Source organism: Gracilinanus agilis, chromosome 1, assembly GCF_016433145.1.
Source record: "Gracilinanus agilis isolate LMUSP501 chromosome 1, AgileGrace, whole genome shotgun sequence".
Lineage (NCBI taxonomy): Eukaryota > Metazoa > Chordata > Mammalia > Didelphimorphia > Didelphidae > Gracilinanus > Gracilinanus agilis.
In genome coordinates, this window is record NC_058130.1 from 749,060,082 (window position 1) to 749,132,170 (window position 72,089).

Below are 72,089 nucleotides of genomic sequence, written 5' to 3' on the forward strand. Positions count from 1 at the left end.
TGTAAGGACAGTGCACAGATATTCTAAGGTAATGCTGCTCAGCTCCTGATAGCTCTCACTTCTGAGAAAGAGGAGGGAAGAGAAAGGGAGAAGAGGGAGAGGAGAAGGGATAAAGGAGAGAGGAGGAGGGGAAGAGGAAAGAACAGAAGAGGAGAGGGAGGAAAGAAGGAGTTTAAGGAGAGAGAGGGAGCATCTCTATCTTTTTCTCTAACCCAGAATACACATTATTCCACATTAATACACACAGAATACAGAATCATTCTGACAGTTTTTCTTTTTTCTTTTTTTTCCATTTTTATTGTCATGCAAAACACACTTCCATCTTGGTCATCCTTGCAGGAGCACACATACATAACCAAAACCCCAAAATAAAACCAAAGAGACACTGGTGGGAAAGAACTCCAATAGTTCTTTCTCTGGAGGAGGATGGCATTCCTCATCAAAAGTCTTTCAGGGTTGTCCCAGATCATCACATTGCTGAGAGTAGCCAAGTTTTCAAGATAATCATCTGACATTTTTCCAAGGTGTTTAGCACTACACAACCAGCCTGTACCTCCAGGCGAGTATCTACCTCTGTCCAGATGCCCTTCCATGCTGTGGATCCCTGAATCTTTCCAAGATTGCTCTTAAGAGCCTGAGCTTCCACCTCATTCCTACTTTATGTACCTTCCTTTTGTAAGTACAAATACCATCCACTTTTCTGTACATGTACCATTCCAGAACACTATTAACCTACCAAAGGGGCTCTCCATTAAGTCAAATTCAGCTCCAGTGTTCCTGTATCAAACCTCAGTCATGGAGTTGTGAGACAGGCAGATAAAATGAGGAAAATCAGCTCCCTACAGCCAAAGCACTGGGGTGTGGAGTTGAACACTCCAGGTGAGTGACACCCCCTTGATTCTCTTCCATCTCCTGAGACAGATAGAATCATGAGCCAGCAACACACAATCTCTTGCTTCATCTCATGTGAAAGCTATGAAAGCAATACCTTTTTATCAGCATAGTAAATGGCCTTGTTAAAAAAATCAATCAGAACAACAACAAAGCAATCCGAGCCCCAAGGAGAGAATGCAAAATATGAGTCATTAGTTTTCAGTTCAGTCCTTTCTTGAAGTTGAAACAGGAGAGGAGACGCTCCCTCCATATTTACCCAAACGATAACCAGTGCCATTCCTCAGAGTTCTGTTCTTCTCCATCTTTAATAGCCTTGAGAAAGCCAACTAGAAGTCATCTGGCTTGGCTGTACAAGCCTTGTGAAAAAGGCCACTGTCACTAAATGATGGTTCTCCAATTGAAAAACAAAGTCTACACAAGAATGGGTCAAAGAGCTGATCAGAAATGCTAATTTTTTAATCCTTACCTTCTGATTTAAAGTTAATACTAAATATCAGTTGAAAGGTAGAAGAGTAACAAGGGATAGACAGTCGAAGTTAAGTGACTTGCCCAGGGTCACACAGCTAGGTAGTGTCTGAGACCTGGCTTGAACCCAAGTCTTCCTAACTCCAGGTCTGGTGCTTGATCCAAAGTATTACTTGACTGCCCAAATGCTAAGCATTTTTTAAGTAAAGATCACCTCCATGAATTTTTCTCTAATGTAAGCAATATATGTCTTGTTTCACAATATGATGAACATGGAAAGATGTATTGGATGATAATCATATAATCTGCCACCTTGGGGAGGGGAGAAGAGTGGGAAGGAGGGAGAGATCATTGATCAAAAAATGTAAGCAAAGATTACTAAAATAAAAATTGTATCTAAATATAATCAGGAAAGATTAAATTGAATTATTAAAATGGTTATTAAAAATAAAATGAATAATTAAGTAAAGTAAGGCCAACATTATAATAAGTAAGAGACAGTGAGCTGCCCTTGCCAGGCCACATCTGGAGTATTATGCTCAGTTCTCAGGCCCACATGTTAGCATAATAGACTTTCTTGAAAGGCTTGACTTGACTTACTTGATAGATGATTCATGCATTATAAGTTCTGGGAGTTGTATATCTTCTGGGTTCAAGAAAGTAGTGAGAGCAAAAATGGAAAGAGTCTTCTCCTATAGAGGACTTATCAAAAGGTCTCTCTTTCTCCAAAGATAGGGAAAGGAAGGAGGAGAGGTCAGTGTTTTCCCCAGATACACGGAGTAGCAATATGGCTATGATATAAGTGGTGGTGACCCAGTCAGGTGTCTCCTCAGACCTGGGCCTCTGGGGAAATGGGAGAGGTAAAAACTAGTGGGAAAGTATGGCACAAGGGCAACCTTTCGTGTGATTTGAGATAAAATAAAAACAACAGGTCTTATCTCCTCCTCCAATTTTATTTCAGCTAGGGACAAATGGAATCCTTCCTTTCTTCTTTCTTTCCTTCCTTCCTTTCTCTTTTTCTTCCTTCCTTCTTTCTCTCTTCCTTCCTTTGATCCTTCCTTCTTTCTTTCTCTCTTTCTTTCTTCCTTACTTCGTTCCTTCCTTCCTTTTTTTATTTTATGCATATAAAGACATGATTCTGAGACAAGATCTTTAAGCTTCTCCAGACCACCAGAGGGGTCCATGATGCACAATGGTTAAGAGTCCTTACCCTACACCATGCTGCCTTTAATTCAGATTAGCTAGACTAGCATGCCTCTGAGTTTCCTCCCTCAGCTCAGGAAGTCTGCAATTCTGTGATGCATCAGAGGCACTGTGTCATTGGCAAGGCAGATAAGCTTGACTCTTCCATATTGTGGATGTATACATTCCCTTTAATAATAGGTGACGAAAAGCAAAGCTTTTAATTTTTCATAGTTATGGCTGGTGATTGACAGACCCAATGATGCCAGGGCATTTTCTGCAGGAAGATGAAACTTGTTTGTTATTTTGGAGAGGTTCAGCAATAAAATAAATAAATGTGCTCACATTATTCAAATTCAATCTTAATTATTTCAGAACTTGTTCCAAACATTTCCAAGCCGACTCATGATAATGAACTCCCCCAGCTTGTTTTCCTACAGCTTGCAATGTCATGCTGAATGGGCTGAAGCAAGAAAATGTTCCTGGGCTGAGAATTTATTTGAGCCAAAGCTCATTTGCTAATGTGGCTTTCCTAGAGATGCTGAAACATCTCATTTTCTCCACCCCTCCTTGTTGATGGTAGAGAGGGTTGTTTCCAAAGACTGGAAATGGATATACATAAAAAGTTCTCATTTCAAGGGGAAAGTAACTTAGCTGAGAAGTCTAGAGGAGATATCAGAAACCTTGCAGTCCAACTTTCTTATTTCACAGATGGGGAAACTAAGACCCAGAAAGAGAAAGAGACTTTATTTTAGCATTCCTTTATGCTTAGCCTACTCTATCAATTTCATCTCATTCTATGCATGAGTATACACACACACATACATACATACATATGTGCATATATATGTGTATACATATATATTCAAAATTGTATTAGTTCAAGAGGTAATCACTTTCTTTTTTTTTTTAAACCCTTATACTTCAGTGTATTGTCTCATAGGTGGAAGATTGGTAAGGGTGGGTAATGGGGGTCAAGTGACTTGCCCAGGGTCACACAGCTGGGAAGTGGCTGAGGCCGGCTTTGAACCTAGGACCTCCTGTCTCTAGGCCTGGCTCTCACTCCACTGAGCTACCCAGCTGCCCCTAATCACTTTCTTTTTAAAACTCCCCTCTCCCACCGGGAAGGTTATAAATACCCCCTCATAGACATGGGACAGACTTGTCTGGTACTAACATTAATTTCTTCTAGGCTTAGTCCTGCAGGGGAATACAAATTTCTATTGTCTCTGGCCCTAACACTATTCATTTAACTAGCTTTTCACTCTGGAAGATGCTTTTGTCCTTGTAGTGTCTTCCCCTTGTTGGTCACTTCTGAGAAAAATCATTTGAATCCTATGTCATACATGTTCATTCTTAAAAAAAAAAAACTCACCTTCCATCTTGGAACTGATACTAAACATCAGGTCCAAGGCAGAAGAGAGGTAAGATCTAGGCAATTGAGATTAAGTGACATGCTTAGAGTAACACAGCTAGGAAGTATCTGAGACTAGATTTGAATCCAGGACCACCTGTCTTCAGGCCTGGCTTTCTATTCATTAAGCCATCTAACTGCATCCTAGTTTCATTTCCTCCTCTCCAAGCTCTGGATCTTTTCCCAACTCTCCAGACCTCATTCTGCTTCATCCCCTCTCTTCCCCTGTTTCCACTTTTTAGCTCCCCTTAAATAGTAAATGTTTGTTGATTTGAAAGGATTTCAGGACTGTTGTGATTTTTTTTGTGCATCCTCTTGTTCTTCTTCCTTCCATCTTTTATACATTTCTTTATTGTTCAGTAAACATTTATTAATTAATTAGATCTATATCCATGTTAAGTAATGAAATGCAAAGAAAAGGCAAAGACAAAAAGATTCCCTGTCCTCAGAAAACTTACATTGGTGAAAACAATATATATTTGTTAAATAGGTAACATTTTTTGGCCTTTTAAAAGAAAATTCATGATTGATTAAAATGATCACCTTAGACAATTGAGGTCACTAGTTTTCAACATCCAATAAACTTTCCTATGAGAATTCTAAGTATGACCTTTGGATAAATGTTTCCCACATATTACATATTTCAACAGTTTCCTCCAGTGTTGATTTCCTCCCCACAAATATCCAATTTCAAGGTTCAGATTGTCTTTGAAAGGAAGCAAACAATACAGACAATCAAGATGGGCTTCCCAGAGGAAGTGGTGATAAGCTATCTTAAATGTTGGCAAATATGATATTCCAGGTATGGGAAACAACCAGATCAATGGAATGGAAATGGGAACTGAAGTGTTGTGTGTGAGGAACAAGATGGGCAAGTTTTATTGGATTATAAAAGAAAGCTGAATAAGAGAAGACCAGAAAGGTAGGAAAGACCCAGGTTATGTAGACATTTAAATGCCAAAGGTCCTGAGTTTCTTGTTGGTCTTCTTTACATTCACTTTTGTTCTTTTAGACAGTTTCACCTTATTCCTATTTATAAAACTGTAAGCTCCTTGAGGGCAGGAACAGTTTCACTTTTATTTTGGAATCCACAGTGCCTGGCACATCTTAGCCTCTTAATAATGACTTATTGGGACAGAGATGGCTAAACCAAGTTGAGGATAGCCAATGGTCCACAGACCTGTTGGAGAGTTAAGGGAGTGTCTACCCTAAGCATTTGAAGACTACCCCAGGTGGAATGGGGGATGAAAACAAATTGTTCTAATGGTCATGAAATGGTTGAAACAGGCACTGTGGAATACTTAGAGCTGGGTCAGATACTGAAGATGCTAAAGAATTCCACTGTATCCTGGGCCATCACCAGTCATTTTAGCTTTTGTCTTACCACTGGACTTCTAATGCTCTGGGAAAAGAATTAGACTGATAGCTTTGGGCAACTCTGTCTTACTTAGATCCAATTCATAAACAAATCAAGACATCACCCCACAATGTCATTAGTCCTCTTTGAAAATAAGAGATAAGACACAATATACAGTGATTATATGCATTCTGGGGTCCCTTGTAGTTTTAAATCTATAAACCTATGAACTATTCCATGTAGTTTGAAAATTTTGATTGCTTAGTATATCATTATTGGTATCACTATTGTCATCACCGCCCAAAGGGAAATTTGTAATTAAAATTTGATCCTATGTATTTGAGCTCTGAGTAAGGATTCCAAGTTTCCCTCTTCCATTGTGCTCTCTGCCATTAAAGCTCAGGGGATGAGAGAAAAGGAGTGAGGAGGTGCCAATAGACATATTTCCTCTTTTTATGCTCAATAGATTCTGCCATCCATCAGTAGTTCCATCACCTAAAGCCTTATTCGTAATGAGAAAGGACAGCATATGTTCCCACAACCCTCTGTTTAGTATAATATAAAGAAGGCTGTATTTGGAACCAGAAAACCCAGGTTTAAAATCCAGCCCTGTCCCTTCCCACCTGTGTGACCTTGGACAAGTGACTTCTGTTCCTGGGACCTCAGTTTCATCATCTATAAAACTCTTGCTATCTAAGGTCCCTCAAAGTTTTAATCTTTGATCCAAAGATTGATCTTTACTTTCAACTCCTGTTCATCAAACATTTGTCATTGGTCTTAGATCTTTGCAGTTGTCAATGTTTCTATCCTTACTATCAGAGAATGGAAGGAGTATTGTATGAGAAGACAAGGGAGCTGGTTTCACATCCCAGTTCTGAGATTTTACTACCTTTGAGATCACGGACAAGTCCCGTCCTTTCTCTATGCCTCAGTTTCTTCATCTGTAAAATTACATTGCTCAACTAGATGCTTTATGTAAAAATCAGTTCAAGGAAATGGGGCTATTTGTCCTGAAGAGGAGAAGGCTTAAGAGAGACACAATAGCTATTTTCAAGTGCTGAAAAGCTCTGTCACCTAGGGGGAAAAAACAAAACAAAACTTTAGACTTTTTCTATTTGTTCCCTGGTAGTTCTTAATCTATCTGATCCTAAAACTCCTACTGTGCCCCAGAAAAGCAAAATAAACCAAGAAATCCAGAAAATGGGAGTACTTAGAAATAAGCCTTTTATTCTGGACAAACGTAAATGACATAGGAAGCCCCCGTTTGAGTAGGAAACTTGCAAGTTGTCTTCTACTGTCCTCCAGTCTTTAGCCTTGTGCAGGCTTAAACCAACCCTCCTCTAGCAATTCCTAATTCTAAAGGACTCCAGTAGACAGGATGTCACAATCACTCCTGATCATCTGTTCTACTTTAAAAAGAAAACCTTGATCATAAAACACCCCAATTGGAAGCGAAACCAGGATGTATTTCCTAAGGACTTTCGAAATGCAAAACAATGAGGTCCCACTCCCTGAGCCCACTGTTAAATCAACCCTCCATCATCATACTGTAGCATGAGTGATAGGCAAGGAACAAAAGGTGGTTCAACTCTGGTTTCCATGGTAACGGTACAGAGACCTAACATGAGCACTAGAAACCCAGAACCAGGACAATTGACTGAAACTGTCTTCACAAGGAGAGAATGTAGGCTTCTGTTCTTCATTGCCCCTAGTGTGCCACAGGCATCTATTAAATATGGTCTAATCTTGACGCCAAAGCCAGACAGGGCGATTAGGACTATGGCCCAGGCTGGGGAATTGAGGACACTCAGGATGACACTGTGCACTTCTATCCTCCTTCAACAAATTGGAAACCTCATGGTTTTCCAGGGTGCATTTCCTGCTCTCATTCCCAGCAGTCATAGCTCAAGAGAATCTGCCCCCTATCCTCATCTCCCCATATCTTCAGATCCACTCTACCTTTCCAGATACAGAAATTGCCAGTTGTGACTCCACCTAATCTACATTAAATTAAATCAATAAAACTCAATCCCTCATGATCAAAAGCATTCAAGCCACCCACTGAAGCAATGGGAAAAGGGACATGGAAGGCAGGAGTCCATTTGAAAAGAATTCACCAGTTGATGCAAAATAACTCTTCCTGTCACTGTGGAACCTGGGGCTTGCAGAAGTAAATTGGCCACTATTATCTGTCCAGTTATTCACTGGAAACCACCAACCTCATGGGGGAAAAAAATGCTGGGATTTTTTTTTCCATGGGCTATCAGTAAACGTCTCATTACTGCAAAATGTTCCAGAAATGTACACTCAGCGGCGGGAATGACAATGCACACGGCATTCCATCTTGCAAGCTAAAAACAGGGCTGAGAGAATGGAAATTAAATAATGAAAAGTATATTTTTATCATGGCAAGGCTGAATTTCTGAGTGCCGTTGGGGGGTGGGGGTGGCAAATAACTCCCAAATCCAAAGGTTCAATGTGAAATGTTTTCTCCCTGATAAATTCCAGTCACGTGTCAGCTGCTAGATGCAATTTAGATGCTGACATGTGCTAGGAAGATATTCATATTCATTAGCTGACTATATCATCATCATCATCATCATCATCTACAATTTTTTTCCACTATAATTCTTCATTAAAATCTCCCACAGGAACCCTGGGCTCAGAAAGGGAGTGGTCTTGTCGAAAAGGGCACTAGAATTGGAATGAACACAACGGAGATCAAATTCTATTTTGGACAAACTAGCAGTGTGATCTCAGGCAAGTTCCACCTGAGCCTCAGTTTCCTCACCTGTAAAATGGGGCTAATAATATCTTGAGCTAAATACCTCCCAGAGTGATTGTGAGGAATGCCCTTTGCAAACATAAATATGCTTTGAGAAGCAGCATGGTACAGTAAACACAATTTAATTTCCTGGTTGATTTAGGATTCCTTCTCTCTGTAATCTGATTTTGTAATTAACTTATTCTCCAGCTAATCTGTGTATAGCACTTTCAAGTTTCCAGGGTGCTTTGCATATATGATCTCAGTTGGTCCATACCAGAACCCTATGAGAAAGGTATTGTTGTAGTCAACTAAGATGCCACAATGGATAAAGCCTGAACAGGGAGCCTGAAAGACCTGAATTCAAGTCAATCCTTAGACACTAATTAGCCATGTGACCTGCCGCCTCAGTTTCCCCATAGGTAAAATAGGAATAATCAGAGCACATATGTCACAGGGTTCTGAAGATCAAATGAGATATAGATAAAACACTTCACAGACCTTAAAATAATTTATAAATTTATAAAAACATATAAAAATGTATACATTTATAAAAAAATAATATATAAATTTTGGCTTGTGGACAACTACAGTAAATAGAGCACTAGGCTTAGAAAAAGGAAAACTCCTCTTCCTGAGTTCCAGTCAAGCCTCATAAACTTTCTAAATTTAAGATTAAAATTAATATACAATAACTCCAAGTATTATATTTTATAAGATTTATTAATAATCACTTTGTATAGTAATTTTAATCTTAGATATGTGATCATGGGCAAATCACTTCAACTTGTTTCTCTCAGTATTTAATATGTAAAATGAGCTGGAGAAATTAATAAAAATCACTCAATATCATTACAAAGAAAACCCCAAAAGGGGTCACGGAGAAATGGACACAAATGAAAAGACTCAACAACAAAAATTTCTAGCTATTGTTATTATCATCCCCATTTTACAAGTGAGAAAAGTAGGATGAGAAAGGTTAAATGATTTGCCTAGTGTTACACAACTAGTACACTGCAGAATTTGAACTCAGGTTTTCTTGACTCCAAGTCTAGCATTCTACCCACCTAGTAGCCTCACTTGGAGTTAGAAAGTCCTAAATTCAAACCTTACCTCTCACACTAGCTAGCTATATGAGCCTTGATAAGTGGTTTAAATCTCTTTCAACTTTAGTTCCTTCATTTGTTTGTCGAGGAGGTGTATAATGAGGAAGGGTTAGGTTTCACTGTTTCTAGGGTCTCTTACAAGTCTATAATTATTATATGTGTATATATAAACTATCACATATATATATATATATATAAATTTTAAAAATTCTGCTTGGGCCTGGAGGGCAGAACCATTAACTATAGAAGTTGTAAGGAGATCAATTGATTCTTACTATCAGAAAAACCTTCCTAAGAGGCAGAGCTATCCAAAACTGCAGTGGACTGCTTTGCGAGGTCATCAGCTTCCCATTACTGAAGGTCTTCAAGCAGAAATCGGTTGCTACTTATGAGGTATGTTTAATAATAATAATAATAGCAATAATAACTAACAACTAAATAATGCCTACTAAGATCCAGAAACAGTGCTTTATACTAATTATCTTATTTGTTCTTTATAAGAAACCTGCAAGGTAGGTGCAATTATTATTCTCATTTGAGAGTTGAGGAAACTTAGGCAATCAAAATTAAGTGACTTGTGTGTAATTAGAATTCTTGAACCTTTGGACTCCATCTCCCAGAATTCTTTTTCTAGTCCCAAAATTCCTTTTCCCCTCTCCACCACATTGCATCCTCACGTATTGTATATATGTTGGCTGTAACCCCACCTTGGCACTCTCTTCTCTTGCGATGGCAGCTGGATGTGCTCCCACTTTACTCTAGCTTTTCATTTTCCTTTACTTCAGGTTAATATTAATAAATCTTATTAAATATATAATATTTGGAGTTATTATATATTAATTTTTAAGCTTACACTTGCATAGGGTTTGAGACTGGATATGAACTCAGGTCTTCCTATGTGTAGGCTACAAGCTTTATGCATTGCTCCATAAATATTCCTGTTCGGGTAGGATTTAGACAAAATGGTCTCTGAGATCACTTACAACTCTGAAATTGAGAATCTGATTTTCTGTTTCAGTGAAAATTTTAACTAATCCTCCTGGGCTAATAAGGAGGCTAAACTTGCCCATTTACTCATAGTATAGATCTCAAATTAGGAGGAAAAGCATATTATAATTTCTGAAAGATTTATTTCTCTGTACTTATCCATTTACTCACTGAGTGGATCTTGAATTAGGCTGAAAAGAATATTAACATTTTTTAAAGATCTTTTTCTCTGTATGGGGTCACCCTTTACAGAATCAGAGTTGGAAAGGAATTCAATTCAATTCACTAAATAATCATTGGGTGCCTAATTTGTGCCAAGCAGTCTCTTAGGTACTACAGACATAAAGATAAAAATTACACAGTCCTAGCCTTCAAGGAGAACATGATGATATGATGGTGATGATGATTACAGCTAATGAACATATAATTTCCTTTTGTTAGCATACCCCTAGTAAGCAAAAATGATAAAGGAGATGGTGATGGGTAAAGAATGAAAAAGAGGGTGCACTGCTAATCGTGCTAATGGCCCAAGGCAATCCATTCTAGTATGCAACAACTCTGATTATTAGGAAGTTTTCCTTTACTCAAATACTAATAAAGGGGAAATTGTGGAAATGATTAAAGGAAATCTGCAATTTCTTGAGTACCATCTACCCCACTGTCCTCTTCCTGCTACCCAATTCTTGGGCCAAATGATAAGCCATTGTAGTGTCTATCTAACACAGATAGAGATTTTGACTAGTTCTGTAAGTTGTCCATTCAACTGCACATGGACAATAGCCACTAATCATCCTTTTGGTTTTTCCTGAGTGGATATCAAGGCCTAATTCTCTAAAATGACTAGAGCTAATTTAAGAGACATCATTATGCTCCATGGTTTTTTGCAATCGGCACAATGTCAGCTCCAAATACAAATCTCTAAAGGACTTCCCTGTCCTTAGAGAATCCTTCCTCAACTTGGGCACTTAGTTGGACCTTCTCCATGAAACTTAAAAACTATTGGCAAGGATAATATTTCCTATTTACCCTTTGCTGGTAATTAATGATCAGTGGATCATCCAACAAGGTTCTCTCTGTTGTTAAATCTTTTTTTTTTCTTAATAGTCAATAATATGTGAGCAAAATGGGATCTTGTATTCTCTGCATTTTTCAGTAAATTATATGGTGGTAAATATATGATCTATAGTGAAATGTTACTTGTAAAAGCCTGAAACTTGTTTCCTAAAAATGCCCTCATCAAAAATGCCCTCTATGCTTATAGAGTATTGTCCTTAAAAATGTACATAGATTAAAAAGTAGGCATATTGATGGAGATTTATTGATGTTGTCTCAGTCACCTTTTTTAGTAATAAGGAAATCAAAGATTCTCTGGACACCTTTGGTAGCTTCCCCTTCTAATGATTTATTAACAATCAATGATTGAATGCCCTCAAAACATTGTCTCTCCAGCTCAGACTTCCTATCAATATACTTATCTATTCACTCAGTTAATAAACATTTATTAAACACTTACTCTGTGTCTGGCCCGATGCTAAGCACTGGGAATGCAAAGATAAGCAAAAATAATCCCTGTTCTCTGGGAGTTTGTATTCTTATGGGGAAGCCAAGATGTAAATACAGACATACAAGATATATACAGTGTAGATAAAAGGTAAATTTAGAAGGGAGGACTCTAGCAATAGTTGAAAGATGATCAGTCTCTTGCAGGAAGAGATTGTTTTTTAATTCTTACTCCCCTTCTTAGAATCATTGAAGGTTAAGTGACTCACCCAGGGTCAAAAAAGCTAAAAAATGTCTGAGGTCAGATTTGAACCCAGGAACTCCTCAATCCTGGCTCTCAATCCATTGAGCCACCTATCTGCCCCAGAAAGAGATATTTTATCAGGATATTGAAGGAAATCAGGGATTCAGATAGGTAGAGAGGAGGAGGCATAGTATTCTAGTTGCAGAGGATAATCAATGTCAAGATCAAGAGATGGAAGACAGAATCTCATGGGAGAAAAACAGAAAACAGACCAATATTGGTGAAGTGTATAAAGGGGTCTGAATTATAAGAAAGGAAAGCTAAGAAAGGACTAAGTTATGAAGAGTTTTTTTTTAATTTATATTTTATATTGGAGGGTGGGTAATGGGGAACAACTGGAGTTTGTTGATTAGGGGAATGATATGGTCAGAACTGAACATTGGGGAAACAGCCATCACCTATTTGGAGAATGCATTGGAATAGGGAGAAACATAAGGCAAGGATACCAGATAGAAGACTATAATTTAACTAATCCAAGCAAGAGGTGATAAGAGTCTCACCTAGGCTGGCAGTTATGTGAGTGAAGAGATGGAGATTTATATAATAGATATTCTGTGAGGGTGAAAACAACAAGATTTGACAATTATATGGATATATGCAGTAACATTTAGGAATCCAGATTGTGCCTGAGATTTTGAGTTTTGAAACTAGAAGGATGGGGTGGGGTGTGATATCCTCAATGATAATAGGGAAAAAGGATTTGAGAGAAAATAATTAGTTCCTTCTGGACATGGTGAGCTTGAGGTTGATTGCTATTCATTCATTTCAGTCATATTTAATTCTTTTTTTACTGCATTTGGGGTTTTCTTGGCAGATACTGTAGATGTTTGCCATTTCCCTCTCCAGTGCATTTTATAGATGACGAAACTGAAACAGAAAGGGTCAAGTGACTTGCCCAGGGTCACACAGCTAGCAAGTATCTGAGGCCAAATTTGAATGTAGAAAGATGAGTCTTCCTCACTACAGGGTCACCTAGATGCCCCATGACATACCTATGTCATGGCTAGATCAAAATGTCCAATGGGAAGTTGATGATATGGAAGCATACTTAGAAGAGAGGAACTAGGACTGATATATGGATCTGAAAATTATATCTATAGGGATCATAATTCATGGCAACTGATGTTATCATTAAATAAGATAGTATAGAGCCATGGTGGCAAACCTGTGACACATGTGCCAGAGGAGGCACTCAGAGCCCTCTCTGTGGACATGCCCACTGTCACCCCAGCACAGAGTTTGTTAGAGTTCATTACTAGAAAGTCAGAGGGATGAAGGGTTGAGCTGCTTTCTTCCCTCTCTCCACACAGGCCTGAGGACATCACCCACCCCTCTAAAAATTGCAATCACTGGCATAGAGCATTGTCAAGCTCAAATAGAAATTGGGACATCTAAAGCATGCATAAGTATCCCCGAAGATCATATATTGACTTAGAAAACCATTATATGTTGAGGCAGCTGGGTGACTCAGTGGATAGAGAGCCAGGTTTGGAGACAGGAGGTCCTGGTATAAAATCTGACCCCAGACACTTTCTAGTTGTGTGACCCTGGGCAAGTCACTTAATTCCCATTGCCTAGCCCTTATCACTTTTCTGCCTCGGTAAAATACACAGTATTCTAAGAGAGAAGGTAAGGGTTTAAAGAAGAGAAAAAAGGAAACAAGTTTATATATTTCATTTTTATTGATGCATCAACACATTAAAATCAGATAGGAACTACATTTTAATCTGGTTCAAACTGCCTTCAAGAGTGTTATGGGTCACATGAAGGCTGAGAGCCATATATCTGACATTTCTGGTGTAGAAGGAAAAAAGAAGAGAACCCATAGTGAGTGGGTCTTGCATGGATGAAGATCCCACAAAGGAATTTTTAAGGGAGCTGTCAGATAGGAAGAGAACCAATAAAGAGTTCTATAATGAAAATCCAGGGAACAAAGAGTATCCAGGAAGAGGTGATCAAAAGTTTTGAATGCTGAAGAGAAAGAAAGAACTGATTTGATTGATTGATTGATTGATTGATTGAGGATTGAGAAAAGATCATTAGGTTTGGCAATTAAGGGATTATTGATAACTTTGGGAAAAGCAGTTTCAGTTGAACTTAATAGTATAACTATTCTTCCCATCTTGGTTTCCCTCTAAAACTCCTTATAAAAATGATCTTTGCAGACTTTTCTCCTCTTTCTTCCATTGTCCTTTTCCCAAATCTTTCCTCAAATAACTCTGTACTTTTGCTTAGTTGGAGAACTAAGGTTCTTTAAACTGATTTCTCCCTCTACTACTAGAGATAGAACTGCTAAAGATCATTCAATATTCTTCCCTGAAAAATTTTACAAAAAAAGTTTATATTCTAAATCAGTTATGACTTTGCTGTCCCATGTGTTGGTACTATGAGTAAACCAAGAATTTGATGCACTTCTTACGTTACTTTAACATCTTTGAGGTAGCAGGTTGACATTGGTTAATTCTGCAGGAAATTGCTGTAATCCATGTCAATGGCCTTTCCTCCATCCATTTCCCATTTTTCACCATCAATAAAATGTTTAAATAAATCAGGATAGAGTTATTTCCATTCCGCACCATAACTTTTCTCTCAAGAGGCTTGATTACACACAGCTAACTGATAGAGGGATGACTCTCACATCAGTAATGAGTCATTTCCTGTCTACTTGCACATAATCAGTTTCATTTTTGCTTTTTTATTTGCTTCTAGACATTCCCAGAACTTTCATTTTGTTCCTCTAGAAAAATATTCATGATGTGTAAGTATAAGGTTTTTGTGTCATTGACAAATCTTTGCTTAATTCATTCCTTACTCCTGAGCTATATTTCCAACATGTTTTCCTTTTTATGCATTTATTTATTTATTCATTTATCTATGATCATTTTTAACACTCATTTTCAAACATTTTGAGGTCCAAATTCTCTCTTCTCTTTCACCCTTTTCCTAACCAATGAGAAGACAAGCCATATGATATCAATTATACATACAAAGTCTTGAAAAACATTTCCATGTTAGCCATCCAAAAAACATTTTTACCATTCCTATTCATGCTTACACCACAGATTGTCTAGATCTCCTTCATTTGGAGAATCTTAAGTTATTCATTGAATTTCTCAACCCTTTCATCCTCTGTAACAGTTGTGCTTAAGCTGCAATTATTGTCATACTGATCTTTTTGTAAATGCTTATCATGAGCACCATAAAACAAGATGACTAAATGTCCCATGAAATGATACTTTTTGTTGCCTTTAGATGCACAATAAAACACACTCCAACAACTCATCTCTTTCACCCTTCCAAGGAGAATCAGTGAGCTATCCTTCCATTTGGCTATAGCTCCCTTCTGTCTTCTGGCTTCAACTGAAGCAAGAAATATAACTGATGGAAATCAGTTCCTCCAGGATAAAACTTCTTAACCTAGGATAGAAGAACTCATTTCTTTGTTTGTTTTTTAATATGCTGAAAGCTATAGTTCAATGCAATTGGTTCCTCTTGTTGTCTTCTTGATTTTAGTTTATTGCTATTAAAATATTCTGAGAAGAGGTTCATAAGCTTCACCACAGGCTAAAGGAGTCCAAGTCCATGCCACAAGACTGGCTAAGAAGCCTTACTCTAAGATCACTCTATAATAAAAATGAATAATATGGAAATAGGTATCAAGTGATGACATTTGTACAACCCAGTAGAACTACTTTTTGGCTCTGGGAGGAGGGAGAGAAGATGGGAGGGAAAAAATAAATCATGTAAACTTGGAAAAATATTTAAAAGCTAATTTTTTTTAAATGAGCCTTACTTTAAGCCTTTTTGTCCAGAACAAATAACTGGAAATAAAATGGAAGCCCGTGAACTATTTTCTTTATTCAGTCATTTTCTGTCATGTCCAACTCCTCATGACTCCAGCCAGGGTTTTCTTGGTGAAGATAATAGTGTGGTTTGTCATTTTCTTCTCCATGCTCATCAATTATGATGATTATGTTATAGGGATGTAATGGACTATTATTGTGCTATGCGAAACAACAAATATTTAAAGACTCAATGAATATGATAAAGACACAGAAGGAGAAGAAAATGTACATGAGTTGCTGCAGACTGAAGGTAACTAGATTGCAGTGAGCTCAATGACTAAAACAATGGAAATTACCCATAAAGTAAACTTTCAAAGAATAAACATGACCCCAAAGAAGAGATGAGAAGATGCATTCCACCTCCACTCCTTTACAAAAGCAAAATGTCCACAGCTGTGTCCAGTGAATTTAATGCCACCCACATAGCCAACTTTTTGGTGGGAACCCTCTCCATGTGGCTAGCAGGCACAGTATGTTGTTGAGACCAGTATGTGGATTCAGATCTTCCAGTGGAAGCTTAACTTCTGCTAGACACAACTTTCAAGTAGGTGATCCAAAAGCCATCACCTCTAATTCATCCTGAGACCATATATGTAATTGGGTGTCAAAGTTAAATCTGCCTCTGTGTAATAATTACCCATTAATTCCTAATTCTAATCCTAATTCCTATTTCTGCCTTTTGGGGCCAAGCAGAATAAGGCTAATCCTACTTCTCCCACACTATAGCTTCTCAAATCCTTGAAGACATTTCTCGGGTCCCTTCTATAATCCTGAAAAAAAAATGAACTGTAGACTTTTCGCTGAGTCTTAAACTCCTTAAAAATCCTTTTCTTCTATTTTAGAATCAATATTGTATATTGGTTCCAAGGCAGAAATGTGGTAAGGGCTGGGCAATGGGGGTTAAATGACTTGCCCAGGCTCACCCAGGTGGGAAGTATCTGAGGCCAGATTTGAACCCAGGATGTTCCATCTCTAGGTCTGGCTCTCAATCCGCTGAACCACCCAGCTGCCTCCCTTAAACCTCTTTTCAGTGAGTGGAAGAAAATAAGTGGAGAATATTAACTCTGATCAAATTAAGAAACTTATAGGGAACTGCCAAGAAGTATCTAGGAAGGTTCTTCTCTATTAGAGGCATCTCTAGGAGACACACAATTAGTAATAATCAGGAAGTATCTTTGACTAAAGGCATACTGATGTTTAGGTGTAATAACTTACATCCAAGAGATAGCACATATCAAAATACTTATTAAACTCTTACTGTATGTGTATCCTAGCTATAGATAGAATACTGAGCCTAGAAGTCAGGGAAATCTGAGTTCAAATCCATCCTCAGACACTTCTTCCCAGCTGCATCATCTTGGGCAAGTCAATTAGCCTCAGGTTACCTCAGTATCCTCAAATGAAAAATGAGGATAATAACAGGATCTACTTTGCAAGGCTGTGAGGATCAAATGAGATAATATTTGTAATGCACAGCCCCTGCCACATAGTAGTTACTTAATAAATCTCATTCATTTCCTCATATTCTTTAATGTCAGAGGATCAGTGATGTAGAAAGAATTGAGACCTGTGATTTCTTAAATCTGGGAATCTCTTTGTGTCTGTAGTTCCCCAATCAATCCATATGAGTGACTTCCTAGAATTTCTAGTCATAGAGAGTTGTCTGGAACCTGGAGAGGTTAGGAAACTTGCTTTGAATCATGTAATTCATAAGTATTAAAAGCAGCATTTGAACCCAAGTCTTCTTGACTCTGAGACCAACTCTCTGCTCTATGTTGTGTTGTACCTTATAGAAGTATGCAATTAACTGATCAATCCAACAACATTTATTGAATATCTATTCCAGACACTAAAGTAAGCATAAGAATACAAAGAAAAATCAATGAGCATTTATTAAGTGCTCACAGTGTATACTGATCTAAACCCTAGATATACACAAAGGCAAACAGTAGTCTTTGCCCTCAAAGAGCATTTAAAACGTATAGAAAATATCTTCTCTGGGCAACAGGGTACGGTACCAGCAGCTGAGGGGCTAAGGAAGGCCTCATGCAGAAGTGGAATTTAAGTTCAATTAATCAGCATTTATTAAGCACCTACTATATACCAGAAACTGTGCTAAGCACAGGGAGTACAAAAAAATATATAGATGGTCTCTGCCCTCAAGGAATTAAAGGAACCAAGGGATTCCCAGAAGTGTAAATGTGGGAAGAACACATTCCAGGTGTCAGAGATGATGAGCACAAAACCAAAGAGATGGAAAAGTTGGTTGTTATGTGTGAGAAAATGACAAAACACATTCGATTATAGTTTATAGCTTAGTCCAACCCTACCTGCCTCCCCATTTAGAACAAACCCTAAATTGCAGTTTATTTATTTATTTTTTTTAAACTCTTAACTTCTTTGTATTGACTTATAGGTGGAAGAGTGGTAAGGGTAGGCCATGGGGGTCAAGTGACTTGCCCAGAGTCACACAGCTGGGAAGTGTCTGAGGCCGGGTTTGAACCTAGGACCTCCTGTCTCTAGGCCTGGCTCTCAATCCACTGAACTACCGAGCTGCCCCCCTAAATTGCAGTTTAAAATTGAATTAACTTGGGGGCTGCTGGGTTGCTCACTCGATTGAGAGCCAGACCTAGAGACAGGAGGTTCTGGGATCAAATCTGACCTTAGACCAGTGATGGGCAAACTTTATAAAGAGGGGCCAAAGGAAAGGAAATGCTCATCTGTCAGTCTGTTTCTAAGACAACTCTTTGGAAGCTTCATTGTATCATATCCTATTCATCGTATTTGGCAGATTAGGAATAACGTCTGTAGTGTGGGAACAAAGCTAGAAAAAACTATATCACTCCAATTCTGTATACTACACGTCTTGCGGCTGGACATTTAGCCCAGAAATAGAACATTTCAAGGGGCCGCATCTGACCTGCAGGCTGTAGTTTGCCCATCACTGCCTTAGATTATTCCTAACTGTGTGACTCTGAGTAAGTCACTTAACCCTCATTACCTAGCCCTTGCCACTCTTCTACCTTGGAACCAATATTTAGTATTGAATCAAAGATGGAAGGTAGGGTTTTTTGGTTGTTGTTGTTTTTTTTTTTTTTAATTGAATTGACTTACCCAAAGTCCGGGGGCAGTTAAGTGGCACCATGGTGAATAGAGTACTAGACCTAGAGTCAGGAGGACCTTGGAGCCGAGTTCAAATCAAGCCTCAGACATTTACAAGCTGTAGGACCCTGGGCAAGTCACTTCATTCTGTTTGCCTTAGTTTCCTCCTCTGTCAAGTGGGCTGGAGAAGGAAGTGGTAAACCACTCCAGTATCTTTTCCGAGAAAACTTGAAATGGGGTCATAAAAGAGTCAGACATGCCTGAAACAACTAAGCACCCCAGGTCCTATTAGTCATGGTAGAGCAGAGCCTAGGAGTCACACCAAAATCTTCTAATTGTATACTCAGGACACTTTCCATTCCCTCTTCCCAGGGATCTCCTTCAAGTCAAAGACACAAGTCATATGTAACTTGTGTTTCTCTGTCTTGTATGGTAATATTAATTGGCCATCTGGTCCTCTTGTCATAAAAAGGAACATACATCTAATGATAACTTCGGTGTCCCAGGAAATCTAAATCACTGGGTCCCTGAGAGTTTTAAATTGGATGAACAAGTTGGCTGGGGAGACATGAAAATAAATAACAAGTATAAAAAGGGTGGAGAGAACTGTATCTTATAAGCAGTAGCTAAGGAGGCATATTAGGATGGGCCACTAGCATCTCCCTATTCAATGCATATACTCCACAAGAAGAAAAGCAAACCAAGTGTTCTATTGTATCAAGAGAAGCTTCTTTCGAATGGTCCATGTTCTCATCACTGCCATTATCTCGAAGCAGGTGAGACAGCCTATTTCCTTGTCTAGCATGCTGGCTGAGCCCTCCACTGGCTCTGCTTGTAGAGATTCAATTAATGGCAAAGGACCTATTGTATAATGTGTCAGGAGGCATCTTGAAATAAAAATAAGATTAATGATTTTACATCAGTCTTGGCTTGATCACCCATGAGCTAAAATGAAGAGCTCGTGAGGTGAAATGAGATTCTAGTTGGCACTCTCTTAGTCTGACTCCTGAGAGCCGGGATCCCGAATTCCCAAGCATAGGGAGGGAGCTCTTAGGGCAAAATGACTTCCACAGTCCTGGAAGTGAAGTCAGAGGTCCTAGCTTCAAGTCCTGCCTTGGACGTTTGCTAACTTACAGGCTCTTGGAGTATAAATTAAAGCTTAAAGAGATGCTCAAAGTCACAATAACCAACCAATTCATTTTACAGGAGAAGAAAAAGAGATGCAGTTGGGGTGAATGGTTTGCCTAGAATCACACAAATAACACGTGGCAGTTAAGCCAAGTCAGAACCTTGGCTCTCTAATAACTAAATCCAGAGCTCATCTCACTGTATTGGCCAAATGACATCCTCTCCAGGCCTCTGTTTCTTTATCCATAAAGTGAGGAGATTGGACTAGATGGTCCTTCAAGCTCCAAATTCTGTAGAGCTCTACAGAAACAAGTTCAATAATTTTTCAAGTTTTTGTTTACCAACTATGAAGTTCAATGTCTCTGGCTACTACTGCCCCCTCTCAGGGAGAAAAAAAAAGAACCAAAAAGAAAAGAAGAAATTTCCTTCCAAGATCTCCAGGGGACTTCTCCTGCCCTGAACTCTTACTTGGCTTAAGTTTGGATGGTTTTCTCCTCTTCTTTGAATCTAAATCTGGGATTTCATTAGTATAGGAAACTCTTACCACCACAGGTCAACATCTGCTTTGAAAGAAAGTTTCCTGCAGCATTGAGAAATAAAAGTGACTGACTAGGGTCACACAACTAGGATAGGTCAAAGGGATCTTGAGCTCAGGTCCTCATGACTCCAACATGGGTTCTCTATATACAATCCCATGGGGCCTCTCTTTGTTAAGGGATAAATACATCAAGGACCTTTCATTTTTGCCTGAGTCTCAGAGAGGTATCTGGGATGGAGAAAAGTCATTTGGCTTGAGTAATGGTCATGTTAAGTGTTGTTCCTTCATTTCAGACTCTTCATGACTCTATTTGGGGCTTTCTTGGCAAAGATGCCAGACTGGGTTGACATTAATGAGGAAACTGGAGGAAACAGAAGTGACTTGCTTAGGGTCACACAATAAGTAAGTGTCTGAAGCTAAATTTGAACTCCGGGAAAATGAGTCTTCCTAATGCTCAGCCCTATTCTTTGTGCACTATGGTGCTACCTGGCAGCCCTAGTAAGTGGAAGAGGAAGCATTTCAACTCAGGGCCTCCTGACTCTAAATACCTATTATTCCTTTCTGATAGATACCATAGTGGTCACCACTAACAAAAATTCATACCGATAATATGTCGTTAGTCACTCCCATCATGAGCAATACTTAACCCACTGCAAACTATAAAAGGAATAATAACAACAATAATAACTCATTTATATAGTACTTTCAGATTTGCAGAGCACTCCCTTAAAACAATATTGTAAGAAGGTAGTGAAACTCTATCAACCCAATTTTACAGATAAAGAAAGAGAGACCCAGAAAGGTTAATAATTATAATAACTCAGATTGTTGTTTGAAGGATGACTTGTGTATGTCCACCTCCTGAGAAAGAACTGATAAATATAAATACAAATAAGCAAGATAGTTATATATATATATATATATATATATATATATATATATATATATATATATATATGCGTGTCAAATGGTGCTATCTCTAGTGTGGGAAGGGGAGACTCCTGGAAATTTTAATGTAATAAACAAGCAAATAAATAAAATAATAATAATAGTTAATGTTTATATAGTACTTATTATGTGCCAGATCCTGTGCTAAGTACTTTACCAATACTATCTCATTTGATCCTCACAATTTGAATTTGAAACCTCACCCTAGGAGATACATATTATTATCCCTGTCATCCTCACTTTACAGATGAAGAAACTGAGGTAAAAAGAATTCTAAGTGACTTGCCAAGACTCACACAGAGAGAAAATATCAGAGCTGGAAATCAAATCCAAGTCTCCTGACTCAGTCTAGGGCTTGCCACACTAATTACAAAAAAAAAAAAAAAAAGGATTAGGCAATTTTGTCTCAACTTCAAATTAACCTGAAAAAAAGAGAAAGAAATTAGACTTCCTTGAAAAGAGGAATGAGTTAGATTACTTTTAAGGAAAGGTACATCCACTCTCTTAGCTACAACCATCATCTCTTATACTGATGGTTCCCACTCTTTTTGTCTCTAGTCCTTTCTTCTCTCATGAATTCTAATTCTACTGCCATAGATGCCAACAGGGCATTTCCATTTGATTTTTTCACCATCATGTCATACTCAGTCTGCCTCAAATTAAATTTAGCATCACACCCCCCAAATAAAAAAAATAATCTGGTTCCCCTCTTGAATCCCTTATCTCTGTAAATAGCAATACTCCATTATTCCAGTCATCAAAGCTCAAAGCATCAGTCATTTTCAGTTAGTTACCAAGTCCTTTCAGATCATTCTTCATCTTGTCTTTCATGATCATTCTCTCCCTTCCATTCTCATGCCACAAAGCTAATCCTGGCCTTCATCACCTCATGTCTGGCTTATTGCAATCGCTTCCTAACTGATCTATCTCCAGCTTCAGCCCACTCTAATCTACCTTGTACATCCCCTGCTGCCCCAGACTGATGTTTCTAAAATCCTCATCACAGCTACAGGACGGGGAAGGACAGAGCTACGCAATTGTTCATGTGAACAGTAACTGGAGACTTCAATGGACCACAAGCTCAACATGAGTCAGAAGCATAAAGTGGCAACCAAGAAAAGATTAATAATTATAAAAATATAAGAACGTACATTTCTATGTTTCTATAGGGGATACAAAGCACTTTTCACATAGCAGTCCCATGAAATAGGTCAGTGTAATGTTGGGTTGCATTAATGGAAACAATTTGCTGGATGAAAAGGAGTGATACGCTTGTGTTCTTTCTTATGAAGATCACATCAGAGTTCTGAAATTCTGAGTGCCAAATTATAAGCAGGACAATGAGTTAAAGAACTTCTCTTACCACTTTCACTTCACTTACTACTACTTTGGGCAAGTCATCTTACCTTGTTGGGCTTCAGATTCCTTATCTATAAGGAAGGAAAGAAATTAAGCACTTATCGAGCACCTACTATGTGCTTGTAGAGGCAGCCACGTGAAACAATGGATAGAGCACAGGGTGTGGAGTCAGAAAGATATGAATTCAAATATGGCCTCAGATACTTACTAGGTATGTCATTTAACCCCATTTGCCCGTTTCCTCATCTAAAATGACCTAGAAAGAGAAATGGCAGCCCATTCCAGTATCTCTGCCAAGAAAACCCCAGATGGGGTCACAAAAAGTCTGAAATAACTGAACAACAGCAACACTATGTGCTTCATAAATATGATCTCACAGCAACCTTGAAAGTTAGGTGTTATTATGATCCCCATTTAGAGTTGAAAAAAATGAGGCAGACAAAAGTTAAATAATTTGACCTCAAAGTATCTGAAGTCATGTTTCAACTCAGGCTGCCCTGGCTGCAGGTGAGCCCTTATCCATGGCACCACCTAGCAAAATGGGGGAGCTGGGTTAGAGGATTTCTAAGTCTCAGCTGTGATCTTCTATTTTTAAACCTTTACCTTCTGTATTAGTATCAATTCTAAGACAGAAAAGCAAAAAAAAAAAAAAGTTCTAGGCAATTGGGGTTAAGTGACTTGCCCATGGTCACACAGCCAGTAAGTATCTGAGGTCAGATTTGAACCTTGGACCTCCCAACTCCATCCACTGTGTTACCTACCTGCCCTAAATCTGTGGTCTTATAAGAGCTTCCAAGATGCAGAGGGCTGGGAAATCGTGCCAAATTGGATTTAGATGGAGGAAAGTGAGACGTTTAGCCTGTAGCAAAGAAGATGAGGTGGGAAGGTGAAAGCTATCTTTAAGTATTTCAAAGGTGGCCACATGAAAGAGGGATGCAACTTGTTTCATTAAATATGTATTGAAAGTCTACTGCATTCACTTGTGCCTCAGTCTTGAACTAATTGAACAAGGTTATGTTTATCTCAAAATGGTGTCATGGTTACTTACAAGAAACAGCTGCAGGAGACACTGTTTCTCATTTTTCATCCAGTCCCAATTTTCTTCCCTCTCTCCCTATCTCGAGGTACTTCCCTATATCTCCCATTTTCTATACTCCAAGACTTTCTATATTCGTGAGATTTTGGAATTTTTTTTTCTTTTCTATTTTCTTCTGGCAATAGCTCAGCGTCATGACTAAGAATTTCAAGGAGTCATCCATCTCTATGAGACAGATGCAGCATAGGTGTAGACACTTGTGTCCATTCACCCAGGGATCCCAGCAAAGGTCTAGATTCCAGGTCGAGACCCTGATAATGGCCAAAGAGTGAGATCAGATCCTGTGGAAGACCAGCAAGAAAAAGCTTCTTTTCTTGAGGCTAACATTTTAATTAACAATTAGCAAACAAGTGAATAATTAGTGCATAGGTAATATAAATTAACCTGTGTGTTATAGATCAAATTTCCCTCTGAGGATGGGACTGTGGCTCATTATTAAAGTGTCAGAAAGGAAATCCCGTAGCTCATCATTTGTGCACTCCTGTCAGCTGGCTCTGCTCTTCAAGAAAAGAACATAGGTAGAGAGAAAATGTATTATGATAAGGAATGATGCTAATGTAGATATGTATATACCAAGGGCCAGTTAATCACTGTTTTAGAGTAATTACATTGTGAGTTTAATATTCTGCAGACTATTATCCTGTCACAGGCTAAGGAAGTCCTATACATAATTTTCAGTAATAAAGCATATATTTTCTGCTTTCATAAATTTGTTGTCTAATCTGACTGCCTACTTTGCTCTGAGTACTCTAGGCTCAGGGCTTAAGATGAGGTGCTGTCCAAGGTAAGGATGCGAAAAGCTTCTCCATATAAAACTGAGAAGGGATCATCCACAAGGTCTTAGGCTTTTGCTTGACCCCACAGGACCAGACTAGAGGGGAAGGGAAGAAGTTTCAGAAAGACAAAATTTGATTCAAAATAAGGGAGAAACTTCCTAATAATTAAAGCTGTAAGAGCAGAAGAGAATGCCTCAGGAAGTAGCAAGTTTCTCATCACTGGAAGTCTACAGGCAGAGGCTGAGACCAATTTTCAGAGATGCTATACAAATGGGATTCATGCTCCAGGCAGGTGTGGATTGAATCCTTCTGACATTTTAGAATGACATGACTAATAATAAGAGTTAATAGTAGCCAACATTTTTATAGCATTTTAAAGTTTATAAAACCCTTTATGTATTTTAGTTCATTCAGTCCTCACAAGAATCCAGGGAGATAAGTAATGTTGTTATAACTCCCCTTTTACAAATGAGGAAACTGAGGGAGAGGTAAAGTGACTTGACTAGGGTCATCCAGATAGTGTCTGAGGTAGGATTGGAACTTGGGTTTTCCTGGCTTTACTATCAGACTCTTAGTCCCCAGCTACTCCCAACCCACCAATGGGTTCCATCCTCACCTCCATGTTGTACATTTCCCAACTTCTTTCAAATAACACCTCAGCTACCATCCCCTGCATGAAGTCGTTCCTGTTCCCCTACAGGTGTTTGGTCTCACTTCCTCTTGAAATGGCTTTGTATTAATTTCAATATACATTGTATTATTTTGTGCATGTGGCGCAGCTTCCTGTAGAGTGTAAACTTTGATCTTACCTCTTTATCCTTAATCCTAATGGCATTTCATAGATTGCAGGTGTTTAATAAAGACTGTGAATTTGATTGAATTGCTTTCTCTGATGTTAGTGGTATTACTTATCACTTACATCCTTTAAATTAAAGACTGTTCATGGCTTATAAAATGTATGCATGGAAGAGAGGTTTGGGACCTTCTCTTGCCTCCATATCTCTTGCCATTTTACAAATGAAGAAATAGAACAATAGTGTTGTAGATAGAGCCTTGGTCCCAGAGTCAAGAAGACTTTGTTTAAATCCAAATTCAACCTCACACACTTACCAGTGATCTTGGGCAAGTAAGTTCACTTCTGCCTCAGTTTCCTCATCTATAAAATGTGGAAAATAACAGAGACAGCCTTCCAAGTTGTTGATGATCAAATGAGAGGATAATTGTAAAGTTCTTAGTATAGTGCCAGAGGCATGGTAGGTGCTTAACAAATATTTGTTCCCTTCCCTTTCTTCCCCTTCATCAATTCACTCTAAAAAAAACTCTTACCTTCTGACTCAGAATTGATACTAGGTATTGGTTCCAAGGCGAAAGAGTAGTAAGGGCGAGGTGGTTAAGTGACTTGCCCAGGGTCACACAGCTAGAAAGGGTATGATGCTAGATTTGAACCCAGGTCCTTCTGACTCCAGGTCTGGCTTGCTATCCACTGAGCTACTTAGCCACTCCATTTATTCATTCTGGTAACATGAGCTCTGTGAGAACAGAATATGCCTTATCTAAACCTGATATGTTTCCCTCCAGATGCTTCCCTCCAGCACAGTGTTTTGTAGATAGTAGATGCATAAAAGATGTTACACTCATTCATTCGTTTACTCATTCAACCTATAATCATTGAGCACTTACAATGTGCTCACGTGATCTTAGACTGCTCCAAAAGTAACATAGCTTCCAAGAAAAGGGTAGGGATTAACAGTCCCAATCCACTCGATAAGGATTCGTCTGAAGTGTTGTGTCTTCAGTTCTGGACGTCACAGTTTAAGAACTCTAAGAAGCAGAAGACTGTCCAGAAAGGGTCAAATAGAATGGTGAAAGATTTATGAGTTCTATGAGATACAAAATCAGTTGAAGGCACAGGCTAAGGGGAGAAAAACAGACTCAATGGGAGCCACAGTAAGTACCATCAAGTCTTGAGGAGCTGGCATGTAGAACCAGATCGATTCTATTTGCACCCACAGGTCAAATCCAAGAGCAGCAAGGGGAAAGCAATGTGGCTTATTACTAAAGTATCAGCAGACATTTTAATTTTGATGTCATAAAAAACATCCTGACAATTTGAGCTATCCCAAAGTGGTATAACCTGACTCAAAATAAGATGGGCTTCCCTTTCTTGGAGTTCTCCAAGTATTAGTGGGATGACCATTTGTTGGATATTATAGAGTGGGGATACGCTCTGTGGGCAGGCTAAACCAAATGGAGGCAGAGGTCTCTTCTACCTCTCAAATTCTGTGATTCTCTGGATTTATTCACTTGCTCAACATACATTTGTTGAGCACCTACCATGTGCCAGGCATTGCATTAATGCTGGGAAATAAAAACAAAAATGAAGGGAGGAAAAAATAATAATGAAGAAATAGAAATAAGGAGGTATTGCATTATAGATATCAGAGAAACACATGGATGATGGAATGCCTAGTGCACTAAGTGGGACACTGACTAAGTAAAGAAAAGGACAGATGAGAGAGCTATTTCAAAGGTAGTATCAACAAAACATGGTGAGGAATCTAAGATTATGAGCTTTGGAGAATGAAAGGAAGAGGATGCTCTTTAGAGGAAAAAAGTCGGGCAGAAGGAAGAGTGGGGAGTGGTTAAGAGTTCTCTTCTGCATATGTTGAATGTGAGTTGTTGATGACATATCTATCTGTAGAATTTCAATAGAAAATTGAATAGATAGATAGATAGATAGATAGATAGATAGATAGATAGATAGATAGACAGACGGATGGATGGACAGACAGATAGATGGATAGATGGATGGATGGATGGATGGATGGATGGATGGATGGATGGATGGATGGATGGACGGTCAGACAAACAGAAAGACAGACAGACAGACAGATAGATAGATAGATAGATAGATAGATAGATAGATAGATAGATAGAGCAAAAGAGATCAATGTCAGGAAAACCTAGAGGAAAGAATATTAATAAGCCAGTGGTAGAACATCAAAGAATGCATAGGTCAAGGTAAATAAGGATTGAGAAAACATACACACACATACACATCTAATCTGGCAATTTCATCAAGTCAAATTCTTTGACTGATTGAATTGCTGATTTAATGCATTCCAAATTTGCAAAAGAGAAAGTCCATAGTTCAACAATTTTCCTCTTAAGCATAATAGCAAGAAACTATTTCCAATATAATTCAACAAATATTAATTAAATGCTTATGGGCTAAATGCTGGATAGAATCCAGTACTCCAAGGGATCTGCCATTCTGACCAAATTGGATATTTCCTCCAATTTGTCAAATATAACCCATTCTAGCCTGCCTATACTGTGTGAATCTTTTCCGTGCTGTCCCATGAGATTGCCTTAGAGTTAATCCAATATATTAAAGGCCTCCTTCATGTAGACATTTCATGGCCATCTTGTAAATACTTACACTTGCTACATTTCCCTCCTATTTTTTCTGATCATACATTTCTCTAATTATATCTTTTTATGCTTCATTTGCAATGTCAATCAGCAAGCATTTACTAAGTCCATGCTATGTACTGGGCACTGTGTTAGGTGCTGAGAATACAAACACCAAAGTAAAAATAACCCTTTTCCTCATGGATGCAGTGATCAGAGTAATGGGCCTAGAGTTAGGAAGACTTGAATTCAAATCCATCTTCAGAAACTTGCTAGCTATATGACCCTGGAGAAGTCACTTCACCTGTGTCTTCCTTAATTTCATAAACTTTTCAATGAGGATAATAATACCACCTTCCAGCATTACTGTGAAAATCAAATGAGATAATATTGATAAAGTGCTTTACAAATAGTAAAGATTTTATAAGTAACTACTATGCACCAGACACTATGTCCAGTACTGGAGATACAAATACAAAAAAAAATACTGTCCTTGCCTTCCAGGTGTTTACATTCTCACAGAGGAAAACAAAAGGAATCTGAAAGAGATGTGAGCACTATATAAATGTTGGCCATATGCCCTCCATTTGGGGAATGGCTGAACAAATTGTGGTATATTCTGGTGATGGAATACTATTGTGCTCAAAGGAATAATAAACTGGAGGAATTCCATGTGAACTGGAACAACCTCCAGGAATTGATGCAGAGTGAAAGGAGCAGAGCCAGAAGAACATTGTACACAGAGACTGATACACTGTGGTAAAATCTAATGTAATGGACTTCTGTACTAGCAGCGATGCAATGACCCAGGACAATTCTGAGGGATTTACGGAAAAGAACGCTACCCACATTCAGAGGAAGAACTACAGGAGTGGAAACACAGAAGAAAAACAACTGCTTGAACACATGGATGGATGCGGACATGATTGGGGATGTAGGCTCGAAAGGACCACACCAATGCAACTATCAATAATATGTAAATAAGTCTTGATTGATGATACATTTTAAAACCAGTGGAAATTCGAGTTGGCTATAGGGGGGTCAAGAAGGGGTGAAGGGGAAAGTAAAAAGATGAATCATATAAAATAAATAAATAATATTTTTTAAGATGTTGGCCATAATAATCATGATGATAATGACAGTGAATAGTGATGATGATAGTGGTGATGGTGATGATGATGATGCAAATGAATGTAATCTAGCAGGGGAAACAACATGTATAGACATAGGCACCCACAAAACAAATACAAAATAGATATAAGGTGATGGGAAGGGAAGAAGAGGAGGCAGCAGCATCTGAGAAGATCAAGAAAAGCCTTGTGTAGAAAGGAGCACTTGAGTTGAACCTTTAAGGAAAACATGAATTCTGAGAGATGGAAGTAACAGAGTGCCTTCCATATAAGGGGTACAGTTGCTGCAAAGGTAGCCAAGTGGACAAAGGAGTATTGTATTTGAGCAAAAAGAACAATTTGTCTGTATTGTGTATATAGAGTGAATTGGTGTATAATGAGGCTAAAATGGTAATAATAATAATAATAATAATAATAATAGCTAGGATTTTGTAGCACTTTTAGGTTTGTAATTATTATTTCATTTGATCCTCACAATAACCTGGGAAGTAGGTGTTCTTAACACCTCTATAGATAAGGAAACTGAGACAGACAGAGGCTAAGTGACATGCCCAGGGTCTTATAGCTAGAAAGTGTCCAAGGTTAGATTTCAACTCAGCTCTTCCCAACTCCAAGGTAAGCACTCTTATCTGAAGCCAGGCTGGCCAGCGCTTTAAATAATAGCCTAAGGAATTTATATTCTAACCAATAGATAATAGGGAGTCCCTGAAAGTTTTGGAAGTAGGGGAGTGACTTTTATGTCTTTATATTCATAGTTCCTCTCCTTGTCCAGCACAGAATTGGTACTCAAACAATATTTATTGAGCAACTGATAAAAGTTGTATTCTTCAAAGTCTGATCATTGTTAAAAATCTGATCATTGTTAAGTCCAGCCCCACGGAAACATGTGGTACATATTATGATTATTGATACTAACAGGGAACCTAGTTATTACAAATGATAACAACCCTGCCTAAGCACTCACCTCCTTCCTTAGCTCACAAATTGGTAAGGAGTTCTTTCAACCAAAAAGGCATATGTAGTTGCCCAGAGTCACTCATGAAAACAAGGCTGTCACTCCTTAGAATGCTGACATTCCCCATCCATTGAAGCATAATTGTCTCCATCTCTTACTCTTCATTTGGAACTGTATGAGCCAACTCACAGGGGAGTGTTTTCCCTAAAGGAAACATACAGACACAGCAATATAAATCCGTGTACACACAAGCTGTGAATTCAAAGGAAGCAAAGGAAGTGAATTAAATCAGTGAATTCCAAGGCACCATTGTTCCCATCAAAGGCCCACATGAATCCTATGAAAATCTGATGCCAATCACAACATCCTCACCCGCCAGAGACATCAAATTAATTAAACTTTTTGGCAAGCCGTCCCAAGCCTTATAGTGTTTGCACTTGAGAAAAAATCCTCTTTCCAATGCATCCAAGTCCCTGAAGGTCTGGAGTAGGCGTGCTTAACAGAACAATATTTATATAACATTTTTTTAAATTACACAGCAGAAACCTGGAGTCTTTATATGCAATTAGCGCATTATTAATAAAGGTAGATATTAATAAAAAGAGCCAGAAAACAATTATATTCAAAGAATTATTTCTTTCCTAGATATCTCTATAGACAGGCTCATAAGCCCAGAGCTAGAAGGTCCTCAAGTCCAATGCTTTCATTTTACAAATGGGAAGACTGGGCCCAAGAAAAAAAGGTGAGTTCTGGAGAATAGAACTTCACTAGGTGTCAGACGATATGGATTCAAATCCTTTCTCCAACATTTTTTTGCTAGGTATGGCAAATAGAATATAGGTCTTACTGCCTACCCTTTGATCCAGCCATACCACTGCTGGATTTATAGCCCAAAGAGATCATAAGGGAAAAGACTTGTACAAAAATATTTACAGCCACTCTCTTTGTGGTGGTGAAAAATTTGTAAATGAGGGTATGTCCTTCAATTGGGGAATGTTATGGAATAAAAGGGAAATATTGATGTTATGGAATAAATAGGGGAATATATGAAGGGCTAATCAATCAGGCTAATCACAGAGGCTAGGTACTTGAGGGTACTGGGAGGAATAAGCTGGGTCCTTCAGGCAGGTAGACTATCTCTATGATATAAGAAGAATTGGGTCAGCCAGAGATGGTATGGGTCTGGCTGAAGGGTTTCTTCAGCCTCCTGATGTTATTTCTAAGCTCCCTTGAGGAAGGAATTAAAAGGCCCCTCCCTGTCGATGAAAACTGAAACCTTAGAGGAAGTGACAGCTGGCCACTTCCTGCCCAAGATGAATGCCTAGGTTTGCCCTCAAGAAATAAAGAAAGGTTATTCCTTTCCTACTTCAGCCTTTCCCTACTAATGCTCAGTACAATGATTCACCAGAAGCTCTTTGTATAAAGCCAATGGGGTTTATTATTGCCAAGGGTAAGCTGAGGGAAAAGGGGTTGAGTTCTGGTAACTGCTGCCAGGGGAGAAGCTAATCCTGGAGAGGGTAACAGAAGAGGGGGTCAGACTGAGGGAGGCCAGCTCCCTCAGTCAGAGGATGATTTCACTGCTCTGATGTAATAAGGTTTATCAGATTGTTAGTTGAAGTGATAGTTTGCTTTAGGTTATCCCTGCCTGCCTATAAAAGCTAATTCCCACAATTTCCTCCCACCAAATCACCCATCCTCCCACGGCCCAATGTGGAAATCCAGGGGATAGCAGGATATCAAAGGAGAGGTCAAGGGAGAGGTCCAGGGAAATCAGGCAAAGCCCAAAAGCCCCAAGAAGCAAAAAGCCCTTCAGTTGGTACTTCAGGGATATTTATAGACTCAGGCTCTAATGCTTTTCCTGTGAGCCCAGGTTTAACATTCTATCCCTTTCCAACTGTCAGGGCTGCTACAGTTGGTTTGCAAAAGCAAGAGCTTTTGCTGCAACCCTGCATTACAGGAATGACTGAACAAATTGTGGTATCTGTTGGTGATAGAATACTATTGTGCTCAAAGGAATAATGAACTGGAAGAATTCCATGTGAACTGGAAAGACCTCCAGGAAGTGATGCAGAGTGAAAGGAGCAGAACCAGGAGAACATTGAACACAGAGACTAATACATTGTGACACAATCAAATGTAATGGATTTCTCTACTAGCAGCAATGCAATGATCCAGGATAATTCTGAGGGACTTATGAGAAAGAGCACTATCCACATCCAGAGAAAGAACTGTGGGAGTAGAAACACAGAAGAAAAATAACTGCTTGATCACATGGGTCGATGGGGATAGGATTGGGGATGTAGACTCTATATGATCACCCTAGTGCAAATATTAATGATACAGAAATAGGTCTTGATCAATGACACATGTAAAACCCAGTGGAATTACACATTGGCTATGGGAGGGGGTGATAGGAGGGGAAGGAAAGAATCTAAATCATGTAACCATGGAAAAATTTTCTTAATCAATAAAAAATAAAATAAAAAATAAAAAAAGAATATGGGTCTTAATATCATGAAGAAGTGATTCTAATCCCAACTCTTGTATTTTCTAACTCTATGACCTTAGACAAAGCATTTAATCTTTCTGAATCTAGGTTCTTCATCTGTAAAATTATGAGCATGAACATGATGGTCCCTTCCAGCTCTAGGCTAATAACCTAAGATCTCATTAAAATCTCACTATTTACCAAGTGTTTAAAATTCTGCAAAGCAAACAAACTTCACAACAATATCCTGATTTGGGGAATGTCATTCTCATTTTAAAGATGAGGAAATTTAGAATCAAAAAGCTTAAGATCCAGGCACAAACAGGTCATCAGTGTTTGAAACAGGATTGGACTCCAGCCTTCCTGACTCCAAGTCAAGTAAACTATCCACTTCTCCATACTGCTTCCTGTTATTGCAGCCACTTGTATAAAAATATTTATAGTAGTTCTTTTTGTGATAGCAAAGAACAAAGAAGGGATGTCCATCAATTGGTAGATGGCCAAACGAGTTGTGAAATATGATTGTAATGGAATACTATTGCGCTATAAGAAAGGATGAACAAGATGATCCAAAAAAACCTAGAAAGACTTGTATGAAGTGATGCAAAGTGAAGTGAGCAGAACCAGGAGAACACTGTATACAGAAACAGCAATAAATTCCGATGATCAACTCTGAATGATTTAACAATTATCAGCAATGCAAGGATCCAGGACAACTCCATGGGACTCATAACAAAAAAGGTTATCCAGATGAAGTCTGAATGTAGATAGAAGCATGCCATTCTTTACTTTATTTACTACATGAATTTTTCTCTAGTGTAAGAGATATCATTTTCTTTCATAGCATGACAAATATGGAAATATTTATTTCATAATTATACACATACCACACATATCAGGTTACCTGCTGTCGGGGTGGGAGGAGTAATAGGAAGGAAGGAATGGACATAGTTTTTCTAAATGTCACAAAATGATTATTTAAAATTGTATCTACATGTAATCTGGGAAAAATAAAAATTTATTTTTTAAAAAGTCATTGCAGCACAGTTTACCACTAAATTTTTCTCTAATTGCTTCCAGAAGCAGCCTACAGCAGTGGGGAAAGCACAGAATTTGTATTCAGGAAGTGCTAGAGTTAAAGCTCACCTGTGACACCTACTAGCTATATAATCCTGATAAGTCATTTAACCTATCTGAGTTTGTCTCCTCATTTCTAAAATGGACATAATTGTACCAGATCACTGGGTTGTTGAAAGGAACAATTGAGATCATGTATGTAAAGTACTTTACAGATTTTAGAGAACTATAAAAATTCTAGCTGCTGGCTGCTGCTACCTCTACCACAGCTCATGTAACCTAGAACAAATCACTTCATGACTCAACTTGGTAACCTTCAAAATGAAGGATTTGGACTAAATAACCTCTGAGATCTCTTCCAACTCTACAGCTCTGACTTACCCACAGTCACAAACCTTATAAGTAGCAAAGCTGGGATTTCAGTGTAGGTCCTTAGCTCTAGCAAATTCTGACTGTGTGACCTGGGCAAGTCATTTAACATTTTAGTTCTCCTGGATCCTCTCAAAGACTAAATTGCAGAGAAGGTGCCAATCTGCATTAGCAGAGTCTCTTCCTTGGGAAGTATTTATCCAAGTGAAGTCAAAGATCCTCTCTCTGGGCCCACCCCATCACCAGAAGATGTATAAAACAGTTCAGATATGTTTAGGGATATCATGTAAAAGAGCTTTTATCTTCATTCTACTTGGCACCAGAGAATAGACCTAGAGCTAGTTCAAATCAGAGAGATGATTCTAAAAGAGGGATTCAACTTGAGCTTCTTGGCCCTCAAAAGACAAAACAAAGATAAAAGTAAAGGAGGGAAGAGGGAAACAGAGAAGAAAATAAAAGAATAAGACATAGATTTTTAAACATAGCCAATGCGAGAAAGTTCTCTTGGATACGCATATTGATTATAATTTACTACATATTTATAATAAATCATATCTTTGTATTGCTATGTTACATATTATGTTATATACTTAAAAAATAAAATAAATATCTATGCTTTTTTTTTTCAAAAAACAGCTAAATGTCATAAAGAAGCAGATTTCAACTTGCTATAAGGAAGAACTTCTTAATGATAAATGCTGCACAAAAATGGAATTGGTGACTTAGGAAGAAGTGAGCTCCCCTTAACTTGAAGTCTTTAAGCTAGACTTGGGTGAACATTAGTTCGGCATGCTTTAGAGGAGGTTCTTCATCTGTGGGTCTGATTTCCCTTCCATTTATACTGATTATCATCCCATCCATGCTATCGTTGAACGGCTTAAGTTGCCTATTAGAGAAATTCTCTGTCAAATCCGTCCCTTTATCTGCCTTTCAATGGATCATTAGTTTTCTTTGAATTTGCAAAACCAAGTATCTGAAAGGAAAATCCTTAGAAAAGGAGAAGGAACTGGAGGCGGCTGTATCAGTGACCCAAGCCTTGGAAGGGAGAAGGTTTTAGCACTCTGGGTAAGAAATAATAAATTCATTATTCAAGAACGCATGTTACATTCATCTCTGCTCTTTGTATCCATTGTGATACATAATTTATGAATGGAATTGACAGAAACCAATCATCACACTAGTATGTACACAAATGCTGCCTCTTTTTTAAAAACAGATGTTTCCAGCAGTAATTATGTTGGAATGCCATCAACAGAAAAACCACATGGGCATGGGTACGATATCACTGATCTGAGCTCAGGATTAACAAGAAGTCTGGGAGTCCCTCCAATTTCACAGCTATTAACAATGACAATGAGATTATAATGATTGACATTGATATCCCACTTAAAGTTTTGCAAAACATTTTTCATACACGACATGATCTCGTTTCATCCTCAAGAATGGATTGGACTATTTTCTCATGGCAATGAAGCTAGTTAGAGTCTGAGATGAGATTTGAACTCAGATCTTCTTGTCTCCAAATTCAGTGTTTGAGTTCCTCAGCAATAAGATCAGTGTCAACACTATCTCTGCCTTCCTGTGGGCCCTTAGAAAAGGCAAAACTAGGATGGAGAAGATGGACTTTGGGGGAACTGATAATACAGAAAGAGTGTTTCCTCCCCTCCTTTATTCTGCCTCCAATGCAGTTTCAGCAGGTACAAATAATCTCTTTCCAAAGTTGCTTCCTCCTCACTCAGTAACTTTGAAATCCCATAGAATTCCCAAGAACATCTACCTCCTACCTTGGCTTTACCCCAAGTGAACCCACAACTCCCATCCCAGGAGCCTTAGGCACATTAACTGGCTGATTTTCAGATACTCTGCTGCAAATCAATGTGCCAAATTCCTTAGGGTTAAAAGACTATGTCTTTTTAAGATATAGGTTGGTTGTGATTTTCATAATTACAGTTGACTGAAAAAAAAAGGGTCAATGAATAGAGGCTTACTAACCAAAATGGCAGCCTTGAGTTGTACATTCTTTATGTACCTCTAACCATTCCATATATCTGGACTATTAACAATACTATTTATGACAACACCCAGTTTGAGAGTGCTGATGGAGCTTAGGTTAGGACCTTAACAATACTGGTGAAAATTTTAAGCGTATCGAAGCTATTGAGTTTGTCCAGTAAGATATATATCTTGGACAGACATCACAAATGAATGATAAATTGGACAGGTGAAGGAAAGGGGCCTGGATTGTATTCAGGAAGTTGTCAAGTTCTTTTACTGCTCCCCCAAAAAAAACTTTTCTTTGAACTGCAGTCTTGTCTTTCGAATACCAACAGTAATGTCAACTGTATAGCCATATGGTTGCAAGTCACAGAATGCAACTGTCTTGGAAGAATTTAAATTGAGGATTACCCAAAGGGCAGACATGAGACACATGGCAGGTACAAACAGCCTGCAACCCAATGAAAAACAAGTAATTACTCAGAACAGGTGTAGAGAATGACATCAAAGAAATCTCTGAGTAAAAAAAGAAGTTGGGCTGGTCACAGTGATGGAAGACCCATGTTCTCCATTGGCACCATTGCTATATTAAGAAAAATATCTCCAACACACTATATGATCCTCCTTTGACAAGTGGCAAAAGGGCATAGGAAAAAGTCTCATAAGATGTTTATGCATGAATGATCCATTGATGAGATCAGAGGTCCATTGAGGTGCACTTACTTAGGGTGAGTAAGCAGACCTGTGATTTCATAGGTATAGGGAGTTCTACACAGGCAGAATTTGCCTTCTTCCAGAATCTGTCCCCTTCTTCTCTGCAATTTATAATCTTAGAGAATTAGTTGAAGACATTAAATCAGATAGGAGCATAGATGTAGAATTTCAAAGATCCTTAAAGGTCATCAAGTCCAAACCCTTCATTTTACAGTTGAGAAAACTGAGGCCAGAGAATTTAAAGTAACTTTCCCAGGGTCACACAGGCAATATGTGTCATAGATGTTTCCTAAGCCCAGATCTTGCAAAGTCAAAGGCTGCCATATTTCCTCTCACCTCTCTTCTATCTAAAATTCAATGTCTCTATGCCCTTGATATAAGATCCTCTTGTTTCCTCTCCCCTAGTGGTCAACCCATCTCTATCTTCTCATCCTGTGGGGGTTCAATCCAAATAAACAAATATAGATAAAGTACCAACTGTTTGCAAGGCTTTCTTTTAGATGCTAAGGACTCAAAGAGAAGAAGAGGATCATAGGATCACATATTTAAAGATGAAAGAGAAGATAGTTGTCCTCCTCATTTTGCAGAAAAAACAAATGAAGCTAAGAGAATTAAATAATTCTTGCTTTTAGGGAACTCACACTGCCTATGACAGGAATAAGTACTATGCAAGGAAAATTGAGGAGAGCCAACACTAACTGGGTTGGATCAGAAGAGGTGACAACTGATGTGAGACTGAAAACAGTCAGAAATTCTGAACCATAAGGGGAAGGGTTGAGTGCATCCCAAGTATAAAGGACAACTTGAATAAGTTGGTGGGAAATAGATCATCAGGATAAGAAAGCATCTAGGAGTCAAAGGTGGGAAGTAAGGTGGAGTTGGGATATAAGAGAGTTTGAAAGTGAAAATTATGTAAAACGAGCTAGAGGGTAAATTAATGGGAGAAGCTAAAATGGCCAACTTGGGGGTTTCTATTTTATCCTACAAGCAATGGGGAACTTTGAGGAGGGGACTGACAGTCAGAATTGTGCTTCAGGGGTGTTAATTAAGAGTAAATTGAAGAAGGGAAAGCTTAGAAGCAAGTTCATTTGGGTAGCTTTCCTTTCCTGATTCTCCATATTTCTACTGCCTACCCTTTGTTGATTATCTCCTATTTATCCTGTATAAGTCTCTGTTTCTACCTAGTTGCATGTTGTTTTCCCCATTAGATACTGAGTTCCTTGACAACAAGAATTATCTTTGACTTTGCTTTGAGTCCACAGTGCCTGGCATATTTTACGTGCTTAACAAATGCATATTGACTGACTAATTGACTGAAACTATTAAAATAATTATGGAGAAATCCAATAAAGGACTAAATGAAGGTGCCGGCAGTGCATTTGGAGAATAGAGTATGGCTTCAGGAAATGATTAATAAGTAAAATCAAAACACTTGGCAAAAGGGTAAATGTGAAGACTAGAAAAGAGATAAGAATGGCTCTAAAATGAATATGGGAATTAGATGACAGGGGTTTTTTTAGATATTTCATTTTTTCCAATTATATTTTAAATCATTTTTAACATTTTTTAAAATTTTTTGAGTTCCTATGCCAAAAGGACCTTAAAAGACTATCTGCCCTTTGATCCAGCCATACCACTGCTGGGTTTATACCCCAAAGAGATAATAAGAAAAAATACTTGTACAAAAATATGTTTATAGCCGTGCTCTTTGTGGTGGCAAGAAATTGGAAAATGAGGGGATACCCTTCGATTGGGGAATGACTGAACAAATTATGGTATCTGTTGGTGATGGGATGTGATATCTGCTGTGCTCAAAGAAATAAAGAACTAGAGGAATTGCATATGAACTGGAACAACTTCCAGGAAGTGATGCAGAGTGAAAGGAGTAGAATCAGGAGAACATTGTACACAGACTAATACATTGTGACACAATCAAATGTAATGGACCTCTCTAATAGCAGCAATGCAATGACCCAGGACAATTCTGAGGGACTTATGAAAAATAATGCTATCCACATTCAGAGAAAGAGCTGTGGGAGTAGAAACACAGAAGAAAAACAACTGCTGATCACATGGGACCATGGGGATATGATTGGGGATATTGACTTTAAATGATAACCCTAGTACAAATATCAATAATATGGAAATAGGTCTTAATCAATGACACATGTAAAACCCAGTGGAATTTCTCATTGGCTATGGGATGGGGGTGGGAGGAGAGGAGAGAAAGAACATGAATCATGGAACCATGGAAAAATATTCTAAATTAATTAAATAAATAAACTTAACAGATTTTTTTGAGTTCCAGTTTCTTTCTTTTCCTCTTTCCCCTCCCTTCTCAGAGATAGCAAGGAATTTTATATAGGTTATACATGTGCAGTCATGCAAAACACATTTTCATATGCCATGTTGTAAAAGAAAACACAAAAAAGAAGAAAAATAAAAAATAATGTCTTAAAGTATAATTCAACCTATATTCAGACTCCATCAGTTCTTTCTCTGAAGGTTGATAGCATGCTTCATCATAAGTCCTTCAAAATTCCCTTAGATCATTGTGTTATTGAGAATAGTAGTCATTCGCAGCTGATCATCATAAAATATTGCTGTTACTATGTACAACATTCTCCTGGTTCTGCTCAATTTGCCTTGCATCAATTCATATATCTTTCCAGATTTTTTCTTGAAAGCGTCCAGTTCTTCATTTCTTAGAACACAATAGTTTTTCCTCACACTCATATACCATACCTTATTCAGCCATTTCCCAGTTAATGGGCATCCCCTCAATTTTCACTTCTTTGCCACACAAAGAGAGTTGCTATATTTTTGTAAAAATAGATCATTTTCCTTTTCTTTTTCTTTTTAACTCCTAGGGACCCCAGTAATGATATTCCATATTTGATGGGATATCTTCAATAGAAACTGGAAAACACAGAGTAAGGTTATGGTCCTCTCACAAAATCTTGGCAAGGTGTCAATCTAATGTGGAAGAGAAGCCCTCCTTGAGCTCCACTAACATTATATGAGTTCTAATGCATCATGCTAGTCACTCATAATTTATTCCTCTATCTTTTTATAGTATTACTTTGGCCAATATCCTTTATAAAATGAGAGGGGTGAAATTAAAGAAGAATTTTTCCCTCACAAAGATCCCAAACCTGTAATTTTTCTACTAAAAAAAAACCGGAATATTGAATCTGGAAGGAATCTTAGAAAACATCTATTCCCATGTCTCCTTTTTATAATTAAAGAAACTGAGGCCAAGGGAAAGGATGTGATATGCCAGGGAACTGGATTCAAATACTGTCTCTGATGCTCATTGCTCGTGTCTCCCAAATAAAAAAAGGTTAAGTCAAAAATAGAAATCCTTTAAAAGTTCACCATGCATGCTCAAGATTGATTGGTATGGAATATTACCAAAGAAAAGTCACTTAACTTCCCACAAACTCAATTCCTCATATGTTAAAAGGGGATAATAATAACACCCATATCCCAGGGTGGTTTTGAGGATAAAATTTTATTATCTTCATCAAGCACCTTGCCAACCTTAAAACACTATATCAGTGATTCCCAAAGTGGGCACCAGCGCCCCTTGGTGGGTGCTGCATCGATCTAGGGAGGCGGTGATGGCCACAGTTTTTTCTATTACATTCTATTCTGAGTTCAATAAATAGTTTCATAATTTCCCGGGGGCACTAAGTAATATTTTTTCTGGAAAGGGGGCAGTAGGCCAAAAAAGTTTGGGAACCACTGCACTATAGCTAGCTATTTTTCTTGCTTTTATTTTTATATTACCTCTTATGATCCTTACAACAATCCTATCCATAGAAAGTACAACCATCCCCATTTTACAAATGAGGAAACTGAAGCTCAGTAAGTTTAAGTTTGCACAGGGTCCTACTTCTGATAATATGGGATGCTAAGATTAGAACCCAGGTCTTCCTGGGTTCTTAAGCCTAGTGATCTATTCACTATACTATACTACTTTTTTCCACTAAGGTTTCCAGACAAAATATGTATTCATTACTAGCCAGATGAGTCCAGTTGAACAGACAGTTATTAAAATCAGTGCTGAAAGAAAAGATGTGTATATTATGGTGGAGAAAGAGAAGAAGCAAAAGGAAGAGAAGGAATGATTTAGAACAGCCTGCTTTTTGCAGGTGTTTGCTCTGAAATGGGGGCACAGAATATACATTTCAATGAGTTTCTCTTTTTTTCCTCTCTTTCAAATAAATGCAGATGAATGGAGGGTAGGGCTGTGAGCTCTGAGACTTGGTGAATCACCAAATGGAAATCACAAGCAAGCAATTTTTCCAGTTTCACATAGGAACAAGTACCTAAAAATCGGGTTAAGAGTCTCAGCCAGTACTTCTGATCACTGAGTTAGGCAGCTGAGTCATCCCGAGTTTATCAGAACATAGGCAGCTTATGCATCTTCTCAAATGAAGAAACAGAGACCCACGATGAAACAACTTACTCACAAGAGTATGAGGGGCAAGATTTGAGTTCAGCTCTTTTGCCTGGAGGGTCTGTGTTCTTTCACTGCTCTACACTGTCTTCTCCCATCTCCAAATGTCTCAGTTATATTTCAATGGTCTAAGTTAAATATCCTGAAGTATGGGAGATGACATGGTGTAGTGGAAGAGGGGTTGGATTTAGAGTTAGAGGACTTGGGTTTGAATCCTGATTTTTTTCAAGGTACCTCAGTTTCCTCATTCGTAACATAAGAGGAATTATAAAAAGAAGGGGCACTTAGGTGGCATAGTAGATAGAGTGCCAGACCTGGAGTCAGAAGAAACTGGGTTCAAATCTGGCCCTAGACCCTTCCTAGTTATGTGACCCTGAGCAAGTCACTTAACCCCATTATCTGTGTTTTATAGCTCTTCTGTCTTGAATAATACTTAGTATTGATTCTAAAAATGGAAGATAAGAGTTCTTTTTAAAGAAATTTAAGGTATTTTAAAAAAGATTATAAAAAGAATAATAAACTTTCATTGTACTGACTTTACAGTATTACTGTAGGAACTCAGGAGATAATGCACATAAAGTATTTTGCAAGCTTTAAAGTCCTATATAAATATGTATTATAAAATAAATATGTTGTATTATTTATTTTATTATCCATCCTTTTTCTCAGTGATAGTGTTACATCGTGTATAGAGGTCTGGTTTTAGAGTCTGGAATACCCAAGTTCAATTTCTGCCTCTCACCCTCAATGCTTATATCGTCTTGAGCAAGCTCTTTCACCCCTCAAGGAGCCAAGCAATTCTGTCAAAGAAGATCAATTAGTAAACAGTGGCAGATTTGCTTTGGGAGAGAGTTTTCTCCCTGTTCCCTGCCAACTTTGATGAAATCCGTGATCTAGACAAAACCAAACTCACCAGCAAGACAACTTTCTTACTAGAGGAGTAAGTCAGTTAGGAATACAATGTAACCCATATCCTCTGGTTTTATTGTTTCTTGATGGTTGAAAGGGAAGTTTCTTGGGAATGAAAAGGTATAGATAGGGGTTTTATTCCCAATTCTGCCATTGTCTTAGCTGTAGTGATCTTGGGTCAAGTCAACAAGGATTTATTTATCACCTGCTATATGCCAGCCACTGTGCCAAGTGCTAGGGCTACAAAGAAAGATAAAAGATAGTCTCAGTTGTCAAAGAACTTGCAGTCTAATGTGGGAGACATCTTGCAACCAACCATAGATAAACAAGCTATGTATGAGGTAAATTGGAAATAATCAATATAAGAAAGGTACTAGAATTAAGGGGATGGAGAAAGGCTTCCTGTAGAAGGAGGAATATGATCTGGGACTCAAAGAAGGCAAGGAAAGAGGAGAAGAGAAGGAAGATACATAAATACAGGAATGAGGGGACAGCCAGTTATCATAGATGATTCATTATCCCCTTTTAAAGTTTAATTTCCCCAACTGACAGGTTTGAAATTATATGATCTCTCAGGCCCTCCTTAGGTCTAAAACTCTATGGTTCTCTAACTCCCACACACTCCAAGTCTGAGCAGGTTTTTCATGTAACAAGGTATCTGAAATATAGTGCCCCTGGCCTTCTAACCCTCTCTTTCTAAGATTCATATATGATAGAATTTAGAGCAAAAAGCACTCTTGAAGATCAGCAAAATAACTTCTCATTTTATAGATAAGAAAAACTGAGGGCCAATAGATCCAGCCCTTGAATGAAGATCCTCTGATCCCAAGTCTAGACAGCAATGCTACTCAGCTATGACTGAGAAGAAAAGTAAGAATAATGAAAATGAGAAATTTTAGAGAAACATGGGCAGTTATCTTTGAACCAATGCACAGTGAAGTTAGCAGAACCAGAAAATGAAACTGACATGCACAACAAATTCAATAATGTAAATAGAAACAATTAGAAATGACAACTGAACTGAGAATAAAGGAAGAATAAAAAACCACTATTGAATCCAGAAGTCATATGACTATAGACCCTGGTGGCAGTTTTGGAGCACATAATTACTGTTTTAGTCAAATTATTTTTCTTTGCTTAAAGAAACAAGTGTTGGGGAGTGATTCAAAAACTTGGCTTCTGTCTTAAAATCAATACAAGTATTGTTTCCAAGGCAGAAGAGTGGTTAGAATTGGGGGACTGGGGTTAAATGACTTGCCCAGGGTCCTACAGCTAAGAAGTGTCTCAGGGCAAAAGGGTAGTAATTTTCTAGGGATGGAGATATATGGAGAAAACAATCTGATGTAAAAGTCATAGTAACAACAACATAATGACATTTTTCAAATTTAAATTGAAAAACATTTGACTAGTTAAAAAAGGAAAAGAACTCACATTAATTTTTTGCAGATCCTTAAGATTCTGAACCCAATTCATTCACCCACCATTCTGTTCCTCATAAATCATCTTGGTGAGGGTAAGAAAAGACTGTAGAAGGAGAAGTGATGAGGAAGACATAGCATGATTGGTGTAAAATTATGGTAATTATGGAATAACAAGTCATGTCCAACTTTTCATGATTCTATTTGGGGTTTTCTGGCAAAGATATTGGAGTGGCTTGCTATTTTCTTTTCCAGCTCATTTTGCAAATGAGAAAACTGGGGAAAACAGGGTTAAGTGACTTCCTATACAACTAGTAAGTGTCTGAAGCCAGATTAGAACTCAGGAAGATGTTTCTTCCTGATTCCAGGAATCACTGTACCACCTAGCTGCCTACATTATGGCACATAGTAGATGCTTAATAATGCTTGTTGAATTATGGGATTTTTTGGTTCAGAAATGTGTTGGGGTGGGACTCGGGAGAGGAAGTGAGGTTAAATCATAGTTGGGATAACCCCAACTGGTCTTCCTCCAATTGGCTGTGTCTGCTTTAGAGATGATCATCACCCTGCCTCTTAGACCCTTCCTGCCCTTCCTCTGGAACTTACCATACCTAACTCCTATAATCATAGGGAATATATTATGAGGGGGATTCGATCTATGAATGGACTAGATGACTCCTGGGGTACCTTCCAAATTTCCTGGGATTCTGGGATTCTTTGACCATCCATTTCCATCTAGAAGAGACAACCTAATCCAAACCACACATTTTACAAATGAAAAAACTTACTGATAAGGTGCTGTGTCTAGGACACACAAGTAAGTGATAGAGGCAGAACTGAAACCCAGATTGAAAGGACACTGGACTTGGAGTCAAGTAGACCAGGATTCAAATCCCACAAAGTATCAAAATCAAAATGTAAATACTGCCCTTGACTCCAAAACCAAAAGACTCAGAATATTACCATGATATAATGAAAAAGGCACTGAAGTTGAAGTTGGGAAGACCTGGGTTCAAATTCCAGATTAAACACTTATTCACTGTACAACCCTGGATAAGGCCTCTCTGGGTCTCAACTTTCTCATCTGTATAATAAGAGGACTGGATTTGATAGATTCTAACATCCCATTCACTTCTATATATTTGATTTTATAACTTCAAGACCTCTGGAATATTCCCTTTGGGAAACTTCCATCTCCCTTGTAATTCTGTTCATTGGCAGAATCTATTTCTACCCTCTCTAAAGATCTGCTTTTATCTTTGATAGATAATGACCACCTTGATGTATCCTTGACCTCCTTCCCCTGTCCTCATTAGCTATCACCCCCTCACAGGTTCCTACTTTCCTGGGTACCTAAAATTAATGGCCTCCCCTTGAGCAAGAAAAAAATATAACTGTCATTTTATAAAAAGCTTACCGGGTTTAGTATCAGTGACTGGCATGCTTCTTCTGGGGAATCTTCTCAGTTCCCCCAAAAGCAGCAGCAATAGATTGGAGTAGTAGACATTAGTAGTTCAATACCAACTTAGAAAGAAGTCTCTAGAGGAGTGCTCCAGGGATCTAAATTTGGCTCTGTGGTTTTAAACATTGAATTCAGGACTTGGAAAAAGGCATTCGAATTTGTCAATGAACACAAAGCTAGAAGGGAGAGCTAATATGCAGGATGGCAGTCAGGATCCAAAAAGAACTTGACAGTCTAGAACGTGGGGTCAAATCTAATAAAATTAAATTAAATAGGGATGTATTTACACTCAGGTCCAAAAATCGACTCTCATCAAGGGAAGCCTAGCTAGACAGCACTTCACTAAGAAAAAAAAAATCTGATTTAATAGTGTGAGATTGCAGCCAAAAAAACCTAATGCAATTTTTAGTTGCATTAAGAGAAGCAGTGCAATGAGTTCCTCTGCACTCTGCCGTACTCAGGGTACATTTGGAGTTCTGGGTTCAGTTCTGAGCTCCATGGTTGAAGAAGGGCATGGATAAACTGGAATGGGTCTGGAGGAGGGCATCCAAGATGCTGAAGGGCTTCAAGAATATTTTTCATCTGAAGGAATTGGATGGGGATGTTTAACCTAAAGAAAAGAAGGCTTGAGGAAGTCATGTTAAGTGCCATCAGGTATTTGAAAGACTGTCATGCAAAGTAGGGTTTTGTCTTGTTCTGCTTGGCCCCTGAGGGCAGAACCAGAAATAATAGCTGGGAGTTCCACATTGATATCAGGAAAAAACTTCCTAATAATTATAATTGTCCAAAGGTGGAATGAGATGATTCAGGAGGCACTAAGTTAGTATCTACCTAAATTGTTATAATTATTTCAATGTAATGCATTAACATTAATATACTATGTCAACTTATTAAATATAGTAAAAGCAATAATAATAGATAATCTTTATCTGACACCTAAAGCTTTGCAAAATGCCTCATAAGTGTGATTTTCTTTCTTCACAACAATATTGGGAGGTAGGTGCAAGTATTAATCCCCATTTTATAACTGAAGAAACTAAAGCTTGAGAGTAGGACTAGACTGAAAAATATCTATGATATATTCATATCAATTAATAGTAGCATGTTGCATAATTATAATTAGCAATCATGTTTTATTAGCATATAATATTATTATATGCTAATTATATATTTTATATATAATTATGCATATAATTATATATTAACATATAAGATTTATATAGTGTGTTGTATTTGGGAAGCTGTAAGATGCCAGGGGTCTGTAGCAATCAAGTCTCACTAATCTTTTGGTCTATGAAGGGACACACACACACACTCAGGCTTGACTGAAGGGAGGGGCAGGATCTTGCTGAGTGCTCCCTCACTTCCCCCCTCCCACTAGGCAGTTGGAAAATCAGTTACTGTAAGATAATGGTGAACAGACTTGTTAACTACAGGGCCAGGACAGTAACTTAGGAAAGGCTGAACTCCTAAAGATGATAACTTTCTCTAAACTATTTCCTCACAAGATTGAATAGGAGAGAATAGGAGAAGCTTGATGTCTTTGAAGCTTGCTGGCATAGAACAAAGGTTTTACTTCTGGGCTAAAAGCAGGAGGAACTCAGCTTGAGGAAGTTGTGAGTATTTCCTTAAATATAACCAGGCACTGCTCCCAATTGATTAAAGGTTTAATGATAAGTGGAGATGGGAAGGAAGGAAAATCAAATAAGAATTGACAAGGTCTGGGAAGCCCTCAAACTGTTATGTCCAAGCAGCCCCTCCCCCCAAAGGGGAAAGGTAACTTGAATAGCTAGTCTGCTCTCTAAGCCTATAATTCTCCTATATCTAAATAACTAAACAGAGGTAACTGTGATGTAGTTGAATGTGAAATCAAGGTAAAGCAGGTTGGCAACTAGGAACTAAAATGGCTTTGCTCAGATTCAAGCCTCAAACCCCCAAGAGCCACCCAGGACCCAAGACACAGCAAGCAGAGTGACCTGCCTACTCTAAACCCAGGATCCAACTGCCTTTAACTGGCCCCTCTCTCAGAGTCCTGGGGGGGGGGGGGAACCTATGGAATTCTGAGCTGTGGCCTGACCCCCTTTCTTCCAGCTGGAATCCCACTCTGCAATCTGGATTTCACAAGTGCTTTAAGGTTTGAAGATCATTTTATTAATATTAGCTCTTTTGATCCTCAGTGATATGAAAAACTTATCCTAATATATTTATGAGGATATGCACTACATATATCACATCATTATGTTAATGAATAATAGCAAAACAATAATAAAAGATAATATTGGTGGCACTTTAAGTTTTGCAAAATGCTGGGAGGTTAGTACTGCTATTATTCTCATTTCGCAGATGAGGAAAATGAGGAGTGACTTTCCCAAGGTAACAAAACTGTGTTCAAGTTTAGATTTGAATTCAAGTCTATCCTAATTCTAGAGCTATTGTTCCATCCATCAAACCTTCTAGCTGACCTCAAACGCATTCTTTAATAAAGCTTCATATTTCTTTTTCCCAGCTTTTTCATTAGACTGCTGATAGTAATCAGTCCTATGACTTGCCATTTGGCCTGCTAGAAAAGACACTGGTTCTAGAGTCAGAGGTGGTTGTTGTTTAATCATTTCTCAGATGTGTCTGACTCTTTCTCACCCAATTTGAGGTTTTCTTGGCAAAGAGACTGGAGTGATTTCCCATTTCCTTTTCCAGCTAATTTTACAGATGAGGAAATTGAGGCAAGCAAGGTTAAGTGACTTTTCCAGGGTCACACAGCTAGCAAGTGTCTGAGGCTTGATTTGAACTCAGTTCTTCCTGACTCCAGGCCTGGATCTCTATTCACAAGTCTTCCAGAGTCAGAGGAGTTAGTTTCAAATCCTGACCCTCATGCTTACTATTTATTTGACTTTGGGCGAAATTGCTGTTCAGCCTCCCTGGGCCTCAATTTCCTCAGTTGTAAAATAAGAATTATATGAGATGGCACCCAAAAGTTCTTTTAAATCTAAATCATTTGATCCTACTGAGGCTAATAGAAAGAATTTCCCACATGTGCTAAAGAAATGGCTCTCAAACATGAGATTAGTACTGCAGTGAGTTCTGTAACTTATCATGAGTGTGAGAAAATTTGAATGGAGATAGCTTCTAGATCTAGAAGGAGAAAGGACCTCTTGGTCATTTAGTTCAACTTTTTCCTTTGACAAATGAAGAAACTGAGGCTAGGTTTGGGGAAGTGACTTCTCCAAGGCCATTAGTAACAGAGATCAATTTACAATCAGGTCCCCTGACTCCTACATTATGATCTGTTTCCACTGTGACTAGTCCTATAAATCACACCCCACTCCCCAGGGCATTGAGGTCAAATCCCATTTAGGGACTCTCTTTCCCACCTATTGTTTCCCATCAGTTCTACAACTATTAATGTGGTTCCATGACTAGATTCTGTTTGTGACTAGCAAAATAGTCTTCATCAAAGGTTGCCATCTTCTCGAATCTTACCTTCCAACCATTCTGCATTTGTCTTTGTGTTTTGGTGCATTTATTCTGTCTCCCTCATTAGAATGGGAGCTTTTTGAGGTCAGGCAGGGTTTTTGCTTTTCCTTTGTAGCCCCAACACTTATCTTCTGATTTATATATGTTGTATCCCTCTCTAGAATGTAAACTCCTTGATGGCAGCCATTGTTTTTGCTGTTTTTCTCTCTCCCAGTTTTTTAGTTCTTCTTAGTTCTTAGAGCCTGGAACCCAGTAAACACATTTAAAAAATGCTTCTGTTCAGGAAGTAGACCAGAATGACACCAGTGGAGTTAGGGATCACACACACACACACACACACACACACACACACACACACACACACTGAAAAGATCACAATTAAGAGTTGAAAGAGACCTTAGAAGCCAGCTAGTTTGACTCCCTTATTTTACAGATGAAGAAACTAAGAGGAATCTCTGAATTTAAGACTGGAGAAGAATCTTAAGGGCCACTTGATCTCATGCTCTCATTTTACAGATGGGGAGCCTGAGGCCCAGAGAAATTGAAGGATTTGTCCAAAATCACATAGATAATAGCTAGCAGAAGAGAAAGAGAAGAAAAGAAAAAAGCAAAGGAATATAGGAAGAGTTTTTTGCAAAACTTAAAGTGCCAGATTAATATTATCTATCATTATTGTTTTTTGCTATTATGCATTAAGAGAGTGACAGTATATTAATATATAATGCATAGCCACAGATATATAATAGGATACGGTTTTCCTCATATCCATGAGGATTGAATGAGCTAATATTTATCAAATGCGTTGCGCAGTTGGAGCAAGACTGCAGAAGAGAAAGAGAAGGAAAGGGAAAAACAAAGGAATTTGGGAAAAGGGGAGGAGGAAGAGAAAAGGGGATATTTCAAAGAGAAAGCACACAAGCTAGCCACCAGCAATCGAATTTATTTCCATGGAGCCAAGACCAGCTGCCGAGAGGCCAAACGTGTCCCAGCCCTTGCACGCCTTACCTCGAAATCTGGCTAGATGGTGCTAAAACACAGAAATGACTCCCTCCGAATGAATGCCATGCCTGCTTGGCTCCCACCCTCTTGCTGATTGCTGAGCCATGGGGTTTAGGAGCCTGCAGAGCCCAATGGTAGTGCTTGTCTTAATTACAGAAGACATGCCAACATGTGAGAGCTATAAATAGGGTGCCTCGGAGAGAAAAACAAATGGTGAGATGAAGTTCATTCAGTGGGCTGGGGAGAAGGAAGAAGGGAAATAGGTTTGGGCAGGGAGAATTGGGGAAGGGGGGCACTGAAGGGAAAGGAAAAGGAAGGGGACTGACCTGAGAAGGGAAACTAATTGCCTCTAAAAATACTGCATCCACCTGAATTTCCTAGAATGGCCATTCCCTCTCCTTCTCTCTCTGACACGACGCGGATGATGCATCTTTGCAGGATAGGTTTGACTCGGAATGACATTGTGCATAATTGCTATGGATGATGGCCTGTGGCTACCGGAAATGGCTTCTTTGATTCTGACGTTGACAGGCTACTCCAATGGCAGTGACAGGTGCGCCAGCATGAGGGGGACAGCAAGACAATTATAGCAGATGGGCTTTAAAGTTGGCAGCGCCCTTCATCTCCTCCTTTGAGCCCCATGACAGCCTATAGGTGTTGCTTCCATGTCAGCCAATCAATGAGTTTATCAATAAGCATTTATCAGTTGATTATTAGGTTCAGTTCTGTGCTGGCTCCTGGAATAGGAAGAAAAGTGAAAAAAAAATTTTAATGTTACTGATCTTTATAGCTGAGCAATCCATCTCATGCCCTTGTGCCTTTCTTTACCTGTTCTGTCCCCTATACCTCGGATGCCCTCCCTTCCCCACTTCTCCCTCATAGAATCTTTAGGTTCTTTCAGGGCTCAGATCAGTACAACTTCCTACAGAAAGCCTTTTCTGAGTCCTCTGTTAGTATTCTCCAGATTTTAAAGTTGCTCTTTTTTTAAAAATATACTTATCTACCTATAAGATGCAATCTCTGGCTTCCCTGAAATTCATCTCACTTTCACACCTTTGGGCAAGCCATCTCTCCTGGCTGGAATGCACTCCTTCCTGAACTCAATTTCCTAAAATCTTTATCAACCTTCAATGCTCAAATCAGGTGTTTCCTTCCTCAAGAGGTTTTCTCTGATGCTATCGGTTCTATGTTCCCCACCATCCAATTATTTCCAACATTTTACATTTTCCTTCCTTTGTATATCTATCTACCTATCTATTTGTGTGTCTATATGTGTATGTATATCTGTTTTCCCTAAGGAGAATGTAAGCTCTTTGAAGGCAGGAACTTTTTATTTTGTTGTCTAAAGAATCTAAGACTTGCCACATAAGAAGAAATTATTAAATGCTTGTTGGATTTTATTCAATTGAATGCTCAGAGGTTGAGGGGGGGGAAGCCTCCCCGAGTAGAATAAATTCCTAGAAGGCCATAATTGCTTTTTAATTTTGTCATTGTACTCCTTAAAACAATACTTTGCATTGGGTCTGAGTTTCCGAGGTCATAAGTATATGTATAAGGTATTCCCAGGTGAAAAAAATCTGTCTACGAAAGCAGGTTTGCACCTTCTCTGAAATTTGTAGTTTTAGAGAACTGCTAGAGAACTGGGAAATTAAATGGCATTCCCAGTCATAGAATCAGTAGGATTTACACCCACATCTTTACAGCTACAAAGCCAGTTGTCTGTCAACTTTGCCATATTACTTCTCATCTGGGTGCCTAGTAGCTTTTCTTACATCAATAACTTTTATTAAATGAAGGAAGGAAGGAACTGAGGCTCAGAAAGACCAAATCATGTGCTAGTATTCAAGTAGGTAAGAAGAGGCAGAATTCAAATGCAGCTCTTCATTGGTTCCAAATCCATTATTCATTTGGCAACACCATGTTACAATCCAAATGGATTTCCTGGCAGTGTGCTTTACAGCACCCCATGTTTGGATTCATAGCTTCTCATGGCACCAGTGCTCAAGCTCGATGACTTTGTTGCTGTAAGGAACCCCCAGTGTGGAAACTAGACCTACCAATGCAGATCAGCACTCATTCCTATGACCACCAATACTAGTAACTTCCCTCTGAAACTACCTCTCATCTCTTTGGTATTTGTCTTATACGTACTATTTCTAATTATTTCTATATTCTCTTCCCATTTGGAATGTGAGCTCCTTGAGAACACTGAGGGACAGTGGTTTTGAATTTCTTTGCATCTTCATGGCTTGGCACAGTGCCTCAGCACATAGTAAATGCTTATAAACACTTGTGGACAGATGGGTAGAACATCAATCCTGAATTCAGGGAGAACTTAAGTTCAAATCCAGCCTCATATATTTACTGGCTCTATGACTCTCAGCAAGTCACTTAACACTATTGACTCAGTTTCCTCATCTGTAAAATGAGCTGGAGAAGGAAATGGCAAACCACTTCTTGCCAAGAAAACCTCAAGTAGAGTCAGAAAGAGTCTGACAGGACTGAACAACAACAATAAACTCTTGTAGACTGTTTGCTTGATTGGAGAGATGCCTAGGGGCACTGAAATGTTAAGTGATTTTCCTATTGCTACAGAAACAGTTTATATCAGAAGTTATGATCCCAGGTCTTCCTGGGCTTTGGAACCTGGACCCCCATGAAGTCATGCCCCCACTCAATGTCCATTTGTTGAAAAGATAGCATGGGCAGGAAGTAACCAAGATGAGCTGGCAAGAGTAGTGGGGCATTCAGACTGCTTCAGATCTCTCTGAATAAATGATCATGTGGGTAGATCTGATTGAAACATTTTTAAGGCAGCAGCAGGCAAATAAAAGCCCCAGATCCCCCTCCTCAGTGCTCTACTGTCTCTTAGGTGTAAGACAAATTCACGATCTTTGGCAGCAATTCATAGAATATGGCAGATGTTAGGAAAGAGCCAAGTACTTATCATGTATCTTGGACAAACAGGCCTGGAGCATGATTTCCCTTAAAGGGGATTAGTGAGCTTGGCTTCTGAAGGACAAATGCTTTTTTTCCTTGTAAAGAAACATTTGTCCTCTTCTTTGCAATGGAGAATGAGCTAGACTTGGAATTGGGAAGACTTGCATTCAAATTCTCCCTCAGAAACTTACTAGGCATGCGAGCCAGGGATAATTATCTAACTTTCCTTATTTGTATAACTAAGTCTCAGTATGCTCATCAGAAATAAGAGAATGAAGGGGTGAAATAAAGGGGTTGGATCCAATGATCTATCTCTAAGGTCCTATACAGCCCTACATCTAGAATCCCTTATTATTGGAAGATTTCTCTCAAGAGAAAGATTATGTTATGTGTTGTTTTTGTTATAATTGTCATGTGATTATTTTCTTTCTTGCTTTTCCTTTTTCCCATCCTACCCTGCTAATGGATGGAAATGCCAAATGTGTGAAGAGAGAATTATCTCTCTTTGTCATTTCTAATGTAATCAATCAGCAACTTTTAGCTTAATCAATCAAAAACTGAAAACAGCCCTTTTTAACACTTGACCAGTCACTAGGTAGAAGAGTTCACAAGTCAAAAACTCTCACCTCCAAAGGGGACTGCCCAGTCCTGGGTAAGGCTAAACAGTTTGGAAGCTGGGTTTGGTTCTCTTGAAGAAGGGAAGAGACAGGGAATGACATGGGAAAAGGACTATAAAAAGGCCATGGCTTCCTGGATTTGGGACTTCTCTCTTCAGATCTTCTAACTTGGAGTCATTCCTGCCTTAGTGCTTGAAGAGACATTTCCCTTGGATCCTGCGGTGGCAAGTGGAATGATTCCTTCCTTGGTTCCTTGGCAAGGAGACCCTCTCTGCTCATTGGCATTTTGGTAGGACACTCTCTTCAGCATGAGTTCTAGTGAGATTCTTAGGCAGACTTAGCCTCATGTGCACTGAAGGTTCTAGGAGAATTCTTCAGATTTCAGCTTCCTAATTAGGACTTTGGATTCTAATGAGATTCACTTTCTGATTTGCATTTGTGGTCTGGAGACATTAGGATTAAATTTAGGGTATTTGTAGCTAGGCAGTATTTTCTGTCTCTTTCTTACATTTCCACTTTCACTCTTTCCTACCTCTTTGTAAAATAAAGCTGCTACAGTCATTTTGACTTAAGCTATAATATTTTTAAATCAGCAACCACAAAATTACTTTAGTATTCTCATATTTAGCATAAAACCTAAATTTAAACACTTACATATGGAATCTTAGCATAGAGGAAAACAAACAATTAAATCAGATAGAATGGTCTTTGGCCCATCTACTTTGAGGTGCCCTCTGTTTGCAACTCCAGCCATTTCACTTTCAGGATCACTCCCTGATATCTTAGCATTGCCCAATTGAGCATATCTAAGAGAAAACTTCCTCATCTGCTTTGGCGTGGTTGATTTAGTATCAGGCCTTGGCCTTGCCTAACCACAGAACTAAGGATCAGTAAAAGAGGGGACCTCCAAGATCCTGTCCCAGCCTCTATCGAGGCCTTTTCCCCAACCCCTGGACAAAAGTCTGGTGCCACTTCCCATATAAGGACAATCCATCCTTTGGCATCCTTTCCCAGCCCAAACTGTTTCTGATCATGAGTATACACCAAATAAACCCATTTGCTTGACCCAATTACAGCCTTTATAGTTCTTTCTGCCTCCTAAGTGCCTCACAGAAATCTCCTTAATGTATCCAAACTCTAGAATGGGATCAGATGATTCCCCATCCCATCCCCAACCTCCCAAGCAAAACCAGTAGGGGAGAAAGCAGCAAAATACAGATCCTCAGAAGTCTTTAGGTAAATTATTGTTATTATTATTTAATAGCTATTAAGACTTTTGAGAGAGCCTATATCTATGTATTTTTATAGAATGGTTAAATAAATTATCATTGTACATAAATATAATAGAATATTACCCTACTCTATGAAATACTGAATGTATTGAAAACAGAAAAGCCCAGACAATCTTACATGAGTTGATAAAGAGTAGAATAAGCAGAACCAAGCAAACAACATACATGATGACTATAACAATGGAAATTGAAACAATAAAATGGAAACTGAACACAATGTAATAATAAAAATCAAGCTTGGCCCCTTAGGGTGATTTGAAAATGCACCTCCCTCACTTCCTTGCAGAAGTAGGGGGCTATAGAAGTAGAATACAGCTTACACTATAGGATTCAATTCATGTGTTGGTTAATTTTGTTTGTTTTTTAAACCCTTAACTTCTGTGTACTGACTTATAGGTGGAAGATTGGTAAGGGTAGGCAATGGGGGTCAAGTGACTTGCCCAGGGTCACACAGCTGGGAAGTGTCTGAGGCCGGATTCGAACCCAGGACCTCCTGTCTCTAGGCCTGGCTCTCAATCCACTGAGTTACGCAGCTGCCCCCTCATGTGTTGGTTAATTTTATTAAACTACATATTTTTGTTTTTTATCTTTGTTTTAAGGATTGCCTTTCTAGTTAGAAGAAAGAAGATGTATTTGGAAAGAATCATGATATAAAAACAAAAGAAATAAACACTATTTCTTTAAACAGAATTGCTAAACTAGTTGGATCCTATAAACCTATGTTTCCCAAATTCTGTTGGGTACATGTAGTAGTATGTTGGTAATTATTTAACAACCAATTATCTCTCCCTTCCCTCCACCCCCCCCCAAAAAAATATGCACTGGACATTTTGAAATTTAGCCTACCTTATTAATATTTTCTCCATTCCTTTCTTAAGTCTAAATAATTAGCAAAATCCAACATCATGCCCTTCTTTGTAGCACTTGCTGATTTTTGAGGTATAAATGCTTAAGATGAAATTTAGCAATCAGCTCTCATAAGTGAATATAAACTGATTTCAGCACACCCCTGAATGAAAGTTAGAAAAGGTAGATTTGGGCTTACTATCAATAATTAGAAAGACTCAAAAGTAGAATGGACCATCTTAAAAATTAGAGGGTTCCTTTTTATTGGAAGTCTTCCATCGAAGTCCAGATGACCACCCACTTATCAGGTATGTAGTAGTTCAAGGAGGGGATAAACTAAATAACTACTGTGGTCTCTTCCAACTTGTTCTTTATGAATACAAAGACAAAATGAGGTGGAGAGCAACAAGACAGCTAGGTATCTTGGTAAATAGAGCACTGGGCTGGAGTCAAGAAGATCCAAGTTCATGCCTCAGACACTTTTACTAGCTAACTCTGAACTTAGGCAAGTCATTTAACCCTGATTGCCTCAGTTTCCTCATTTGTAAAATGAACTGGAGAGGGAAATGGCAAACCACCTCAGTATCTTAACCAAGAAAACTTCAAATGAGGTCATAAGGAGATGGACATGATTGAAAAACAACTGAGCAACAATTTATTCAGGAATATAATTTGTACCTAAATAACTAGACATATGTAAGGTATTGCCCATTTTGTATATGAACAGTCTGTTTGCTGAAATGTGCAAGAGAAAGAATAGTCACATGAGGAAAAATGATAAAAATCAGCTTAAGAAGAAACACAATCTCTCAAATAAAATGTTGAGGAGAGACACAAAGATTCCATAGATCTAAAAGAAATTAGTCCTTAGAAAAATGGATTGGAAGGAAAGGTTTGAAGGCAGAGGAATAATGGAGGAAACAATAGCAGCTCCATGGCATTTGGTCTATCAACTCATTGTGTAACAGTGTTAAAATTTCTAGAGATTATAACTGACAGACTTATGAGAACAATAAGCTACTATACCATAGACCCTCCTCCTTAGAAGGGCAGGAGGAGAATAAACATTTATATAGTCACTACTAAATGCCAGGCACTGTTCTAAGCACTTTTTATAAAGATTATCTCATTTTATCCCCATAATAACACTGGCAGGTGGGTATTGTTATTTATCCCCATTTTATAGTTAAGGAAACTCAAACAAAAAGAGGTTAAATGATTTGTCCAGATTTGAACTCAGGTCTTCCTAATTCCAGGAACAGCATTCTGTTCACTATACCACCAGCTGCTTCAAATCTATACAAAATTATAATTCAAGTTTGGAAACTATGGGATGATGATGTAAGGATCATATTGGTCAGACTTGACAAAAAAGTGGATTTCTTGAATTTTGCCTCATTGGGTAAAGATGAATGAGTCACTTACTCATAAGTTCCTGATTTGAGTATTGAGAGACATGAGAAGCTAGAGAATAAGCTTTGAAAAGAAGCAGGAAAATAAACTGAATGTGAGAAGAATCATAAGAAGCAGGGGACAAAACTTACAGAAGGCTTCCGTGAGACAGCTAATTCTTTAGCTACTTTTAGGAGCTTGTTGACTGAGTTGAGTTGCTTTGCTGATTGAAGAAAGGTTGAGTCATCTGAAAAAACTATTTAGTTGCTGTGCTGATTAGAGAAAAGCTGAATCCTGCCACTATGTACAGAGTTATCTGGCTTTATTGTTTTCTGATGATACCTACATCTTAAGAGAAGGAAATCATTTCAAGAATACTTGGTTGCCCTCAACCATCTTTTTGTGGTTTGAGAGGGATAAACAGAAAGGAAAGGACATGTTTTGCATAGTGGAAAGAAGTTGTTTTTGTTTTTGTTTTCCTGCTAGAAGCTAATTGAAGAAAAACAGAGGGAAGAGCTAACTGAGCTTGTCTTCATTGCCCAGAGACCAAACCTAAGGAACTTTTGAAGTTCTATGATTTCAAGGAACTACTTGTAACTGAGCAGTGCAATGTTGACATAATTTTGCTCAAAATTTTTGCATAACACTGTCTCAAAGCCCTTTTAGATATAGGTCTGAGCTAAATTAGCTTGTCTTTTGCTCTAAGCTTGAGAGAAGAAAAAGAGAAGTTTTGCCTAGCGGAAGAATAGTGAGGGCCTGTAGGGAAACAACTTGCAGAGAAACTCTTTTTGGAGCCATGGAATCAAGATCTATGGCCTAGTGTTGTAATTTGCCATGATTCATAGGTTTCCCTATTCATGTGCTTCCCTGCTAGATTTCTATAAGTGTAAACCCACTTTTTAACCATGGACAGCACATATATTGGTTGGAGAGTATGACCCAAGTTTATATGTAATTTGTAGTAGTTTGAATATTTTGCTCTTGCCTTCTACTCAGTAAATATTATAATTACTATTGCTTTTGCTTTAATATTTAATAAATGTTTTATGTTTAATAGCTCACAATGACTTATCACAATGACTGCATAAATGGGAAGCACACTAGTAGGGGCTCAATAACTACAAGTAGTAATGTAAGAATTTAATTTAGGTTTTTATGCTAATATGAAAGTTGTAAAGTAATATTTGTGGTCACTGGTTTTAAAATATTACAGCTTAAGTCAAAATGACTTTTAGCAGCTTTATTTACAAAGAGGTAGAAGGAGTGAACGTGGAAAAATGTAGAGAAAGAGACAGAAAATACTGCCTAGTTACAAATACCCTAAATTTAATCCTAATGTCTCCAATCTGCAAATGAGAATCCAAAAGTGAATCTCACCAGAATCCAAGGTCCTAATTAGGAAGCCAAAATCTGAAGAGCCAGGAGTTGCTGAAGAATCCACCGAGAAACTTCAGTGCACACAAGGCTAAGGCCACTAAGAATATCACCAGAAATCAGGGTGAAGGTTGTGTCCCATCAAAGCACCAATGAGCAGAGAGGGTTTCCTCACTGAAGAACCAAGGAAGGAATCACTTCACTCCCCACCACAAGCCAATGCAGGATCCAGGGAAAGAGTTTCCTCCTCCAATCTGGCTCACCAACACCAAGAGAATCACTGAATCCTTGAGCTGGCCTTTTTAAAGCAGTTTTCTCAATGTCATTTCCTCTCCCACTTTGTGGGAACCAATCACAATCTTTCAATTTGCCTAGCACTACCCAAGGGAAGGGGGTAGTGGGAAGGCACTGTGAGCTTACTCTAATAAGTGACTTGTGAACTCTCTTCCTTAGTGTCAAGTAGGGGTACTTTAAGTTCTTGATTTGATTAGCTAAAAATAGACAAGGAGAGAGTTAATCCTATCTTCACAGCAATAATGTTTCCCTTTCTTCCAAGGTCACTCTAGGACTTAGAGGGAGTATGAGCAGAATCCAAGTGATCATAGCTGTGATCAGTTCCCTCATACCCTGCCTTTCTAGTCTAGGAAAACCCTCCAGGTCTTCAAGCAGGATGATAAGTTAGAGCTGAATAAGTTTGCTCGGAAAGAAAGAAGTAGAAGGCAAAAGTGTTGCTGGTGTCATGTCACCCTCTGAGAAAAAAGGCTGTGTGTGTGGACCACTGTGTAGACTCCTCCCAGACTGCAAGTATATAAAAGGATCAATAACCCCAATCTCATTTTAGCCTTATCTTCTACTATTCCCCCCCAATAATACCCTATGGATATCCCTTATCCCTCTTCCAAGAAAGAGGAACTAGGGTACAATGGAATGAATACTAGCACCAGAATCTGAGAACATGGGTTCAAATCCCTACTCTGGCACTTCCTACAGCACTCAGTTTACTTCTCTTTAAGATGAATAGGATATGAGTAGTTGGTCTCTGATGTCCCTTCTAACTCTTTATGATCCCATGCCTTGTCAACATAGCTTCTTTCATTTTGGGGAAGCTTTAATTATTAGAAAGATTTTTTTTTCTAATTTACAACCAACCCACACTGGTTTCTTCTATGAGTTGCCTCAATGGCAGACATTCTCACATGGAATTAAAAAGGAAACAATCACTTATTAAGCACCTATTATCTGCCAGACACAATGCTAATTGTTTTACAAATATTATCTTATAATTAACCCTGGGAAGTAGGTGCTTTTTTATCCCCATTTTACAAATGAAAAAAAAAGTAAAGAGAAATTAAGTGAATGACCCATAGTCACACAGCTAGTGAGGTTGGATTTGAACTCAGGTCTTCCTAACTTCAGGACCAGTACTCTAGCTGTTGCACCATCTGGCTAACTCTGATATCTCCACTGACATAGTGACACATATGTAATTCTGTAAAAGCCAGGACAGTGTCCCATGGTGTCTATGCAGAGACATACTCTCCTATGCCTAATAGAGGCTAACTCTGCTAGAAGATGGAAAGGTACCAATTCCAGTATAGCAAATAAAAGCATCCCATGTCTAATCACTTCTACACCTTATCCAATTATTTGCTCCTAATTAGATCTTCATGTCGATCTAATTATCTGTTTGGAGAATTGGGTTCTAGCCACAGAAGTCAATATTCACTCTCTGCTTGGCTGAATCCCACTGAGAGTTAGGGAGTGATGGACAGGGGTGTCCCATGGCGAGGCCAGTGGGCTTGCAAAGACAGACTCCCCAAGTCCCTGGGCTCCTAAGCTACAGGTAGCAGTGGAAATCCATTTTACACCCAGACCTAAATAATTACAGTATGTCATCACAGCACTGATGAGTATTTACCCAACAGAACGAAACAGCGTGTTGATTCCTGAACCACAGAAAGGCATAATTGTCATTTAAATATGGCATGTTATTTAAAATATTAAATTCATTATCTTCTGGAATCTTATAATTATAAATCTAAAATATCACTAGGAATATATTTGCATGTGTAAAGAATCCTTCATTATTTTTTCCCACGGTGGCAGAAATGAGTGTTGATTTGTCTTGTGAACCTGAACATCAAGAGACAGGAGGAGAATTCCATGAGATGCTCAGTAATCATGGCGGTCTTCTGGATACCTGGGAAATAGAGAACATAATGAAAGAAAAGAGTAAAGACAGAGGTTGGAAAAGCATTTTGCATGCTGGATGCATGCAGAAGCAAACCTCACTTCCTTGCCAAACCATTCAAAAGGAGCCTCAAAATGCCAATGAAATCAACATTAGCAGCTTCAGAAATTTTAAACAGAAATTGTTATTACTTGGCTAAACACACAGCACCACCTGGATTTGATCTGCTGGCATCCTCCTTCCTTCAAATCTGAATCCCTGGCTGTGTTCTCACAACACCACTCAGTGGTAGATGATCAGACCAAAGGTTCGTAGTCCCCACTGTGGGAATGAAATATAGATTAGTGCCTTACCAAAGGTCACACAGCTAGTTAGTGTTATATCTGAGACCAGAACCAAAACCACTGCCTTAACTTGAAGGATTATGCTCCCTTGTGGCCATTGCAATTTAGAAAGGGAATTAGCCAGAACTCTTTTAGAGTAGGTAAAGGGCCTTGGAGTATAAAGACATGGAATTGAGTCTTCCCTATAACATATACTGAGTGTGTGACCTCAGGAATGCTATTTCTCAGTGTCTCAGACAACTCTCTAAGACATTTTATAAATTACCCAAGAATTTCTGATCTGCATTGGTTAAGAGAGTTTCTACATCAGAAATTCCTACACACTGATGAGATCTTGGGTCCACACAAAAGAGACTAACTAGCCTAGAACATATCTGAAAAGAGGGACCAGTATAGCCTGATGAATATACCAAATGAGTATGAATTCAAGGCACCTGGAATGGGAATGGCTGGTTCTGATCATTAACATGAGATGAGACATAAAGCAGAGAAATCTGTACTTGCCACAGGCAGGAAAGAAATTCATCTCAGAGCCCAAGTGGAATGGTGATTCTTCCTCTAGATAGTGAAGTCCTCCAGATGCTACAGCTTGCTGATGACATCCCATTAACTGCATCACACACCAGATCATTACACAGACTCCTGGAAGAGTTCCAAAACCACTAAAAGAGATGGTTTGTTAACATTTTTTAAATCTTTATTGTTTGGGTTGATTCTCTGGGAGTGGCAAAGGAAACAATATATTGGGATATAAAAACAAAAGATTTCTATGTTTTTAAAGAGACAGAGGAGTTTGGTTAACCATCTACGTAGGAAAAATCAAATGGATGAAGAGATGGAAAGAAAAAAGAAAAGAAGGAAATAAATATTTAAGTATGGGGGCAGCTAGGTGGCTCAGTGAATAGAGAACCAGGTTTAAAGATGGAAAGTCCTAGATTCAAATCTAGATTCAGATACTTCATAGCTGTGTGACCCTGGCCAAGTTATTTAACTTAAATTACCAAGGCCTTTCTACTCTTCTATCTTAGAACCAATATTGATTCTAAGACAAAAAGTAAGAGGGTTTTTTTTTAATGCAAATATATATACATATATATTTAATTAACAAATATATTGTACTTTTTACAAGCATTCTTATTTGATACTCATAAAAATGCTACAAGGTAGATGCTATCCATATCCACATTTTACAGTTGGGGACACTGAAACAGGCTTAAATGACTTTTCCAGGGTCATTCAACTAAAAGTATCTGATACTGGATTTGAATTCAAGTCTTCCAGTAGAGCAAATAAAAGCCTCCCATGTCTAATCACTTCTATACTTTATCCAATTACTTGCTTCTAATTAAATTCTAATTAAATCAATCTAATTATCTAGTTGGAGAATTGAGTTTTAGCCTCAGAAGTCAATAGTCACTCTAATTCACCGGCTCCCACTAAGAGCTAAATTGGGACAGAAGACAGAGTGCTCAATCTGCAATCAGGAAGATTCTTCTTCCCAAGTTCTAATCCAACCTCAGACACTTCCTAGCTGTGTGACCTTTGGCAAGTCCCTCATCCCTATTTGCCTCAGTTCCTTATCTTTAAAGTGAGCTGGAGAAAAAGAAATGTCAACCACTCTAGTATCTTTGCCAAGAAAATGGGGTCACTAAGAGTCAGACAAGATTGAAAAGGCTGCACACCAACTTCCTGAATTCAGACCCAGAATTCTATGCTCTGCAGTATGTCTATTATCCAGAATGTGGCATGCATATAGATAGGAAATCTTTAGAGTCTATCAGTATATGTACTTCACTGAGTGCCAATGGAGGGATTAGGCCCAGAATTCAATAAGAGGAAGAGGATAGTTTGGATTGGGGTCATTATATTACATAAATCTCCTTTAACAGCCTCAAATGCCTCTAAGAAGTAAAGGGCCATCTTTTGATTCCAATACTCTACTGTTATTCTCTTATCACTGTGAGTCATGGAATGTAACAGTTTCTGAAGGATTGAAAACAAGGATCCCAAAGGTGCATGATGGGTGTGAGCAGTTTATAATGCATAGATAATGCATAGAAAATGAGCAACTCCAAAAAAAGAACCAGAGGAAAAGATTCCATAAAAAAAACTATGAATAAAAAAATACAAAGAATTGATAATATAATGAAAGGGAATGATAACCAGACAACGTGTTTCACCAGTACTCTCAAAATGTCAAAAGAAATGGAAGATGCCCTCCATCTGTTGGGTAGACCCCCTTTGAAGCACTTTGGAGAAGTCATGGCATGAGTCTCATATGATGAACAGCTATGGGCCACAGACAAATTGCAATCCATACTATTGGAGGGAAACCACAGATACACGTGAATATCTACACATGTGGTCCTCACAATAATTCTGTGGGGTGAGCACTATTATGAGACCATTTTTTCAGATGTGGAAGCTGAGGTGCAGAGAAATTAAGTGACTCACTTAGGATTATGGAGCTAGTTATAGTCTGAGGAAGGATTCAAACCCAGGGCTTCTTCACTGTAAGTCCAGTCTTCAGTACATCTCACCATACTAGTTAAAGACAAGGGAGTACGTGCTCCAATTCTGTAATGAATCAAATCTATCAGTTGGATCCATGAAGAACCCTTTTCAAATCTAGAAGAGGCATAGTGAAATATCACAATGATAAGCCCACCAAATAGTGAATGATTTGACAAGGCAGGGTTTTTTTCCCCCTAAATCCACCTTTAATGTGTTTTCAATTTTATTCCATTCCATTTCATCTCTTTTCTGAATACAAATCAATCTTTACCAAGATGGAGGGGGTGTGGGGGGAATCATTATCAAGCCGAGATCCTAGATGTTTTCAAAACTGGGAACATTTGTTATTCTTTTAGCAAAAGGAATGAAAATCATTTATTTCTTAAGTGGAAGAATGTCATAAGAAAAGCTGTGTTATTATTGAGACAGAATCCAGGGTCTCACATTCATATCAAGAACAGGTGTGAAATGAATATCCACAGAATATCAGAACTTTAGAATCCGAAAAGGCCTTCAAACAGGACCTAGTCTAAAGTTGATTCTGAACAGGAATCCCCTTTCCAGCATCCCCAACAACGAGACCTTCAACTCTGCTTAAAGATTTTCGGTGAGGGGAAGCCCATTGAATACCAGGGAAATACTTTCCAGCATGGACAGCTCCAGGTATTAAGAAGTTGCCCCTTATCTGGAAACTCAATCTGCCTCACTCTGGCCTCCCTTCCATTGTTCCAAGTCCTACCCTCTGGGGCCCGTGAGCCCGAATCTCATCGGTCTTCTAGAGGATAATTCTTGAAATATTTGTGGAGGATGACCACAGTTCTCTTAGGTCCTTTCTTTTCCCTATCGAGTAGCCCCAGTTAATTCACCATCATCTTATGGCATGGTTTCAGTTGCCTAAGTAGCCTCATGATACAAAGGCAGTGTAGCATAGTGACTAGAGCACTGGACTTGGAAATCATAGAATAGATGAATAATAGAATTTCAGATTTATTAGGGATCTCATCCAGTTCAACACATACACATACACACACACATCATCATCATCATCATCATCATCATCATCATCATCATCATCCTTACTTCAGGGAAGACATTGGGTTGAAATCCTGGTTTAGACATTTATTAGGGGATGACCTCTGGCACAGTTTACTTCTATTAGAATCAGTTTCTTCATCTGGAAAAACGAGTATCATTATAGTGCCTACCTCGCAAGATTATTGTGAATGAGGAGAAGGATAATGATCTAAGTGAAGTGCTTTACCCACCTTAAAGATCCATAGAAATGTCAAGTCAACAAATATTTAATTCATACCCACTGGGTATAGTACACACTTCAAGCAATACAAGTAATAATAATAATAATAATAACAACAACAACAACAACAATAGTTCCCTCTGGGAAGCACATAATGCTTTTTTTGTTTTATCACAGCTGACTTTGAGCACAACTTCCAAAGGTGATTAAGTGATTTGACAATAGCTACAGAGCTAGAGAACCCAAGACTCAAAGTCAAAATCCTCACACCAAATAGAATATCCACTTTAGTTTAGATATGTCTCATCAGAGAGCAGCACTATTTATGGCATGGGGAACTGAGATCACAATCAATTGATAAACATTTGTTAAGTGCCTACTATGTGCCAAGTACTGGGGATAGAAAAAGAGGCAAAAGACAACCCCTGTCCTCAAGGATCTTACAATCTAATGGGAAAGATAACATGCAAGCAAATATATACAAAGCAAATTATGGATAGAACAAACAAGAAATAATTAACAGAGGGAAGGTACTGGAATTAAAAAGGGTTAGGGAAGGCTTCTGCTGGAAGGTAGAATTTTAGTTGGGAATTACAGGAATCCAAGTTGGTGAGCAGTTAGAATAGAAGGGGGAGAAAATTCTAGGCATAGGGGACAGACAGAGAAATTGCCTGGAGTTGAGAGAAGTGTCTTCTATGAGATATCCTGGAGGCTAGTGTCAGGGGAACAAAGAGTGTATATATAAGGAAGTAAAGTGTAATAAGACTGGAAAGGTAAGAGGGGGCTAGTTCATGAAGGGCATTGAGTGCCAAACAGCATTTTGTATTTGATTCTGGAGGCAATAGGGAGCCAGTGAAGTTTATTGAGTAGAGGAGTGACTTGATCAGATTCAAGCATTAGGAAAATCCTTTAGTGGCTAAATAGAGGGTAGATTGGAGTGGGGAAAGGCTTGAGGTAGGCAGACCCACTCAAGACTTTTGCAACAGTTAAGGCTTGAGGTAATGAAGTATGAGATTTTCCTTATGAGGAAATTCCCTCCTCCATATACATCAGTATTTTTTCTATAGAAGACCAGAATTCAAATCCTACTTGTGATGCTAACAATCCAGGTGACCTTAAAAGGTAACCTCCATGAGTCTCCATTTTCTTATCTCAGAGGTTCTGGAAACTCTAGATAAGAGGACTGGACTAGATGACTTCTAAGGTTCCTTCCAGAACTACAGCTATGACCTAGGATCTTATTAGCTTAGAGGGTTGTCTGGGTGGAGAGGGAGGTTGTGAGTTTAAGTACTAATGATGATAGCTAATATTGATAAAAGCTTTAAGATTTGCAAAGAGTTTTATATATGTTATCTCAATAACACATACAAAGCATTGTACAAAGTTTAAAGTACAATATGTCCTGTTATTATTATAGCTAGCCCATGTCCAGAGTTCTTTACAAATAATTCATTTGAACTTCCCAACAACTCTAGGTAGTGGGTGCTATTATTATCCCATTTTAAAGATGAGGAAACCAAAGGAAAGAGAGGCCAAGTAGCTTGCCGAGGATCATCCAGTTAGTTTGTGCCTGAGGCTGGATTTGAATTCAGTCCTTCCTAACTCCATGCCCAGCACTCTAGCTACTGCTCCACCTAGCTGCCTAGATGTCTTATACATGTGAGGTTCTATTACTTTAATGAAGAAATTAAATATTCCATTTCTTGCTTCCATTCCTGGAATAATCTCCAACTTTGACTCCATTTCTCTGAATATTTCCCTTCCTTCAGGGCCTAGCACAAGTATCCCCCTCTATAAAGCCCTCACTGCTCTCCTAGATTTACCTTATATTCATTTATCTGTACATGAGGTATCCCACTAAGAGACTGTAAGACAGAGACAAGTTTCCTTCCAATGTCTGCATGCACAATACCTAGCACAGTGATGGACATAATGGACACGGGTCCTTCATGAATGTTGGTTGATTGAACAAATAAAGTTAAACTGAGTCACCATGTCTAAGGAAAGGACTTGGGATGATGTGTATACATCAGATTTCCTTCCCTGGTGGTCTTGTCTCATAGAGGAAATTCTTAGTCATCATGTGGAAGGACCCTTGAACTCATGCCATTTGAGAATCAAATGAAGAAACTGGACATGTTTATTCTGGAGAAGACAGAACTTGAGTGGGAATATGTAGGGGTAGAACATGATGGAGACCTTTAAGCATATGAAGAAAAATCATGTTGAAAAAGGATTAGACTTGTTCTGCTTGATCACAGAACTGGATAGAAGAAGAAGAACTTGGAAAGATGTACATAGAGATTTGACAGCAACTTAAAAATAAAGTATTACAGTTAGAAATATACCTGCCTGTAGAGATGATGGGATCTAGAGGCAAGTAGGTGGAACTGTACTCAAGAAGATATGAGTTCAGGGGCAGCTGGGAAGCTCAGTAGACTGAGAGTCAGGCCTAGAGATGGGAGATCCTAGGTTCAAATCTGGCCTCAGACACTTCCTAGCTGTGTGACCCTGGGCAAGTCACTTGATCCCCATTGCCTACCCTTACCACTCTTCCACCTAGGAACCAATACACAGAAATTAAGGGTTAAAAAAAAGGAGATATGAGTTCATATGCGCAAAGGTCTTTAAAAGACTGCCTGCCCTTTGATCCCACCGTACCTTTGCTGGGTTTATGCCCCAAAGAGATCATAAGGAAAAAATACTTGTACAAAAATATTTGTAGCTGCGCTCTTTATGGTGGCAAAAAAATTGGAAAATGAGGGCATGTTCCTCAATTGGGGAATGGCTCAACAAATTGTGGAATCTGTTGGTGATGGAATACTATTGTGCTAAAGGGAATAAGAAACTGGAGGAATTCCATGTGAACTGGAAAGACCTCCAGGAATTGATGCAGAGTGAAAAGAGCAGAACCAGAACATTGTACACAGAGACTGATACATTTTGCTACAATCGAATGTAATGGACTTCTCTACTAGCAACAATACAATGATCCAGGACAATTCTGAGGAACTTATGAGGAAAAAATGCTATTCACATCCAGAGAAAGAACTGTGGGAGTAGAAACAATTGCTTGATCACATGGTTCGATGGGGATATAATTGAGGATGTAGACTCTAAACGATCACCCTAATGCAAATATTAATAATATGGAAATAGGTCTTAATCAACGATACATGAAAACCCAGTGGAATTGTGCATTGACTATGGGATGGGGTGAGAGGAGGGGAGGAAAAACCATGAATCATGTGATCTTGGAAAAATATTCTAAACTAATTAATTAAATGAAAATTTTCAAAGCAAAGAATATATAAAAGTTGCAAATGAGAAAGAAAAAAAAAGAAGATATGAGTTCAAATCCAACCTCTGGCATTTAATGTGTAACCCTAGGCCAGTCATTTAACTCCTCTCTGCCTTGGTTTCCCCATCTGTAAAATAGAAGTAACAATAACACCTATTTCCCATGATTATTGTGAGCATAAAATGAAATATTTGTTAAGTGATTTTCAAACCTTAAAGCACTATATAAATGCTAATTTATTATTATTCTGTCATGCTAATTTTTATTATTATTAATTAAAGACTACTCGATGAGCACTTGTTGGGTATGTACAGAACAGCTACATGGCAGAGTAGATGCAACTGAATGCTGGTCTGGGAGTCAAGACCTGAATTTAAATCCTGCCTCAGATATTTACTAGCTATATGTGCCTAGCCAAGTCACAATCTCTCACTCTCATTTTCCTCATCTATAAAATGGGCACAATAATGTTACCCACCTTCCAGGTTTATTACAAGGATTAAATGAGACAATATTTGTAAAGCACTTTGCAAAACTTAAAATGCTACTATTATTATCATGTTCTAGAACTGATCGTCTTTAGATCCTTTCCAACTCTGAGGTTCTGTAATTCAGAGTCCTGAGTATACAGAGAGACACAGTTTCAAATAATCATTTCAATTCCCCCTCCTGACTGCTACAACCTTCCCCCTAAGACTTCCACTTACTCTGTATGTATCTTCTATCTCTACATACATCAGAAAGTCAATAAATCAATCAATAAGCATTTATGAAGCAACTACTGTATGCCAAGAATGGTGTTAAATACTAATGAGACAAAGAAAATCAAAAATAGTCTTTACCTTCAACAAACTCACACTCTAGAAGAAGATGTTGTAAATAACTAGATAGATATTAGACAGAAAAGTGGACCGGTGATAGATAGATAGATAGATAGATAGATAGATAGATAGATAGATAAATGATAAAGCATTGATTAAACTCTTACTATATGCCAAGTACTATACAATTACTAAGGTGGGGAATAAAAGCAAAATGGACTTTCAAGGAGCTTACATTCTAATAGAAGACAAAACATTAAGGGGAATTGTAAAGGAGGTAGAGAATACTCAGGGGTCAGGTAGCCAGTATAGGGTTGGAGTAGGACAGAGGGTAAACCAGTGGTGGAAAGTGAATCGTATGGCTAAGCTTTTGCATGATATAATAAAAAGAATATAATAAGGATAATTTTTGTTGTTGGCTTGTTTCAGTCATGTCCAACTCTTCATGACCACATTTTGGGGGTTTCTTAGCAAACATATTGGAGTGGTTTGCCATTTCCTTTTCCAGTTCATTTCACAGATGAGGATAAAAGAGAAACTGGGTTAAGTGACTTGCCCAGGGTCACACAGCTAGTAAATGTCTGAGGTTGGATTTGAACTCATGGAGATGAATTTTCCTTATTCCAAGCCCCCTGTACCACCTACCTGCCCAATAACAATGATAACCAGCATCTTGCAAGCATAAGTTTTCAAAGCATTTTTATTATTTTTTCATTTAATTAATCCTCACACTACCTATTGGGAGGTAGGTGCTATTATTTTCTCTTTTTATAAATGAGGAAACACAGGCAAAAAAAAAAAAAAAGGTTAAGTGAATTCTCTAGGGTCACAAACTGGTAAGTAAAGAACAATTTGAACTTATATCTTCCTCACCCCATATCCAGCACACAATCCACTGTGTCACCTCACTACATCCAGAAAATACTGATCAGTCATTGAATAGACCTCATGATGGAGTCATTCTGGAGAGCAATGTATCAGTGTGTAAGGGAGCAGGCTAGAGGAAGAGTCTCTTGACCAGTCTACCATACATATGGAGCTGTCCAGACCTTTTCATAGATAGTGATGAAGATTCGAACTCATCTGATAAATATATTCAAGCAAACGCCCCCTACAAAGGTATAAAAGGAAGGTAATCTGAGAGGGGAAGACTAGCAACTAAAAGAACTATGAAGGGCCTCCTACACAAGTAGTTTCTCTTCTTAGAATATAAGCTTGTTGAGGACAAGGACAGCATTTTCCCTTTTTTTTCAGAATATCAATCATTAGGTTAGTGTATATTGCTCATATAATTGTTTAATAAGTGTTTTCTTTGATTGCTTGCTTGCTGAATATAAAGAAGTGGAGTTATCTGAGAAGACAAGAATCTGCATGGTTTTATACCCTTCTTCATACAGGGCATTACCTAGAAAAGAGAGCATGGTCTCCAAATCAATTATGTTACTAGTAAGGGTAAGCTGTGAAAAATCTCCTTTGATTCAACCATTTTGGAGCCAGAATGTTCAATCAACGGAATTAACTAGACTGAGCCTATTGTCTGATGTTGTTTGTATCCTAATACTCCAGGGGTAATGACTATCTTCTCTCTCTCCAAAATTGCTCAGTAATTTATAGCAGACTGTCCTTGTTCCAAAGGGAAACAGATCTGACTGTCTTTTACCCTAATGGGCTATTTATGTTGGTGGCTCTTTATTCACACATTGTTCCCATTTTGTTCGTCTGACTCATACTTTATTACAAGGATGAGTTATTGTACCGATAAGATGAAGGCTTCATGATGCAATGGGGTTGGGATTGGTGCTTGGATTGGCATGAAGTAGCTTTGTGTTAAATCATGACAGGCAGTGCCCCCCCCAAAAAAAGAACATGCAACAGAGACCTTGTTTGATATAAATGTTGTATTCTGGAAAGTAGAGTGGAAATAGGATTTTCCAAATTTAAATTCTACTGTCCCATGGAGGTGAAAAGCAGATATATATTACTATTTCTAATTAATGTCCATTTGGTGTTATGTCTTAATAATTTAGCCCAATGACTTTTTCTCAACCTCATCAACAGGCAAATTATTTTGAAAATACTTCAAAGACAACGGGAAAACAAAAGGAAATAAATAACAATCAACACAAATACTTAGATATAGTAAGTAAGAAATACTTGGAGAAGAATAAAAGCCAGGAAGGGTGAGTCTTAAACCCCACCTTTGAACTTACTGTGTGACCATAGCCAAAATGCATGCCTATTCTGACCCTCAGATTCCTCATCTAAAATAAAGGGGAATAATGCCTTGCTGCACCTAACTCATTTTGGTTTTTGTGTGTATTGGATGAGACAGTGGGCAAACTTTAAAGGGCTTTATAAATATCAGCTATTCATATTAATTGGTATAATGAAAAATTATTTATAATGTATAATGTTCTAAATTAGAAGTTTTTAGCCTACGGGTTCATAGACCTTCAAAGGGGATTATAGATAGACTTTAGGGGACTAACCAGTTGGTCAATAAATAGCTATTATATATTTATTATGTGCTAGGCTCTGTGTTAAGTTCTGGGGATACAAAGAAAGACAAAAGAAAATCCCTGCCCTCAAGGAGATCACAATTTAATGAGGGAGACAATATGCAAAATGTATCAATAAAATATAGACAAAACTAATTAGAAATTATCAACAAAAAGAATCTAAAGGAGATCAGAAAAAGCTTCCTGTAGAAGATGAGATTTTTATTTGTAGCTGTGCTCTTTGGTGGTGGCAAAAAAATTGGAAAATAAGGAAATTCCCTTCAACCAGGAAACTACTGAAGAAATTATGGTATCTGTTGGTGATGGAATACTTTTGTGCTGAAAGGAATAATGACCTGGAGGAATTCCATGTGAACTGCAACGACCTCCAGGAATTGATGCAGAGTGAAAGGAGCAGAACCAGGAGAACCTTTTACATAGAGATGGATACACTATGGTGCAATCGAATGTAATGGACTTCTCTACTAGCAGCAACGCAATGATCCAAGACATTTCTGAGGGACTTATGAGAAAGAATGCTATCCACATCCAGAGGAAGAACTGTGGGAGCAGAAACACAGAAGAAAAACAATTGCTTGATCATATGGTTCAATGGGGATATGATTGGGGATGTAGACTCTAAATGATAACCCTAGTGCAGATATTAATAATACGGAAATAGGTCTTGATCAAGGACATATGTAAAACCCAGTGGAATTGCTCATTGGCTATAGGAGGGGGATAGGAGGAGGGGGAGGAAAGAACTTTTTCTTAATTAATCAATAAAAAAAGAAGATGAGATTTTAGTGAGAAGTAAAAGGAAGCCAGAGAAGCCAAAAGGCAAAGAAGAGGAGGGAGAGAATTCCACGCATGAAGGACAGCCAATGAAAAATCCAGGAGTCTAGATATGGAGTGTCTTGTGTGAGGAACATCAAGGAGGCCAATCACTGGATGACAGAGTATATCACAGGGCAAATTAACAATGGAGCAACTCTGTGGGCAATAGGAACAACTTTTACAACCATTTTCAGTGAGAAGCAATATGGTGAAGTGGTTAGAGGACTGTCCTTGGA